Source organism: Lactuca sativa, chromosome 2 (genome assembly GCF_002870075.4).
Source record: "Lactuca sativa cultivar Salinas chromosome 2, Lsat_Salinas_v11, whole genome shotgun sequence".
In the NCBI taxonomy this organism is placed as follows: Eukaryota; Viridiplantae; Streptophyta; class Magnoliopsida; order Asterales; family Asteraceae; genus Lactuca; species Lactuca sativa.
Window position 1 is genome coordinate 168645018 of NC_056624.2, and position 72089 is coordinate 168717106.

The window sequence follows — 72089 nt, forward strand, 5'->3', positions numbered from 1 at the left end:
GACTTAAACTGTTTTCTATGAAAAATATGCTGAAAAATATTAATTTCAATAATTTTTGGGGTTAAAATGTCAAGAAAATTAGTTCAAGGACCAAACCGGGAAGTATTTAATAAAAGGGTTGAAAATGTAAATTTTACAAACAATGAGGGGCTGAAAACAGAAATATTTCAAGGCTAATTCAATATATACAATTCGATCAAATAATGGCACCGCGACTATCGACGAAATACAATACATTACAACTCCAAAAGTCGTTGTTAAACGAATTGACTCGGTCTCGAGTCAATAGAAACCTACAACTACTAACACTACGACACTACGATTCATACAAGTAACGTTTGGTAATACATATACATACGAGTGTGCACAGACGTCTACGCACCATCTTCGGGCCCCAAAAGTGTAAAATCTTGCTTGTTGGGCCTAGCTAGCCCAATGACCTGATCTTAAGGCCCGAAGACGCATATTTTTCTACGAGGTGTTGAGTTTCACCGACTTGGCACAACGTAGAGGGACTTTCAATGGCTGTATACCACTGGTCCCCAAGGGTCCTTGGTATTGCTAGAAAAGTCTGCATATTTTACGAGGCGGGTCGGGGACCCCTCGCACGCATATTATCCCCAACCGATTTATAGAGTCATCGAGGCCTTCGTGTCCTCTTTCTCTTCGGATGTGGGACTACACCTAGTCAGGGCGATTGGATAACGCGATTAGTACTGACGACGCCTTCGGGAATCGTTAGTATAACTATAAACTGGGCGTTTGTGTAACGCGGGTTTGTAGTAAATAATCCTGCTCGAGAACCTTCCAACGTCGCCTGGGACTGACACTATACGCTATGCAATGGTTTCAATGTAACTTCATGTAATTCAAGGACTAGGGGAACATCGGGTTTTCCTAGGGTTTTTAATACATACAGATTCGAAATGCATACATCTTCAATGAACATTTTTTTTGTCACGAGTATAGAAACAAACAAGCATACCTATGGATCTTCACAACGTTTTCAAAAGCTTTTCTTTTCAGAAAATATCGGATTTTCTGGTGGTTTTTCAAACAATACAAACATTCGATTTCAAACACTACTTATGAACTCACCAACATTTCATATGTTGACGTTTTTCAAAATACTTGTATTCTCAGGGAACCAGTGAATCAAGGGAAACCATATTCAGTGACGGTTGCAGTTTATTTTTGTATGAATGGAACAAATTAATTTTTGGGAATGTAATATTTAAACAATGTATGACATGTAAACACTACTGGTTGTACTATGTAATGAATGGTGACGAATGTTGTTATGTTTCATATATATTCAATGTTATGGTATGCAATTGAGTCACGACAGCCCCCGGACGTTTCCGCCGTCTGGTTCGGGGGTGTGACACACATAAGCATAAACAGAACATACATTCATTTACTCTAATGATTTACATCTCCTTTAATCTCTCAGTGCAAAGCAGCTTCGTATTGATACCTGTGATACAATTAAATTGAGTGGGTCAGGCTTGGGAGCCTGGTGAGCATATAGGGTTTTCAACCCACAATAATATAATTATTATATTTAATCATCAAACAATCAACCCAATTACCCATCCCCATTATCTTCTTTATTTCTCAAGGTTTTACCCTAAGAATCATCTATCCTTTATTCATTCATTCCTAAAATTTGACTTTAAGGAATAGACACAAATTCTACTGTTATTTAAGGCGCATCTTTATCATTTAAGTGCCTCTGCCAGGATTACGACATTCACCATTAGGCGCATCTGCCGACCTTATCCTATAATCGCATCTGCCAGGATTATCCTATAAGCGCATCTGCTAGTATCATGACATCTCTATTTGGTGCATCTACCAATATTATTCTTAAGCGCATCTGCTAGTATTATGACATCTCTATTTGGCGCATCTGCCGACATTATCCTATAAGTGCATCTGCTAAGATTACGACATTCACTACTTGGTGCATCTACCGATATTATTCTTAAGCGCATCTGCTATTATTATGACATTCTCTATTTGGTGCATCTACCAATATTATTCTTAAGCATCTTTCATACCTCCTCATTTTATCACATACCAACTATCTCATCTACCCATGTTCTACCCAACATATTCGCAGATATAACATACATATATAGTTTAACTCATTTAAAAACTATATAAAACGTCCATTCCACACTCTTCTCAAATAAGCAAACAATGTATAAACACATAACACGTATTTCTTAGCAAATACTTCATATCTATGCGTTAGAAGAAAGTAACCACACACTCACACATATAAACAACTTTATATTACACACATAACACATATTTCATAGCAAATACTTAATAGTTATGTGTTAGAAGAAAGTGACCACACACTCACTCATATAAACAACAATATATACATACACATAGCACGTATTTTATAAAATACTAATATCTATGTGTAAGACGAAAGTGACTATACACTCACACCAAACATATACTTAATACATTCAAACAATACTTGTATTACAATCGTGTTTATGAAAGGGACTATACACTCACTTGATCAGAAGATGATCGGAAAACACTACGGCTCTTCAAGTAGATATTCTTCGGTGAAACCGGGATCACTTCACACACCGGGTTTCTCGCGGGCAGAGCTTCGGCTCGGAAACTCTTTTATTCTCGGGATCTTCGGTGCTTCGGGTCTCGGGGTTGATACCGGGGCTTCGGGGGGTTAAAATAGGGCTTAGAAGGTGTATCGGGAGTAGGAGAGAAGGGATGGAGCAACCATAGTCGGGTGGCCCTTCAAATCTATTTATAGGGAAAATTTGGCCCTTGCCACGTCGTGGGATCCTTTTTCCACGTCGTGGGCTTGGTCGTCATTGCATACGTCATTGCAAGCTGCATCTGGGGGAATCCCGGAGGTGTCAGGAGAATTGCCACGTCGTGGCACTGCTTGCCACATCGTGGTCTCTGACAGTTTTGGGGTTTCGCGCCCCGAACTTCAGAAATTCATAACTTTCGCATACGAACTCCGTTTTCGACGTTCTTTATATCGACGCGAAGGTGAGATTATGCTCTACAACTCTAATTTAGACTCCATTGGCTAACTTTTGACTTTATTTTTAATATATTATAATTATATTACTTATATATTATTTTTAGTAGGCCGGGACAAGAAAACTCCGTTATAAACTCATAACTCCTTCATCTGAACTCCGTTTTCGTCTGTCTTTTTATCGTTGGACTACTATCGATGAGATCTTCAATTCTCATTTAGATTTTTTTGGATAAATATCGCTCTAACATAAATTCACTATTTATGTCACGTTGTGTCGTGTCGGTTCTGCCGCGAAACTTCGACATGTCATAACTTCTTCGTTATAACTCGGATTTTGGCGTTCTTTATATGCACAGAAACCTTGTGACGTATACTACAACTTGGTTAAGATTAATCCTTCTAAATAATCTTCCATCAAAAAGTCATTTTTGATGCTTATCGTCTCTAATTTGACTAGCCTGGATCTACGGGCGTTACATCCACCCTCTCATTCGTGTTTGAAGCCCTAGTTCTCCTTGAGAAGCTATTTACAGCATAAAAGTGTGTGTTTGTGTTCTTGGAAGAAGAAGGAAGGAAGCCAAGATCATCTTTGGAGAGTGAAGCACTTTGGATTTGGGATTTACTCTTCATTTGCAATCCTTCAAAGGTATAAAGCTTGCAACTTGATCTTTCAATCATGTAGATCTAGCAATGGGTGTTTAAGTGATACTTTTTGGTCCCAAATGTCTTATCTTGAGCTTGTGTTAGGTGCATTTCATGCATTCATTTTTATAGTTTTAGTTCATAAAAGTGCATTACATTTAGGTTTAAATTCATGCATTTTGTATATTTTCGGGATTTTTCATGATGCAATTCCATTCACACGCTTTTAGGATATTTCAGGGACTTATGAAGGTTGGATCTTGTTGGAGGAAGTTATCAAGAGTTGGAGACAAAGTTGTAGAAGTTTTGGAGCTTTGAAGAGAAGAAATGAAGAATTTAGCTTCACAGGAGTTTACACGGCCGTGTAAATGTATACCTATAATTTACACGGGCCGTGTAAACGTATATGCAAGGACATTCTACTTCAAAGACCTGGAAGAATTAAGCATTCTACTTTTCTTGTTTACACGGCCGTGTAAATGGAACCCTTTGGTTTACACGGGCCGTGTAAACGTCTCGGCAGTTTTTAAAGTGGTTTTGTCTTCTTATAATGGAGACAATCAGTTTTGATGGGAGTTAGGTCGGATTTTGGGAGGAGAAGAGACGATTTTCAGAGCCTTTACAAGTAGATTAACACTTGGAAAACACTTTAATTTCTTTTTGTAAGTCAATTTGAAGTTTAAACTTGTTTGATTTGTAGTCCAACCTAGATATGTGTGGTTGATTTTATTATCATTTCCGAATCTGAACTCTTAAGTATGTGTTGTTAGGTTGTAACTTGAATTTGACTTATGTTTAACATCTAGTAATCTTTGATTTGATCTTAATCATGTGTTTGGTTAGTTCTCTTTTTCACTTGATCAATGAACTAGGGTTCTATTCAATCTAGTTAATCAAATCATGAAATTCGTATATGTTTTATGATTTGATGTTAGTAACACTCACTTACTTGGTTGTAATTAGATCAAAATTAGTGCAATCAAAGATTAAATGTTTATATTCCCAAGCTTAAGAGGAATGTTAAACATTGTTGGTAATTAGTGCAAGAACTTAATGTCATTTAATGATTTAATGCAAGAGCTTATTTGGGTTGAATCAATTAAATAAAGTTTTATTTAAAGAGCTTATTTTGAATAAAATACTTTTGCTAATTTGGATATTAGAGTTTATTAATATCCAACTTACCAACCTAGATTGAACATGAGTTATAATCATATTACATCTTTCAACATAATACATATATAAGAGTCAGAATCGGAAATGTACTTGTTTTACTACGTTTGTTTTCAATCTTTCTTATTTATGAAGTTTAATTCAAGTTTAAATACAAACCCCCATTTTAATATTACTTGTATTATGTGTGAAAATATGGCAAGATAAAAAGTCCCGTATCTCTGTGGACCGACCCTGCTTACTCTATACTATCTTTAGTATTAGAAATAGCAGTGATTTGAGTTATATTAATATTATTTTATCCCATCATTTGTTGGTTTGACAACCAAACAACTTGGCATGTTCTGGATGATTTGAATTGTCCTTTTAGACCCTATGATGGGTCATAAGTCACAAAAATGAAGTCTCAATGGTTAGTTTTGCTCCATGCATCTTGTGGATGGTCTTAATGGTTAGTTCTGCTCTTTTATGGGCGCCCCACGTCAATAAAAGGACAAAACAGTCGGACCACTTGGCTGAAAATGGACGCATACCAGCATTCACAAAAAGTGTGATGTGGCCCGAGAAAGAGTGTTGTGCCTTGGCCAAACTCAGATTCTTAAACCTAGTGTGTGTGTGTGTGTGTATATATATATATATATATATATATATATATATATATATATATATATATATATATACTTTGAGACACCTTTTTTTTTACTTTAGAACACTAAAAATCGCATATTTTGGTAGAAATTCGCTGAATTTTTTTAAAATTTAAAAAATAATAATAATTCTTTTTAGCGAATTTATATAAGAAAGTGCGATTTTTATGTTGGTAAAGTAAAAAAAAATAGATGTCTCAAAGTATTTTTTTTATGTATTTTTAGGGTTTTTAGATTTTTTTTAAAGTTTATATGTTTTCTACTGAACCCATATATATATATATATATATATATATATATATATATATATATATATATATATATATATATATATATATATATATATATTCACACACACACACACAGAGAGAACTATGTTAAAATGTGGATTAACATCTATTGTGGGACGTGTAGACTATACTATTATGTGATAATGACAAATATAATAAGTTGTTTGATTATGTGAATACGTTCAATCTTACCTAAGTATTGATATCATTACACATTCTCACTAATTAAATCGTCTATAATGTTATTATAAACGCTTTTTTTTTTATTATTCCCATTCTATCAAAATTTTGTTAAAATGTTCATTGAGTCGTATTCAGTAAGAATGAAAATGAGTGAGAAACTATGCATGAGAACAAAAATGATAAAAATTAATGAAAATGCATGAAAATGACGATAGTTGTGTGAGATTAAACGTATTTACATTACTAAACAACCTATTATTTTAGTAATTCTCGTAGAATAGCACCGTCCGTACAATAGTTGTCCATCCACATTATAACATATATATATATATATATATATATATATATATATATATATATATATATATATATATATATATGTATATATATATATATATATGTTTTTGTGTGTGTGTATGTGTGTGTGTTATGTAGGGTTAACCTATATATATATATATATATATATATATATATATATATATATATATATATATATATATATATATATATACTAGCCATTTACCCGCGCAAAGCGGCGGACAACAAATAGTTTGTTTCGACAGTTAATTTCTTTTCGATGGAGAATGATTATTTCCAATTCAATCATTAGTTTGTTTTAGGAAACATAAATTATAGGGTGTTGAGTATTTATTTGGATGAAAAAAAGATATGGTCAAAAACCTTGGAAGAGAAGATTTATAGGAGTTTGTTTAAATTTTAATATTATTTTATTAGTGATTAATTGTACAATTAGCTTAATGATTTGGACGTCTTAAAAAAATATTATTATTTTATTCAATCTATTTTTAGAAATAGTGGAATTTGTTTTATAAGATAGTATATATATATATATATATATATATATATATATATATATATATATATATATATATATATATATATATATATATATATATATACTAGTTTATAACCCGTGGGAACCACGGTTACAAAATTATTAAACTTGTAAAAAATTTGAAATTATTAATCATTTATTTTATATAAAATTTTAAATAAGTTATTAATTAAAAGATATTTTTATTAATTATGTAAAATTATAATCATTGATTCAAATAAATATGTGGAGTTAATTTTCCATATATATTAAACAAATAGAATCACATTAATTAGGAGGTTTAATCAATTTAAAATAGAGAATTAATAGAATGACAAGTGACATCATATTAATTAGGAGGTCTAATATTGTGACACTTGTCAAAAGAACTATTCTTTTATTAGTATAAGATAAGAATATATATATATATATATATATATATATATATATATATATATATATATATATATATATATCGCTCATACCTTCCTTCTAAGAGCCTTGGACGAAATCTTGGCCCCCTCCTCTCTCTTTCTCTCTCTATAGTTTTTCTCTTGCTAGCTTGAGTGTAAACCATCAGAGGCATGATATTTGTGGTACTTGCTTCCAAGAGATCTTCAAAGGAGAATTTTAATTGTTTGCTATAATAACTAAAAGGTGTGTAAAACTAAACATTTTCTTTAGCATTTTAAAAAATACATAGGTATCCCTAGGGTTCTTATTTGATGTTCAAAATTATATGTTCAATTAGAGAAAATATAGATCAAATCAGGGTTGCATGAACACATTTATTTTTGTTATGCTCGAAAACACATCAATTTTAATCATCATTGGATGGTTTTGGTTACTAATATTATGGTGTTACTTTTTATTTAAGGAGTTGCCTCCCTTATTGGCATGCGTATATCACATTAGGCATGATGATAAAGTTTAATTTAGTAACACCCATATTAGTTATGTTGTAGTAGTTTGAGTATGTTTTTTTGATAGATTTATATAGTATTTGTCTAGGTTGTACAAAGGTTATGTTAAACTAAATAGAAATGTTATAAAAAATAATTAAAAAGGGACCTTGCAAACTCTAATTAATCATTGTTGCAATTGAGATGTGTGTATTTGCTATCATTGGGAGTTCCCAAATTAGGGATTGATATGGTGGGTGTAACACTCATTAATAGAAAATTACGATTGACCACATTAGATGGCCTTTCTTGAAAAGAGAAGTAACAAAAGATGGTTAGTAGTTACCAAGATTGTATTTTTTAGTGATGTGATAAAACTAACACATCCAATACAAATTTATACTAACTAATAACATGAGGGGGGTGATAGGAAAGATCTACAAACGAATTGGGAAATACCAGTAGTTCAACTGTTCAATTCTAAACCGTAAACTGGTTTCAAACTCAAACAATTAGTTTAGTTTCAATATTGTTTTTTACAAACTGTTTTTTGTTTTTGTTTTGTGTACATCTAGATTATTGAAAAAAATAAATCGGGAAAGAATATACAAATTAGATCAAACCACATAAAAGATTTTTACGTTGCTTACTCTATATAATAAACTAGCTTATAGCCCGTGGGAACCACCATTACAAAAGTAATTGATTTTTTATAGTAAAAAATCACAATTATCAGTAAACTATTTTCAGTAAATTATTAATTAAACTTGATTTTGTGGAATTTTCAATATAGAAATACAATTAATTATCGACAATTATAGCCGAAACTTATTCAAGCCAAATTTAAATTTCTCCTAAAAATCAGGGATCAAATAAATAATTGTCTAATTTATTATCAACATCAATACTTTTTAAAAAAATTATGAGAAAATGACAAGTATCATTTTTATAGAGCATTTGAAAAGAAAACATAAATTATGAGAAAATGACAAGTGACATTAATAATTTTTTTATTAATATAGAAATATGTCACTTATAATATAACTAGATGTAAAACTCATATAATACATGAGTTTATTTAAAAAATATATGAAATTCTAAACATTTAAAGTTTGAATTTATAAAAAAAATAAGAAAATATTAAATTATTAAAATTAAAGTATTTTTTTTTCCTTTTAAATTTAAACAAATAATTTATATAAATAAACAAAAGAAAAATCTGCAAATGAATTGGGAAAGACCGGTAGTTCAACTTTTCAATTCTAAACGGTAAACTGGAACAATCAGTTTAGTTTAAATATTGTTTTTTACAAACTTTTTTTTTGTACATATAGAATATTGAAAAAAATGAATTGGAAGTAAATTGGAAAAACCATTAAGTACATCTTGAAAGAATTTGAACTTAAAAAGGAAGTAAATTGGAAAAACCATTAACTACAACATGAATTTGAGCCCAATAACACTTTTATGGTTTAAACAAGAGCATCTAAAGCCTTATAAGGCTGAATCATTCCCTTCCAACTTACTCAACCATTGACATATCAGTTTTTTTCTATTTTTTTTTCTTTCAACCCAGAACACATCGAAATCATATCTTTTCCATTCCTTTCAACCCACTTGTCATATCACTATTTTTTATTTAATTAAATAAATAAAATAAAGCATAACATTTTTAAGAAAAATTAGTTTTGTTAAGTTCCAAAAAAACTTAAAATCAAGACACTTAAATCATGAAGAAAAATTAGTTTTGAAAAGTTATAAATTATACAAGAGGAAAAAAAAACAAAAGAAAAAAAGAAAGAAAGAAAACATATTCACGGGTGGGTTGCATGCCAAAACAAAATATAAAAAATCACTTTCTTTTATGGTCAAAGAGAAAGTCAAACTGGAAGCATTAAATCCAATAGCGGGTTCAGAGACCTGTCGGAATCAAGAAAAAATGGTTGAACCTATTGAAACCGCTGCTCAAGGTGTGGTTTTTCGGCGGTACCGGAAAACCACATACGACTCCGTCTTCCCTAACCGATTAACTCGTAAGAAGTTATATCTCATGCCATTATGCCTCATAAAATATCGAACATATAATGATATCCACTTAAAACGTGAATTTTCAACTTCTATGGTTAAATAAATCATATAAACAAAATCACCCTACTACCTTTTATGTAAAACAAAACTTGTAAATGTCAAAGCTAACCAATCCAACATAATTTCTCCTTTCATATATTGATCGAACATTGTCACGGTAATAAAAACTTATAAAAATATAAAAATATATGATACAAGGACTTTGAAACAACTACGGAAGGTTGGATTAGAGATTGCAAAGACACAATTGTGTAACAAGATATACTAATTTAATAAATTATTATCAAATCAAGTGCAAAAGATGATTAGTTTTTTGTTAAGCGAAGAGTTAAATTACGCGACAACACTTATTTTTGTTTGAGTAAATGTTTTGTTTCTTACATTTTATTTTAGACGAGACAACGTCATTTATTTTTGTTTTATATGTTAACCTAAACACAAAAAGATAAATGTAATGTCACAAAATGATTGATAATTTTTTTACAAAGATAGATATTTAGGTTAATGTGAAAGTTAACTGAAACGGTTTATCTACATATAAATAAAATATAAATAATTTTTAAAAATATTTATAACGAAATAGTCGTGCTTTTTGAATTTGGTCCTATTTGATATTATTCTACCATTTTAGTTTTTGTCATCGAATCTTTACTCTATAGTGGCTTTAAACTTCAAACTAACCAAAGTACTTTTATATTTTGGGCTTTAAATCCAATTGGGCCCATCATGGGTCCATGTCCACCCACTTGGTGACGAGCAGTACTAAGAACTAACGATAACGAACATGGCGGTGATGTCAATTGTAACCCCAAATCACAGTGCTTCAAAATTGACAATCTGGAATTTAGCGAATTTGATGAAAGATTGATCCAAGCAATCCCATAACTGCTGTGCATGTTCTTCCATTATCTTTTGAGCACTGTGTTTGGTAATCTCTATCTCAAAAACCTCACACAGTTTCATGTCACAGTGTCATGATGAACACTGTTTGAATTAGGCAAATTTGTTTCAATTTTGCATTGTTGGTTTAAATCCGAGGAGAGATGAGGGATGAGGATTCCCTGCCGATATCAACACCCACAACAATATATTCATCATCGGCATTGATCTCTAATAAGAAGGAAACCCTAGATTATAGCATCTTTAGAAGAGGCCGGTACAAGTTTTGGGCCCTCGCCGCCATTATCCTCCTCGCATTTTGGTCAATGTTTACCGGCACCGTCACTCTCCGCCTCTCCGTTGGCAACCTCAACCGATTATCCGATGACATCGCTAATGGCCCTCCTATCTATGACGATTTCGACGTCCTTGTCCGTCCTTTTCTCTCTCTGTGAATGTTTCCGTGTTTCTTTGGATTCATTGATCTGATTTCTGGTTTTGAATAGGAAATGGAGGAGCGAGAGAAAGTGGTGAAGCATATGTGGGATGTATACACCAATAGCCGTAGGATCAGATTACCTCGATTCTGGCAGGAAGCGTTTGTGGCTGCTTACGAGGATTTAACAAGCGACACACCTGAAGTGAGAGAAGCTGCCATATCCGAGATCGCTAGAATGTCTTTACACTCTATTCATCTTGATCCTCCTCCTCTCCAATCAACGGTGCGTACCTAAAGCCCTAGATTCTATGTTGAATTCATAAATCTTAATTTAACAGTGACATTAGAAAGAACCAAGCTTTGATTGAGTAGCAGAGATACTTACCTTTGAATTTCTTTCAAATGGTTGCATTGTGTGTGAATGTTGTGATTGCTCATTTGAGGGTATTTTCAGAAAACAAAAAAATATTAGCAATAGCAGTTCCTGCTTGTCCAAAACAACCATCTTTTCTTTTATTTTTCTACTGATAGTTATTTCTGATTCAACCATTTGTTGAATGAAGGGTGCTGATTGTTAAGTAATCTTTTGATCTTTTTGTGTTGGTAGGAAAAAACTGATTACATCATGAACTGATCCTATAGATTTATTGCACAACTACCTTCTTAGTAGAAGTTGAAAAGCGTAACCAGTTAGGCTAAGAATCGTACATACATGTTCTTCAATCCTTTTGTCGATTTACAGTCAAAAGATTTGTAATCATGCTTAAAGTCTAACCACTCGTTGTAAGTAAAAGCTAAAAGCATGAACACACCTCATTTCAGCAGTCAAACTTTATGGCTTATTGTCATGGCTTGCTAAGTTCTTGATGTAATACACAAAGTTAGACTTAAAATTTTGAAACCATCTACACGAGTCAAGAGAAGACTTCATAGGAGGGAAGAAGGATCTTTCATGTAGATACATTGAAAAGGAGTAAAGTATTCTAGAAAAGGTGTCCTTTGCATTTGTCTATTTGCACTTGTCTATTTATATTGCTGGAAGACCTCGAATAAATATAAATTAGTCTCTTTTCATGTGTAGGCATCCCATAACTTGTGTATTTCTTCACCTTGTAAGCATTTTAAGAGTCATCTTGTGAATTCCTTTTCACATTTAGCTTTGGTCTGCTCCTATGTTGCCTCGTATCCCTCTTATAGTATGAGTTAGACCGACTTAACTTGAGAACTAAGTGTCGTACGATGAGCTTGTAAAGACAAGTCTTAGATAAATGCTATCAAAGCAGGCGTGCTCTAAACTTGGGAGAAGGTTAAGAACTGAAGGCGATAACGAACAACAATTCTAAGGCTAACATAGAGGTGGGTTTGAATGCGGGCGAGAAGAATATAGTACATGAAGAGCCTTGTCAATCATCACACATGAAATAGAAAAAGTCCAAAGACAGTAGAGAATGCCTTGACACACGAGTCGTAGAAGTAGATACTTCAATAAAAGCATGTCATAGGGAGCTCGATGATGTTCAACAACTAGAGGGGTTGAGGAAAGAGAACGAAAGATCTGAGATGACGTGGAGTGTGTCCTGTCCTCAACTGAACAAGTTAGGTGGAGACTTACATTGAAAGATTTAAGGGCTATGGGAATCATGATACGAACCAATCCCATACTAAGCTCATATCATGCCATAAGCCCAAGTGCAGAACTCACCCCTACAAATGGTTTGTAGGGGGAGGGGAAGCCTAGACTTATAAGCCACCAACCCAACTTATATATGACCGATATGGGATTGTGACAATACCCGATACTGAGACTTATAAGCCACCAACCTAACTTATATTTAGCCGACGTAGGATCGTAAGAAATCACTCATGAAGGAGTTCTGAAAGTCACTAATAAAGGGTGTGTGCGAGTCTCTAGTGAGAGAGATACATGAAATGTTAGCATGAAAGCTTGCTTTGTTACAAAAACAAGTTTATGGAAAGTTTTCCTTTGTTTTCAAGATGGTGGCTAGTGGAGATGGTGCTTCTGCCACCACATTGAGGATCCAAATTGAAATTGTTTGTTGGTAAGAGAGGGGGAAGGGTGGTTGTCAACTTTCTATGGGATTCTTTTTGCTTTTCGTACAATATTTACCATAATTTTGTTTCCTTTTTTTTTTTCTTTGAGCTCTATGATAATATTTGCTTTTTTCTTCCCCTTCTACCCCTTTCCTATCATTTATTTACTAGTGTCGGCTCGCTTTTCATATATTAAAGGTTATCTATGGAAGCAGTGACTCATAATCCTACTTTGGACAGCGACTCATAGTCCTAATAGCAAATATGTAACTCATTATAGCAACATACATTCATTTTTACACATAATAACAATGTACTTACAAAACTTTACTCATAATAGCAACATACTTACACCGAGATAATATCAGTATTTAACTTATATTGGTAGCAAAACGTGAGTACATTGCTATTATAAAGAAAAAGGTTAAAATAAATACATAACTATTATAGGTAAGATATATAAGTATGTTGTTATTAGGTTCATACTTTTAAAAGTATATTGTGCATAGTTTTAGGTTTGGAAAAATTTCTGATGTGAATTTTATATTTTATATATGGTTTTAACAGAATTTACGAGAATTAAGTTCAAGGCATGCACAGCAAAACAACAACAAGGCGGGGCTTCCAAGAAAGTATAGGTGATTGTCGATTGATTAGAGATCCAAGAGCCATTCTTTTTTTATACTCATTAAATTCCTCATATTGGTTTGCAGTTCGTAAAAAGTAGAGAAGATTATATTATATTTATATACCCCACAGTTTTATATGTTTTTACACGTTTGTATTTATTTATTTAGGCACCAAATCTTGCATCATTTTTACTCTTTATTTTGTTCATACTTTCACAAACTTTCCATCGTATTGTATGCACATAAGGATACAGTTGGTTTAATTTGTTTCTTTTAAGGTATTTTTTTTAACATCAAAATCCGTGGATTTTTCTATATTGTTCAACTGTGTTTCTCCATTGTTGTAAAATAAAATAGACACAAACACATATATAAAAACAAAAGGCAGTTAGTAATTAAATGTCTTTTATAACAAAATTAATTTTCATATGATAAATTGATAATGAGATTGGTTGCTACAAAATTAACCATCAACACCAAGATGGGAGGTGTTAACACTTAGTACCAAGGTTGTTAAAATCTAGATTAATTTATTATTTATATGACTAATCTCCGAAAGAAAATCAGGCTAAAAGCACACGACCTTATAAAAATTATGAGGAATCATAAGTTTACTACTTTTCTTTGGAAATTATTACAAAAGAACGGCTTATTTCGTAAATTTGCAAACAAATTCATTTTGCGATATTTTGTTTCGTAAAATATTCTGGAAATAATGAATCTGTCAAATGAAATGGAATATGATGCAATTGAAATTATATAGGATTGGAAAATAACTAGGATTTTACACGTTGCGCGTTGCTGCGACAGTAATGTATTTAAGAAGTAGTAGAAAGTAAGTTGCTACATATAGAACATGAATTTAGAAAGACTTACTCCGACAAACCCAATAGTCTAAGGCCAAAACCATGCAGTCGCGGAACTATGTGGAGAATTTGGGGTCCCGGGCCACTGCTCAATTTCCGGCTCGTAGTGTAATTTTTTTTTTAAATTTTTTCTATTAGGTGCACCCGTTTGAAATATGAGGGACACCCCTACTAAAATAGTCTGCGTCCGTCACTGAAACCATGCCAAACAAAGATAATAAAACCGTATTATATATAACATGCATAAGTAGGTAATATTTTTAAGTTAACGAATGGAAGTTCAAATAATTAAAAACGTATCAAATGTGATTCGGCTTACACGTATAAAAATAAGCACGGAAATTAAAAAAAAATATATTTAAATGTAGACGGACTCGAATTTATATCCGATAGGTACATTATTTTTTTTATAATAAACGAACTAAAGTTCTAAATTTACGCTGAAACAATTTACGTCGAAACATTGACCACCTCTAATTTATACCGACACATATGAAAGGTTAGAAAAATCAGAGGGATGATAACTGTAGCAAAACCAAATTATACATATTATGAGAAATTAAACAAAGGTTTAGAAAATAAAAGGGGTGAAATTGACAATTTCTAAAGTTCAAATACAGGGGTGAATATGATATTTTAAAAGGTGAAGGGTTGAAAATGTAATTTACTAAAGTATGAGGATAATAGCAATAGAAACTTAGTAGGAGGACTTAAATCGACAAAAACTAAAAATGATTTAGAGTGAAAATGAAAAATAAGAAAAGCTGAATGGAATAAAAACAAAAGAAACTTAGGGGACCTAAATTGCAAAAAAAAAAAAAAAAATGAAAGGGAGTAAAAGAAAAAAAAAAGTGGCACCAACTTTGGTATTTAGAATGTATATAATTTGTTTGGTTGACATTTATTAATGAAATTTGTTTTTTTGTTTGGTTTGAATATTTATTAAATGATATTGGAAAGTAATTATTTAAAAGGAAATCACTAATCTAGGCATAATCTCTAATTGCTTATCTATTTTTACCCATAAATTAGCATTTATCTCATAATAATCACTAAAACCGTAGATTTCTTAAAAAAAAACTACGGTCAACATAACCAAAAAATAAACAATTAACTATGCTTTCGGGCAATTGACTACTGTTTCATGGGTCGTACACTCTTTTAGGGATCGTCGGTCCATAGTATATGGAGTTTTAGTTTTCAGAATAAGTTATTTGTGTAATTTTCAAGTAAGTCAGACTATTATTTTCTTTCAATTGAGCTTTCAAAGAATAACTATGTATCTTTCGATTCGTGCTGTAATTTCAACATATTCTTGATTAGGGCTAACTTTCACAGATATAGTTTTTTTTTTAATATCCAAAAGAAAAATATGAAACCATAGACTTCATACGAAACCTACGATGTACAATTAGACAATGCACATATTGTGCGTCAAATGCTTGTACACCGTAAGTTTCCTTGATGAAACTGTAAGGTTTTCAAAACTATTATTTGGAAGACCGTAAACATTAGAGAGTAAATTGTAGGTTATAAGAAACCTATGGTTTTGATTTCGAAAATGGAAAAAAAATTATATAGAGGCGAAAAAGTAGACGAATTAGGAAACTTACGGTTTTAGTGGCTATTATAGGATAAGTGATAATTTTTGGCTAAAAAATAGATAAGTAATTAGGGATTATGGCTAGTTTAGTAATTTTCATATTTACCAAAATATTGATTTTTTTTTTTTTGAAAATGATAAAACTTTCTTTATTAAACTTTACCTAATCTTGAAAACAACCGATCTTCAAATTTCGACAAACCCTACATGATCTTGAGCAAATTTGTTTCGACATATTTTGTTCTTTATTTAATTCTTAATTAGTAAATAAAATTAAATTAAATGGTATAAATATCTTTCTATACATAAATGACCTCATTTACGGCAAAGCTTCATGGACAATTTTTCTTTTGTAATATTTTAATCATTGCGTAAAGGCCAATGTGAGAGCCCAATCCAAGAGCGATAGGCCAAAATCGATAAAAGAGCTCGTTAAATTACAAATTGTGACCAAAAGCCCACAAGATTATTGAAAATCACAGAATTTTTTTTTTCATTCCCACCATCAACCTGATAAACCCTTGCAACTCTCCACTCTCCAGCATCTTCTGGTTCTACTCCCTTCCAAAAAAAAAAAGATGAAGGCTTCATTCAGAGGAAGCTACGACGCCAACAATTCCGACGGCACGGGTTCCATAGTGGTGAACGCCGGCGGCGTCAACTTACAAGCTTCCGTCACTGGTGGCACATTCTTTAATGGCCCTCTTTTAAACGACCTTACTCTATCCGTAGAAAGCCCTGGATCCTTCGTCGTCGATTATATCGTCCCCAAAAAGGTGCAAATGAGTATTTATGTTTGAATTTCATCTAGATTTCCATTTCGCAGCTAATACTTAAATTTTACTATGAAATTAGGATGTGCGATTTCAGTTCATGAATACATTTAAGATTAATGAGAAGCCATTGAACTTGACGTATACACACTCGGTAGTTGAGAATCAGACATCATTGGATGGTAAGCTAGCGTTGAATTCTAATCATAAGGTTTCAGCGAATTACGGATTTAAGTCTGGGAGCTGTAAGGTGAAGTACAATTACGTGCATGGAGGTGTGACGACTATTGAGCCTTGCTATGATTTTGCTGAGAATTCGTGGGACTTAGCCGTGTCAAGGAGAGTTGACGATGACAGTGTGGTTAGGGCTTCTTATCAGTCGTCCACTAGGGTTTTAGGGTTGGATTTGAGAAGGAATTCCTCTAATAATAGAAGCATCAAGGTAAATTCTCTCTGAACTTTCACTTTATTCATGTAATTTATGTAGCTTTTAATGTATAATAACACGATAGAGATGTTGAATTATGTTTTGGATTTCATTGTGAAACTGAAACAGTTCTTGAAATTTGGTTCTTCTTAATGCCTTCCAGGTTTCTGCATCAGTCAATTTAGCAGATAAGGAAAAGAAACCAACCATAAAAGCCGAGAGCATCTGGGATATCGAGATGTAATTGCACCAATTCAAGCACAAATTTTTTGTTAGTAAGTACTCGTTTTGCTAGTATTTATTAAAAAAAACAGAAGGTCAAAATAGTTTTTGTGTATATCACTTCATAATTTCTTGTTTTGGTGACAATTAGATTATAAAGATAGCCTTATTAAAACTACCCTAACAAAAAGATATTGATTCTATTTCATGCTACATATAAGGATTAATCTTTGAGCTTAGATGCTTTCTATATGAGTTCAATTGTCTCCCAATATCTTCTGCTACCCTTTCTGCATCATTCGAAGCTCCAAATAAGCCTTGACCTGTGAAGCCTATGCTGTAAATCCCATTTTTGCCCTTCATGTTACTGATCCATGAACTTTTGGTATTATTACCCTGTTCTTGTCCTGAAAAACTTTCCTCCTACAAGAAAAAAAAATCAATCAATGAAAAAACCACACATTTGGAAATCAAATGCATTATTATGTTGTATTATCATGCATTGCAGATTGTACCTTTAGCCATGAAGCTACATTACTTGTATAACCAGTAGCCAAGATTACCGAATCAAATTCTTCCACTTTTCCATCAATGAATTCCACATGGCAAGATGTGAATCGTTGGATTTCACCCACAACCTATAAAAAATCAAGAATTTAATTTTTGGTCGAAAATAGGATTAACTAGGATTATGTTTTATTTATGTCATAGTGATTAGTGATTTATATTTACCTTAATTTGGCCAGACTTAATCTTAGATAATGATCCGACATCCAAAACCGGTGTTTTTCCAGTTTTACCCTTGAGTTTAAGAGGTCCATCTTTAGGTCTTACAATACCAACCCTACTTGTGTCTCCAAGAGTCATCCGTGAATATACAATTAGAAGCCAATCAACAAATCTTAAAGGAAACAACTTTAGCAAACCAACTGCAATCGCAAAAGATGATCTACCTAAAATGTCCCTCGGTAATATATGCAACTGCATACATTTTTAAATTATTCAATAATTCATATCAAATAAATACTATTAAACAAAAAAAGAAAAGAAGAATATGTTATATGTTACCTTATCTCTTACTACTAAAGAAACTCTCGCACCATTATGACACAAATTCAAACTAATCTCCATCCCCGAATTCCCACACCCAACAACCAAAACCTTCCTCCCTCTAAACTCACCTCCATTCTTATACTCACTACTATGCATCACTTTCCCGCCAAAAACCTCCAACCCATCAAACTCCGGCAACACCGGAGCGGCATTATCTCCGGTGGCCACCACCACCCACCGCGACACAAACTTCGTCCGGTTCGCCACCACACGCCACAAACCATAACCATCGGAAGTTGCTTTGTATTCTGCAGTCTTAACCTCGTACCCAAACATGGGACGAATCGAAAAGTGTTTGGCGTAAGAATCGAGGTAAGCGATGAACTGTTCCTTGGAGGGGTATTTTGGGAAATGATTAGGAAAGGGGAAATGAGGGAGTTGACAGAAGTTCTTGGGTAAGTGAAGCTTTAAGGAATCATAGGATTTTAGTCTCCATAGAGATGCTAAACAATTTTCTTTTTCAAGAATTACAAAGGGTACCCCTCGTTTTCTAAGGCATGCGGCTATAGCTAAACCCGAAGGTCCAGCACCCACGATTAGAGGTCCGGGGATATAAACACGCGTTAATTCCATGTCATCCATAGTTTGAGAGAATCCCATGAATTATGGTGAAAGGTGTTGGAGTGAGAGTTTGAAATTTGAATTTGAAATGGAATGAATGTATATAATGAGAGGTTTAGAGAGATGGTGTTTGTGTCTTATTCTGTATATTGTTGGTTTAATGGGTTTAGTATTTATATTGTATTTTGGTATTTTTCTATGTTAAGCAATAAGCATCCTTGTTGTACTTTATTTATGGGGCCCTTCGCTTCAATGTTCATTTTCCGTATTCTATAATATTTTAGCGAGTGCCAGTTCACAAAAGGAGAGGCTTTTTTGGTGTTTTGGGTAAATAACCCATCAACAATTGACCCGAAATTTTGGAGGTTTCTCTCAAAATATGGACCCGGTTATTGGCTGTTAGTGAAGTACATGCACATCGTCTGGTCCTAAACAGTCTGGTCTTTCTTAACAAAAAAAAAAAAAAAAAGTCTTTGTAAGACTTGTTCGGTTTAGGACGTTTTTCTTTTCATTTTCATATATTTTTTTTCTTCAAAAATTAAATTCGATCATATAATAATTAGTAATAAGTTAAAAAAATGCTCCAACAAGGTATTATTAAAACAAATTAAAGCTTATATGGTACCAAAAGAGTTGAACACGTGGTAAGCTACTAAGCTTTCTTGATGAAATCCATTTTGCAATAATAGACAAAAAAGTTAAATAAAAACAATGCATGATGTGAAGCTTTAGTGTACGTCGATGGTGATGAAAACACAGAAAATATGAGGTTGTGATATGTTTGATTGTGGGTGTTTTTTAGAGTTTAGAATGGTAAAACCGTAATTTTGCTTTTATTTATAATAAACACTCTTTAACAAATCGAAACAAGTATCAGAAACAATTTATTTAGAAAATTAAAATCAATACACATTTGAATTTATGTCATCTAAAACGCTAAAAAATACTTATCGATTTAGAACCTATTATATTAATAAACTATTTTAGAACCAAATGTGGTCAAATTTTACGTAGGTTTTTAGCTTTTAACTAAAACATTATGTCACTCACCGGACCATGAACTGGGGTGTGATTGTTTAAAGACTGTCTAGTTAGTCAGGATTGAGATGACTGTCTAGTCAGTCAGGATTGAGATTGATCCTAATCATTACAATCATTTTTTAGGACCAGTTTCTGCTGGTGAGATTATGATTGGTTTCAACATCGAGCTGTTTTGTGAAATATGTTGATACGAATAGCACACAGGATTGATACCAGCAACCGATTATGACATATTGGCGGTTACGAAATGGAGGGAGTAAATCTGTTAGATTTTGTTTTCCATACACTTGTCACTAAACGGCCATCATTTTGAAGGGGCCTTAGTTTCTTCATGAATGTATGGTAGTGGAAGTCCATCCATGGCCTAATGCTTGTTCATATGCTCATCAAGCTTTTGTCTTTTATATTTTTTGTGGGACTGGCAAAACATGTGTTTGGCTAAACGTTTTCTATTTACATTTCCCCTTTTTTCAACTCAAATCTTGATAAAAACATTTGTTTTATTTACCAAACATAAATCAACTTACAATTTTATTTTAATTTTTTTTTATAAATGGCAACTTGAATGAGGTGTAGAAGTTTAAACCTAATGAAACATACATATATTTTTTTAGTGAAAAGGAAATGGTCATATACCAAATGAGTTTTTCTTCTTTTGTGTATTTTGAAAAGTTTAAAAAGATGTGAACAGAAGACATAAGTGTTACTAAACGTGTATTTGAGTGGTGGGTAATGGATGTTGATATATAAGGAAAGTAGATGGAGTACAGTTCTGGGTGGTGATTAAAAATTGGATTATTGTGTACTAGAAATGATTATCGGTTAAAGTTTGAAAGCAACTTTAAGCAGATATGATCGGTTTTAGAGACTTGGAATATGCATAGATGTGGGGGTATCACTAATATGCTCTTTGCTCTTTGAGCCACGACACATTGTTTTAATTGTAATCCATTGTTCATTAAACATCAGATTCTATTAATTTAATCATCCAAATTTTGTGTTACCAATTTAATTGTTTATTTGTCGACTGGCTATAAATGAACCACATGAACAATGTTCATGATATGGACTTAACGAATGAACCAACAGATAAACAAACAAGTTTTATTTTTTATGTTTTTTTATTAACGAATCATTTTGTTGCTTATGTTCGTTCATCTATAAACAATGCTGCACACACTAACATAAACATACAAATCAAAAACCATATATATATTTTTTAATCAAAAACCATGTATGTGTTAAACTAATTTTTTCTTTTGTTTTCTTTAAACACTTTTCGTCTTCATGAAAAATCAAGTACACATATATCAAAATTGAAATTATTTTCATCTTCAACCATTTCATCGATGGTCTAACAGCAAGTTGGGGTAGCAAAACTTCTATAAATGAATAGTTATTTTTCGAACAATAACAACTCACATGAAAGACAAGTCTTTATACACTCACTTTTACCCGAGTTATTATCGAACCAAGAAATATAAAACCTTTCAAGAATCTCAAAGGATCTTATATCTCAAGAGTCTTACACCTACCAATCTTGTATTGCTTTTATGTTTGTTATCCTCATAATCATCTTGGCTAATAAGAACGATTTGGTTATATGAGCGTGTCCTCAAATCTTGTCACTTCATAATTTTGTTATTCATTATCACATAACTTCAAGTTGAAATTCTCAACCCTAACCTTATTCGTTTAATTTTCATGACGTGTCAACATGTTTAATTAAACATGTTTAAGTATCTTAAACCTATTGATTTTGTCTCGTGTTAGTTTTTGCACCTCAACATGACACCTTTACATATAAACAAACGGAAAAAAATGGTTTGCCTTAATCTTGAACAAAAGATTCGAGAATGAAAACCCTTCTTTTTCTTTTCATGGTATTGGGTACACGTATCCTCCATCTAATCATGTATGCATTTTAAGTTGTTATCCCGAAATAGTCTTTTTCTTTTCATTTTTGCTTTATCTAGATCAAATTTATGATCTCTAATGCATACACGAAACAAATGTAAATTTTAATCCAATAGTGTTAACACCTCAAGACTTGAATTACTGTTCTTCTGGATCTATAACTTATCATTAAAACCATGAGATCAGCAATTATCAAGATAGTATTGTATCAAGTATCAAACCTAACTTTCAACTCTATTATTAGATTCCATAAATCAAGATGAACAACAGTCTTAAAACACTGAATAAATGAGGAGGCTTATTGTCAGAACAAAATTTGACCTTCTAACCTGTGTTAAAAAGTTAAACAAATGACAAGATTCAGATATTGAAACAAAAAAGAGCTTCCAACTGTAATAAAAATCAATAAGCAACAGAAAAAGCTCTCCATATTCGAGCTACAAAATCACTCAAACTAACTAGAAATATAACATTTGTATCACTTACCTCGTTGACAAAATCCAACCACCAGATGAAAGTTGAAAGTGAAACAGATTGTTTTCTGGAGGCTAATGGCAGCATGTTTGTGCGTATCAGTGGTTTTATTCCCATATTTATGATTGATCAAACAGGGCTCATGTCCTAGCTTCTCTTGCAGGATCAATGGCATTACTAGCTAATCCAAGTTCATTCTCCAGTTTTGACCAAGCAACCAAAAGATTAGGAGGGAACTTCTTCCTCATTGTCCTGATCATCCCTTTTGCATCCTTGGTTCTTGACTTTTTAGCTAACCCTTCAACCAAATGCTTCAATGTATTGAAATCAGGTATCTTGTTCACCTTCACACTGTGCTTAAACACCTTGTAACCAGTCTCAAACTGCTCATTCTTACACAGATAAAACAACAGTGTTCTAAATGTAGCAGCATTGGGTTGACAGCAGTGTTCTTCCAACTTCTCATACACTTCCTTTGCTTCCTTCATCATCCCCTTCTTACAGTAACAAGTCATGAGGTAATTGTAACTTATGGTGTCTGGTTTCAGGGCTGCGTTGCTCATTTCTTCAATCATTGACTTGATGTTCTCTGGATCACCATCAACTGCGTTCATTAACCTTACGTTGTTTGCAGCAACATCTATCAAGCACCCTCTGTTCACCATCTCATCCCAGATCTTCTCGGCTTCGGTGGGGTTTCCTTTCTTATACAACGAATGAATTATCGATGTGTAAGTGATTCCAGAAATCTGAATACCTTTCTTGTCCATTTCTTTCAGTTTATCTATCGCCAGTTCAGGCTTACCGGCATCGCAAAAGGACTTAACCAGTATACCATACGAATACTCGTCTGGTCTGAACCTATACTTTGCTGGCATTTCGTCGAACAGTAGTGGCGCACGATCGAAATTCTTCGTGTTCAGACAAGCAGTGAGTAAGGCGTTGAATGATAGAGCTGATCTAGGCGTTTTCAGGGCTTCCATCTGATTATATGTATTGAGAGCGTGCTCAAACATGCCGGCGATGCCGTATGATTTAATGAGGGAAGATAAAAAGTGCTCATCGGTGATCCGAGGATCGGTTTTATGGGACTCGATAAGGGCTTCTATCTCCGAGAAACGATGAGATTTTGCAAGGCGGCGGACTGTGATCTGTTGAGCATGATGTGCGGATCCGGGTGAAGATGCGGAGTAATTGGCTTTGACGGTAGAGTAGATGTCTAAAGCTTTGTCGGTATCGTGTTCCGTTCTGAGTTTTGATTTGGCTTTGGAAATGGTCATGGAAGCTGAGTTTGTGACATCGGTGGCGGCGGCAGTAGCGACGGCGGTTGACAGATGACGGGTGCGGCGGAGGAGCGCAGAAGAAGACGACGCCATGTCTATTGTCTAGGGTTTTGGGTTTAGCAGGAATGAATCTTCTTCAGTCGAGTTCGAGTCGCGACTCACGAGTGTACCTGTTACTAACCTGTATATGAACAGTTTGGGCCTATGTTGGCCCTTGGGTTAACCCGCCTCAGTATTCATTAGGCTATTCGAATTTAAACCGATTTTTGGTATAAAGTTCTGGTTGTATTTGTGACACAACAACCAATTTGGAATAGCAAGTTTTTACCTTACCATAAAATATTATTTACAAAAAAATCATTAAGTTTTGTAAATATTTTGCAAAAAAAAACCTTAAATTTACAAATCTTAATAATGGTTTGGAATATGTTGCTAAGGATTCTTGAATTCATATTGATGAATGCGGAGTGACATCGCTTTCTATAAAGACCGAATATAATAAAATCATTTATAGTAAGGTTAATATATTTCGATAGAGAACTGCATTTGATTATTTGTGTGACATCTCCTATTTTTCAGAAAAAAAAACATTTATTTACGCTTTAAAATCATAATATCTTTGTTTGCGGAAAATCCCAGTACAATAAAAAAGTTTGTGGAAACTGTCTGGTTTTATTAAAATACAGTATTTGAGTAAAGATGTTTCAAAATACAAAAACTCTAAGGATGTCATAATCAATACATAACAATGTTACATCATAAAGACTTAATGGTGCCGAACACTATTGCAGGTTGTCTTTAGCCATGTTACCTGTGATACATATAATTTGAGTGGACCAGGTTGAGAAACCTGGTTAGGGTTTTCAATCCCACAATATTATTATGACAATAATTTATAATTATCAAACCTGCAAAACCAACTATTACCAAACAATATAGATATATCTCATAACTTAGATATCTATAAAACCTTACACTCATATATACTCATCCCAACTGATTCTTATAAATCCTAGTCCACGATTATTAAGAAGAATCAACTCGCCTGATAAATCTTTTAGAGCAATGGTTTGACTACACAATTAGGGGCTTCCTTGGCCATTGTAAGTCATAAAGACAATTTAATCCATCAGAGTATTTGATGAATATGGTATCCCATTTCATCTATGTTTGCGGGTTATATGTCCACACTAGCAACATAATTCATAAGGCCGTCCAAAATGATCAAGTAAGTGTTATCATCTTACTTTGGTAAATGACCAAACATACCATTTCAGTTGCCTGATCAGACCCACCATATATGGTTATCCAAAGAAATACTATATCGTACTCTGGTACATAATTCGTACATCGACACTTGATAGTGTCACATAATAGAGTTCTACTCTCCGTTCCTATCACACACACCCTTAACATGATGCTACCCGATATCCAACTTAATGAACCAGTGGCGGAGCCAGGGTCAAAACAAAGGGGTATCCCAAAACCGATGGGTTCAGTTTCTCGGTTTTTCAAACTCGGTTTCGGTTTAAATTGATATAATATATTGTTTATTTTGAATTATATGATAATATATATTTATTATAACTTCATAATCTCAATCGTTTGAATGACTTCTACCCGCGAGTTACACATGAATAAAATTAAATATAATATATGAGTTGATGTTATTTATAGTTATTTTTATTGTTAATTAATTTTTTTAAATTTATTTTCTTAATGTTTTAATTTCTATCATTATAATTATTTAAAACATCAAACATTGTTTTTTATTTTAAAGCTAACAATATAATCATGTATATAGAGTTGTTTTTAACTATTGTTATTGTAAGTTATTTTAAGCTACTTATTTGGAAACTTTTAACGATTATAAAAATATATTTAAGAAATATTTTAGTTAAATTGAGATTACAATTTAGTTTTTGCTTTTATCACTACAATTTATCACTTTTAATTATTTACAAAATATTCTTTAGTTTTTTTAAATGAAACTGAAATTTATATTTGAGTTGACATTGTAACGCGCAGAAACACCTATATAGTTGAAGTCTTTACAAATATATATTTTTAAAATATAACACTAACGTTGTTGTTACATTTGATATAATAATTCGTATATTAATTTGATATAAAATATTGATTATTTTGAATTATATGATAATATATAAATCTATTATAATGTCATAATCTCAATCGTTTGAATGACTTCTACTCGCGAGTTACAAATCAATAAAATTAAATATTATATATGGTTTATATTATTTATAGTTGTTATTTTTAACTAATTTTTTAAAATTTATTTGGTTAATGTTTTAATTTCTATCATTATAATTATTTAAAACATCAAACATTATTTTTTGATTTTAAAGGTAACAATATAATCATTATATAGAGTTATTTTTAACTATTGTTATTATAAGTTATTTTAAGCTACTTATTTGAAAATTTTTAACGATTATATAAATATATTTAGGAAATATTTTAGTTAAACTGATATTACAATTTAGTTTTTGTATTTATCACTATAATTTATCACTTTTAACTATTTACAAAATATTATTTGGTTTTTTTAGTGGAACTAAAATTTATATTTAAATTGACACTGTAATGTTATATTTGAATTAAAAATTTAAGTATTTTGTCCAAACTGTTCAAAAATTGTGGCTTTAAACTGATAATGGTTTACATGCAACAACATTTTAATTCTAATAAATCAAGTATAATATGTTAAAATTTAAAGACATAACTTTATAAATAGAAGTAAATATATTATTTTAAAATTGAAATTTAGTCTATTTATGATTACACTTTAGGTTTGATATTTATTTTACCTTATTAACCAACTTACAATCATTATTAAAAAGTCACTACAATTTATCACTTTTAACTATTTATAAAATTAATCTTTGAGTTGTTTAAGTTAAATAAAATTTGTATTTAAGTTGAGCCTATAATGTTATATTTTAATTAATAATTTAAGTATTTTATACAAATTGTTCAAAAATTATACCTTTAAAATGATAATGGTTTACATCCAACAATGTATTAAAACTAATAAATTAAGTATAATATGTTAGAAGTTAAAAAAACATAATTTTATAAGTAGAATTAAAGATATTATTTTAATATTGAAATTTAGTTTATATGTGAATACACTTTAGATTTGATATTTATTTAACCTAATTACCAAATTATAATTATTATTATAAAGAAATTGAAAAGTCATGGGAGTTTCAAATGAATGTGGTGAAAGGAAAAAAAAGAATGAGAGTTTCAAATGCATCAGATTCAAGAAAAAAATACTAGCTTTATAAGTATGTATGATAATGTTTGGAAAATCCACTTTAAGCACCTCATAAATCTAGTCTAGACATCACTCCTGTAAGTAGACCGGTCAATAAAACGACTGGTATTATTGAAAAATCTTATTTATAAGTTCATAATAACATTTACGAACATAAATATAAGTTATACATAAACTACGGTAAGCATAACTCAACTTGTAGGTTGTTTAGCAAAAAACCAGACTTTGCGCGGGCTGAACTTCGAAACCAAAAACTCTAATTCATCGGGCTTTCTAGTGTTCCAGAGCTTCGCTACTAACACGTAAGAAGTCCTAAGATCGGACCTCGAGAAAACAGGAGAGTTTAGAAGAGATTAGGAAATAATTGGCAACCACATGAGTAGAAAAACAAATGAGTATATAGGCACAATAAGGAGGCACACCTCCTGCCACATGTCAATATTTAGGTGCTTGTTGTGGGCAGGATGGGTGGCTTGTGATTTCCACACATGCCGCCTTAGGTGGGGCCACCTGTCGGCTCAAGGTTGGCCCATATTTGATACTTTTATAAAAATCATAACTTTCACATACATACTCTGTTTTCGATGGTTTTGATATCCATGCGTTCCTATCAACGAATACTACAACTTTCATCTAGACTTTGTCGGCTAATTTTCACTTTATTTTTCGTTTTACGGTTCGAAAGGGCTTACATTATAAATGATGTTACGAAACTCATACATACTAGTTATGTTTTCGACGTTCTTTATATTGTCGATTTCATATTGAAGAGTACAACTTTCATTTAGATTGTTTCGCTAATCAACCAAATTTTATTTCGATTTCTTTGTCGCACATTGTTGTACTGTGTCAAACTCAAAACTTCAAAAAATTAAATTTTTTTCATACGAAGTCAGATTTATGAGTTATTTATATACACGCTTCCTAATTACGATTACTACGACTTTCATTTAGATCACTTAGGCTAATAAGCAACCTATCTTCGATTCATATTTTACGACATACGTTGACGTATCGGGTTGAATGCAAAACTTAGATAAATCATAATTTTCTTATACGAAGTCATTTAAGCGTTCTTTATATTCACGCGTTCGTGATCATGACTACTACAACTTTCATTAAGATCATTTGTCCAAAATAATATATTATTTTATATTCTTTATTTTATTGCTTCAACGATAAATTTTATATTAGGTTTTCGACAAATATCATATAATCTTAATATTTATCCACATAACGTGTATACGATAAATATTTATTAGCTCGTAATACACACGAAGAACAATTACTCAAATCAGTGATTTTAATTTTCCAATAAAATGTATAATTATAATTATTATACTCTAAACGTCTAGCCCGAAATTGCGAGCGTTACAGTTTGCCTACCAAAACAAACTTGTCTAGCCATGATATTGACATTCCTTATTCTTTATGCCCAATTTGTAACAACTCTACATAAGATATTTGGTATATGTTCATCGAGTGTGAAGTGGTGTCCCAAATTCTTTTCAAGATAAGTCGTTTGTGTGATATAGACTTATCTAATCTTATTCTTATCTATGATTTGGCTTTTTGGATTCGTTGCATATGTTTATGGCTCGCAAAGCAGTTTTGGAGGTGATCATACTCATTACGTGGTGATTAGTTTGAAATTTCAGAAATAGATATGTATTTGATACAAATAAACCGAGTAAGGATAGAGAATGTTTGATGACATAGTTTGATTGCTTTTAGTTAGGTGGTTCATAAGAAGCATAGGTTCCAAGTGGTATTGACATTCCTTATTCTTTATACCCGATTTGTAACAACTCTACATAAGATATCCAGAATGTGCTCATCGAGTGTGAAGTGGTGAGAATATGAATATATTTGAAGATTTCAGAAAGTATTAAACAATATGAACTTTCAAGATTACAAAAATAATCGACAATTAGGGTGATATGGTAAAAACAACACAACTAACACATATATACACTAGGAGTTCAATATGAGCCTACGAATTTGTTCCTTATCATCATCGCCATCAAAGTTGTCTTCACTTCCTCGCCTAAAGTATGAACCTCCATGTAAGTTTGCAGACTCACAACACAACTTTTTATATTCCCATCCCTTACAATCATAGAACCGTTGTTGAATAAAGAAAGAAAACAGATACCACATTTCCTTTTAATGTCATCATCATTCATTAGAACTCGGCTGTTGTTGTCGTAATATACCTAAAGCTTCAGATGACTCGTTATCTTCTACTAACTAGTAGACACCAATTTCCTTTTTGTTTGTTTGTTTTTTGGAATCTCTGATACATCTCTTGGTATGTACTGAATTAGTCCACAACCACCGCTTTCTTTGCCTCACGTTTGACCTCCTTGTATTTTACATTTGATCTCTTTGTATTTTACTTTCACTCCACCACTTTTCTCATCCTCACTACACTCGAGCTTAGACCTCCTTGCTCCACCATCACGATTCTCTATGATCCTTAACCCTTTCGAACGATAAATGAAGGGTATCTTTGATTACCTATTTGATGTGCTAGACCACACTATTCCATGCTTGTTGTACATCCCCCGCATGCTTAACAAAAGCTTATATGTTTAAGGTTGCTTTATCCCTAAAAGTTTCGTTCGTAGACAATATTAAGTTTTTCCATAAGATCCTTGTTCTCATATGTATGCTCATTCTTAAAAGGAGGTCTACACTATCATTCTTTGTTGCAATACACAAGCATCTTAGTAATAGTCTTCAATCTTAGCATGCCATAAGGTTACAAGGTTACACCTACACAACAATAGGTAGTCGATTTGGGTGTTATGTCATCCATTCTGGAAGGTAATCTAATGAGCATCCCTCTTTTTAAATAAGTATGAGATCGCTTAATTGGTTGAAATGTATCGCTCAAAACGGTGATATTGTAGGTTCAAGCCTTACTAACATATCATGTGTTGTAGCATACTCAAAAAGTGAGTGACCATCATGTTACTAGTATCAAAACTATAGTTTTCATGCACTCATGGGTACCAGTCAATCTATCTTCCTATATGTCCACCAAAAACTCCTCTTTTCCAAGTCACCTAAGTTTCCTATATGTCCACCAAAAACTCCTCTTTTCCAAGTCACCTAAGTTACTACGAGGAGCATACTTCCTATATGTCCACCAAAAACTCCTCTTTTCCAAGTCACCTAAGTTACTACGAGGAGCATACGCACACACAATGGTCACACCTCCCCCTCATGCCACCATGTGATCCCATCCCAACATCTTATAAGTTCAACCACATTGTGTTTATCTATGACATGGAGACAACAAGACACCCACTCCATTTTTTTGCCTTCCGTAGTCTTTAATACAACTTACAGAAGTTACACACATTACACCCTCTAGCTTTCACCCATTTCCACTTGGCCCCACGTATACAAGCTATGCTCACTTCCCTTTTCCTTAAACCTTAGATCCAACTACTTCACATTTCACATTCAAAGAACCAACACTAAGGGTGCAAATTCCCAACCTAGTATCCTCAACCCAGGAAATGTAATAAAAAAATATGAAGGTTACGAAAAATGTAATTTTCAAAAGCGCAACTATTGTTTCAAATTGTGTTCATATCCATCGCCATAACCACCACCCACACCCATGGTCCACTTCATGATACCATCGGATTGAAGTGCCCGATTCAAGTTGTACTAAAAAAGTCAACTCTCACAAAAGTAACCATCACTATCACTTTCTCTTTGAGAGTGTGGCACGTTGAATTAGCAAGTTGAAATGATTTAAATTAGTATTAAACTATACATGTTTCCAGCTACAAAAAGTCAACATACGGAATCTTAGAAGCTATTAAAGAAAAGTAAGAAAAAGGAGCAACTTGGCATAATGGACGGACTCCTTCAAAGATCCTAAAACCAAATGGAAATCCAGATTCCCATAATTTCCTTTCTTTTCTGGATTTAATTATACAAATAAAAAGAAAATATTAATGTACATCAAAATAGTAAAAATCCATATCACTAATTTAAACTAAATTACTACAAACAAGACTCAACACTTACCACACTACAATTGCAGACACAGAGAAAATGTAGGTCTACTCACAAACCGTGGCCATTAAACCAAATTTCCAATCGCCTACTGCTTCCCCATGTCTTTTCCGGTGAACTCGCCACCACCACCGCCGCCACGTCCAAATGACGAAACCGCCCTTGTAACATCAAGACTCCCGCCAATAGATGTCATTAAAGCCGATAAACCATTAGTGGTTCCACCACCAGCCGCCATACCCAACCCAAGAAAATCAAGAGTCGCATGTTTAGGCCCGTATACAGATGGCGTCCCCATCATGAGCTCTTCCAAACCGGACCGCCCATCATACCCCACCCCTAACCCTAACCCAATTGTCGCACCACCACCACCGCCGCCGCCGCCGCCACCGACATCCGAGTCATCTAACCGCCCACCATCAAGCCCGTATCCTCTAAGTAAAGACGCGCCTGAGGCGGATGCACCCATCTGAGCAGCTTTTTGAAGTAATGCTGTTGCTGACATGGTGGGCTGAGGTGGCGGGGCGTATTGGCGGAGCTCCGGGCCCGCTGTTCTGAAAATTGAAGAGCCTTGATTGGTGGATAAGCAGAGGGAGATGGGTTCTTGAGATGAAGATGGTAGGGTTAGATCGGGTGTTTGTGTTGTTGATTGATTCATGGATCGAATCAAATCTTTGAATCCAATTGTTTGTGGTTGTGGTTGTGTTTGCGGGTGTAAAATTTTGGATGCAGTTGATGATGCAAACAAGCTTGCAAATACACTGCTGTTTGTGCTTCCTGTATTGGTTGATGTGCAACTACCACTACAACTTCCGCTCACTGCCGCCACCACAATTGGTGGTGAATTGTCCAAAACGGGTCTAGAATCTTGATTGGAGGTGGAAATTTCCGGCAAATCTGCGGGCAAATCAGTAATTTTATATAACGCTTTTCGCTTTTTAATTATTAGAACTGATGGTGTACTTACCTGGAGACTTTGCAATACACAAAACTGAAGATGTTACAGGCGGTGTTGGGGTGGCGGTGGGTGGAGGAGGTGGTGGTGGTGTGGGTGGTGATGCTGTGGATGTTGACTGTGGTGTTGACTCTACAGATTGAGGTTTTGGGTCTTCATCTTCAGGTTGACTTTTAGCAGTCTCTACTGCTAATGCATCACAAAATGCTCTGTGGGTGATAAAGCTATCTCTCCTTCATATAAATAAAAGAAATCTTCAACTTTTGTTTAGCGAATAATGAAAGATTTTTATAAATATATGATACAAGAAGTATATTATATAACCTTGAAAACAGAGTCCCACAATCACATTTGTATTCTCGGGTTCCACATATTTTGAGATGAGCTTTCCAATCGGATTGAACTGCGTATTTTTTTGAGCATTGATCGCATTTCCATTTCTTCTCACCATGTTTCCTACAGAAGTGTTTTTTGATCCCTGTGAGATCTCCTAAAGCGCGTGAAGGATCATGGTGAACACATGAGGGCTCAGGACATACATAGACTCTTTTCCTAATCTCTTTGCTTGTCCTCTGTTTAAGCTTCCATGGCAAATTGTGTCCTCTTCTATGGAGTTGCAAATTCTGGTCTCTTTGAAACCCCTTGTTGCAAATCTCACATACAAATCGGTTTGTAGCCATTAATGTTGTGGGAGATAGAGCAATCACCTCTGCATCTGGATCTATATGTTGAATATTTGAAAACATAAAAAAAGAAATTAACTTAATTTCCTGATAGGTATATGCTAAAAGAAGTTCTGTTTTGCTTGACTCAAACAGCTTGAAATCAATTCCAGCTGGAGATTTGTTGATTAATCTAATGAAAACCTCCGAATAAAGGCAGCCAGCCCAATAATCTTCCAGATTAAGAAAACACACATCGGAATCGTAGTTAGATTATTAGCAAATTTGGATAAGTTCCAATGTTACCTGGCATGCCGGCTAAATTTCGCTTCCTTTTCACTGGCTTTTCCGGAGGCGCCGCCGTCTGATTACCCGGAGAGGAAATACTAGCTTCGCCGGATACCGTGGATTCGTTCACCGCCGACGAGTTGTCCAAGTCGGTGGTCATGGTGACTTAGTTATTCTAGGGTTTGCTTCTACTTCCGTTTAGAAAAAGGAGATATCTGTTATCCAACCAAATCAAGTATCGGAAGCACTTTTACTTTTCTAGGGTTAGATATCAAACTTAGTATTACTATCTATGGATCAATCTAACATCGATCGTTTCTACTTCAAACCATAACGCAAATCAAGCAACAAAAGCCATAGCACAAAATCAGCTCAGCTCAAGTTGAATTTAGTCTCAAACAGTATAAAACAAGGGTTTCAGACATTTTCCCTAAATTTTAGCACTATTGATCGAACCACAGAGATAGATACAAACAGATCACTAGAATCCGAATTCAAAGCCGAAATTAATAATATCGACAAAAACTAAGAACAAAAGTGATAGAAAGATCTTAGAAGAGAAAGTGAAAATCCAGAGAGAGAAAGCGAACGAGGGCCGAGGGGTTGCAAAAAGTCTTCGTTTATGAATTTTCAATAAAATATAAATATCAAAGGGGCCAAACTGGGGATAAACCAAAACATTTGGTTGTCTAACCATGGTTACTGTCTAACTCGTGCCTTCTTTAACTATAGTTAGACTAGAATAAGGGTTGTGGTTCCGAAAAGTCAAAGTACTTTTGGTCTTTCTCTTTTCAGTTTTCAACCAATAAAATTTGAACACGTGAGTTATACCGAATATTTTTGAGTGTTCCTGGATAGACACCATATCCCTACTAAGATCATACCATGGTATGTATGGAAGATATTTCATTTATTTATTTTTATTCTCATGTTATCTTTTTCTTCCCTTTCCTTTCATTTATTTTTTATTATTTATATTTATTATTATTTTTTAAAAAAATATGTTTCATGCAAATATTTATTTGTTAGAAAATTAAAAACCATAATTTTGATATATTTTATAACTTTTTAATAAATATATAATTTAATAAATATTAAAAAAAATTAAAAAAAGTTGATCAATACACGAGAAGAGAAAGAGAGAGATAGGCTCCCCTCATCTTTTTCTCATACCCTCTAAACCTTAATGGCGGTATGGTGTGTCAATATGAGGGAAAACATATTCCACCCCTTTTCCTCTCCATACGCTTCGGTCTAAGGGCGGAGAGAATGATGTTACATAAATCAGAGTCTTTTTATTGCCCCGTAAACGTCATGCCACTTTTTACCATAAAAATAGGATTCTTTGTCACACATAAAGAGTGATGTCACACTTTTTTTTTATCAATTTAAGTTTTTTTTTTTCTAAAAAAATTATATTTTTAATAAAAAAAAATAACACTTCATTACTTCAAAATAAATAAATAAAAAAAACATTACATTGCATTACTTAAAAAAAAACATACCATGAAAAAAATCCTTAACACTTAGAAAAAAACACTAAAAACTTAAACCTACAAACTTAAAAAAAAATACACATCAAACGATTAAAATAACTTAAGGAAAAAAACATAATATATGAAGTCGTCATCCGATAACTTGTCTTCCGGGAGATCCAAATTGAGGTTAATATGTTGAATCTCGTAAATGTGTTTCACCAAGTCTGTACAAAGATTGTGAAATGTTTCAGTGCAACGTATCTCTGCTCTCTTGTCCATGTACTCATCGCCACCAATTTCTATTGGTTGTGTATCAGGGATGGTTTCTTGCTCATCATAAGCACATATCACTCTTCATTCGTCTTCAAGAATCATATTATGCAATATGATACATGTATACATGATTTCTAAAGTTTTTCCTTGCCGAAATAAATTGTTGGTTTTTTCAATATGTACCAACGTTTCTTAAGAGCTCCAAAAGTCTGCTCACCATCCTTTCTAGCTCTTTCCTGAGCGCTCTTGATTTTTTTCCGTGTAGAACCATGTTGACACAAAATGATTTAAAAAACACAACATATTATCCCATCAACATGATAATAAGCATACTTATATGGTGTTCCATGCACTTGAAAAGAATAATCTGATGTGGATCCATCATATATAAATTATTAAAATATGTGAACGATTAAGAAAGTTGATGCCGAAATCGAACCGGGAGAACCAAAAAAAGCATGTCAAATCCACAGATCCTGTGATACCGTCGTTTCTTTTATGATGTAACGCCTGTGTTTCCTACTAAATTAGTCATAGTCTGTAACACATTGGTCAACTATTGTAACCTTTATATGAATGAATAAGAAATGACCTTTAATATATTTATGTGCTTATGTGTTATGCAATATGTTATAAGTATTTAATAATGAAATAAATAAGATTAAAATATGTGTAAAAAATAAAAGGTTATTTAGGACAAATAATCTTAACCTAGTTATAATATACGTAACAAAGATTTTGAAGATATAAGGAGCGTTTAAATCCAACTTCTTATGAAATAGTTATGCTTCTTCGAAGTTTCGCGATTAAACCGGTACGACTGTGTATCGTAAAAAGTAAATTTTTTGATAAATTACATTTTAGCCTAAGTGATCTAAATGAAGGTCGTAGTAGTCGTTAAACCGAGAGTGTGCATATAGAAAACGTCAAATTTTAACTTCGTATAAGAAAGTTATGATTTTTCTAAATTTCAGCGCAGCAAAGTGCAATACTAATATCAAAATTTAGAACGGTGAATTGTTAGGAAAAACAATCTAAATGAGAGTTGAAGATCTCACCCGTACCTATTTGTCGATATAAAGACAGTTGAGAACGGATATTGTATGAGAGGGTTATGATTTTTACATAGACTTTAACAATTTAAGCCTGTAAAAATATAACTTTAAAAATAAAGTCAAAATTAGCAGATGGAGTCTAAATGAAAGTTATAGATCTCGTTGATAACTGTGCGCGGATATTAACACGACGAAAAAGGAGCTCATATAAGCAAGTTATGGATTTTTTAAGAAATTAGTAAAATTCACGTGCAGCCATGCGCACTGACATACCACCCAAATCGCGACACATGGCATCATAAGAAAGTGACACATCACCCCTTCTGACCATATTTGTGGTGCCCATTTCAAAAATTCCTATAAATAGCTGCATTTCGTATATGCTGCTCATATCTTGCCCCTACAACCTCTCTCTCTCTCTCTCAATTCTCCATCCTGTAGCCCATGTTTCCTTAGTTTTCTGGTAGTCGGTAAAGCCATGCGACCCCCCCTTCTCTAAAGTACCCGACTAATAGTAGCTACCTAGACGAAGCTCCCGGGTCAGAGTTATGCCCGCATAATTCTAGGTTTTTGTTAAATTACTCTATAAGTCAAGTTGCTTATTTATTTTAAGTGTAACTTTTAATTATAGTCATAATCATTATTATGAACCTATAATTAAGATTTATCAGTGATTCTAAGTCATTATATTGATTGATCTACTTACGGGAGTGATGTTTAGATTGGATTTAGTGAGGTGTTTAAAGTGGGATTTCCAAACAATATATTATGTATACTAAATGGTACCTCCGATATGATCCTACATGGTTATTCCTTACTTAATAGATATTGATGTAGACATTGAGATTATTGAGGAATCTAGATTATCATTAAATAGTTGCAAGGATTATGAAACTAGACTAAGACTTAGTGCTTTATACATTTAGGTCTTTGAGAAGTGTTAAGGCGAAGTGTTGCCCTAACCCCTAGTCACCTACTTTGTCAGGTGAGTGTGTAGTTACTTTTAATAACATAATTTAGTAAAAGTATATATTAAATGTTATATGTTTGATTTATACTATGTGCTACTTTTATACCTTTAATAGTATGGCGTACTAGAAATTGTACTACACATAGTTTGCCTTTAGTAGAATTTTGGATTAGTTATAATAAGACATGCATAAGGTGTTTAGTTCCCAATAAGTTGGACATTATTTAGGTCTCATTCAGGGGTGGAGTGTGAGATCAGAGTGGAGTGTAGTAGTCCTCATCTTTCTTAGATGACTAAAAATGGTGGGTCCATATCAGACAACTAGCAAGTATGTCTGGTTCATTGACCAGAGTAGATGACAACACTTGACTATTCTAGGCGGTCTAGTGAATTACATTACTAGCGTGAACTTATAACCTACAGACATAGATAAAATATTTATCAATAACTCTAAACATTGGTTGCCTTTATATGACTTACACTGGCCATGGACTCCCCTAGCTGTGTAGTCAACCAGATACTCAAATGGTTTATCAGGTAGGGTGATTCCTCCAGATAGTGGTTGACTTAGGATTCGTGAGAATCAGTTGGGCTGGGTAGATGTCTTTAAGGATATTTATGTCATATTTTATATACCTATATTATATGTCAATGATTGTTTTGCAGGAATGATATTATGATTTATTATCATTAAATTATTATGGGCTTAAAAACCCTATGCATCTCATCAGGTTTCCCAAACCTGACCCACTCATTTTATGTGCATCACAGGTAGTGGATGTAAGGCTGTTGAAGCTTAGTTAGGTTGCTGAGTGAAATAAGAGATGTGCCTGTTATAGTATTTCAGGACCTTTTATATATTTACGCTGTAATGTATGTTTTAATATGAACAATGACATCCTCGGAATTTAATATAACGAAATAAATTTTGTTATCTCAATATGTTTTAATTAACTAGGAATTTCCGCCTCTCGATTAAATAAAGCATAAATAAAACGTTTTAATTGGTTATGAAAATTAGAGGATGTCACATTTGGTATCAGAACATTAGTTTAAGCGAACTAGGAAATTAGGTAAATTCTAGACTTAAACTTAGAAGCTAAGTAGGAACGGTGAGTTTTGCGATAGAATGATTTAGGGTAGATGCCTTAGTTGCTTTAGATCTTAACACTAGCATATTATAGGAAGAATGCTTTAACTGCTAATTATGTGCTAAATATGTATGTAGTAAGTAATATATCACCTTATTAAAACTACTCGCCTATACGACTATAAAACATCATGACAATCACGAGGAACGATAGAGTCGTCAATAATGAAGGAGTTCCAACACCTCAAAACGTCGGAGCAGGAGCTACTCAAATTTCGATGAAGAAAAGCTAGAGCAATGATGCGAGAAATGCTCGATCAACAACGACGTAATTTTAGGGAGCTCTTGGCTCAGGAACCAGCTAATAGGAGCGCCAGTGATCAATGAATCGGTGGTTGTTGAAAAGTCAACAACAATCCGATTCCTTCTCATCCGGAAATGGTTCAAGAAAGAAATAATGATGACTACGAAAGTTATCAAGGACCAAAGCAACCAAAGGTCCAAATGATTGATGAAACTAGGGGCTATTGTAAGTATAAGGACTTCAAGAATTGCAAGTCGTCGTCATTCAACAGGAAGGAGGATCCGGTGGGAGTAATGGACTAGATCTTGAAACTGGAGATGGCTTTTGTCACATGTGGTTGCACTGGCAAGATTCAAAACGCCTACGTTGTGAGGCAATTTAAGGTTGCATCGATCCGTTGGTGGAATACGTTGGGGAAAACATTAATCCCCAACAAGACATTGCAACTGAGGTGGGAAGAGTGTTTGACCCACTTCAAGCGGACTTTTTCTTCAGCTGAGGACATGTTGGATTTGGAGAATCAACTCCTAACGTTGAAAAAGGGAAGCATGATAGTTGATGAGTACACCGATGCTTTCACTGACAAACTGGAGTTTGCACTGCGAGTGGTCCCTGACGAACTGGCCAAGATTGATAGGTACTCCAAGGGACTCCCATGGGAGTATTATGTGCTATTAAAGCAGGCATCGACTTTTGAGCTGGCTATCTGGGTTGCAAATTCTGTGGAGAATATGATTACGAAAAGGACCACCGACAGAGCTGAAGTCGATGGGAAGAGGAAAGTTGATGGGTCCTCAGGAATCAAGAAGAAGAATAATAATAAGAAGAAGAAGATGTTTTTGAAGTCAAGCAGCAAGCCTGGAAGCAACCAAGAAGGGAAGTGGTGCGATCAGTGCAAGAAAAAACACTTCGAAGACTGTGTCGTTTGCTTCAAGTGTAAGAAGCCTAGGAATATTTCTACAAATTGCCTAGTGAAAGGAAAAGTTTGTTTCAGTTGTGGAGAGGAAGGGCACATGAACGCAGAGTGCCAAAAAGCTGTGAAGCAAACTTCTAGAATCCTGCCATCAAAGCCTAAGGGTCGAAGCTACCAGATGACTCTCAATGAAGCAAAGGAAGAGACAAATATTGCTTCAGGTACATTCTTATTTAATCAAATTCCTGTAAAGATATTATTTGATTCTCGAGCAGATCATTCATTTATATCGCATGAATTTGGTAGAAAACTTAGATTATCACCACTTAAGGCTAAGTACCCATAATCTTAGTAGAAGTAGCTGGTGGTAGGAATGTATATTGTAGTAATAAGCTAGAGGCCATAACTATTGACTTAAATGGAAACGAATTTCATCGAGAGCTTTTACCTTTCAAGTTAAGTGAGTTCAACGTACTTCTCAGAATGGATTGGTTGGGAGAAAACCTCACAAAGATTTTATGTGGACGGAAGATGGTACGTATTAATCCCCCTGGAAGAAATCCATTTGTTGTATATGGAGACAAGAGTAGAATAAAATTTGGAATCATTACGATGATGAAAGCCATAAAATTCCTAGTCAGGGGATATACGACATTCTTAGCATACATGATAGATGTGAAGAAAGAGAAGAAGGAAATGACTAATATATGTGTTGTGCGAGTTTTTCCTGAGGTATTACCAAATGAATTACCAGGATTACCACCAGAGAGACAGGTAGAAATCAGGATCGAATTATTGCTAGGTACGATGCTGATTGCAAAAGTATCGTATCGTTTAACGCCTACATAAATGAAGGAGTTAATGACACAACTCCATGAGTTATTGGACAAAGGTTTTATAAGACCTATTTCATCACCCTAGGGAGCTCCCGTATTTTTCATAAAGAAGAAAGACGGTACTATGACAATGTGTATTCACTATAGAGAAAATCGTTATCAGAGTACAAATCAAAATCATAGAATGTAGAACACTGGTGGATGTCGTGCGATCATACCATGCTTTTCTCCTTCAAACCAGAGGTACCTGAAACCATAAACATAAACTATAAGCACAAAGCTTAGTGAGTTCCCCAAAATACCATATACCATACATATAACGAGCCTAAACCAACATCCATCAGGCCTCGCCTGGTAGAAATCTGTCAATAACATGTGGTGGGCCTCGCCAAACACATTCATTGGGCCTTGAAAGTTATCGGGCCCCACCCAGTAGACATACCAACACATGAAAGAGTCATAGAGACAACTAGAATCCTATAACATAATCCAATGGGCTGTCATTGGTGCCTTTGACCCGTAAGTACTGTGAGAAGACTCAACTCTCAGACGATAATCAACTGCTATTGCTCTCGCTGCCGAACCACATGTGCTATACCCCTCCTAGACATTCATATAAGGTAAACCCTTAGTTCACCTTCCCAAAACTAATAGTTGATTAAAATTTAACTTAGGTTAAAGAGTCAACGGTTAACAGTAAGGAAGTCAAAAATCCATCAGCACCCTTTTATGTTGTAGGCAAAAAAACGACGAAATAGTCGACTGGTATCTGGTTGCCACACCGTGGCGACCTAGTGCTACACCGTGGGGACCAGTCTGAATGGCTTATTCAAGTTAAGCTACCCTTAAATCGTTTCCAATGGCTCAAAATCCTAGATCTACTCTTTTTCCAATATCTTGATGGATAAAGTTTCCAACTTTATCCATTAAGACACTATATTAAGACAATATCTCAAAACCTAGGTTCTAAAGGTCATTTAAGAGGTTTAACTCAACCATTAAGTCCTTAATCACAAAATACACAGACCCAAACTTTCCAGAAAGCTTCTATGGGTCCTAACGATCACTAAAAATGTAAACTTTATGGACATGCATGCCCCATGCATGTCCTCCCTCAAATCTAGGTCAAAAGAAGAAATGAGACCTAAAGCTCAAGCAAGATTTCCAAATCATAACCATTTCTCACATCTATGAGATATAATGTCCTTGGGACTCCTAAAAGTCATAAAGTTGCAAACTTTATCTCTTTGCTCCACTCAAAATTCAATAAAAGAGTTTATTAGGAAAATTAACTCTCGATATCTAAGGTGAAGATAAAAGACTAGATCAAGAGCCTTGAAATTGGTACAATAAGGTGCTTTCAGATGTTGGGGAGTATTGCTTGCTGGTCTCTTGCACAAATCTTCCTCTACTTCCCTAAAAATGACCAAAAGCTAGCAAATGAGCTCCAAAAGCTTCAAAAAAGATAAGGGTTAGGGTTTTTGAGGGTTTGAGAGTGATGGAGGCTAAAGATGAATAAACCCTAGCCTCTTAATTACTTTAAATAGGGTGCAAAGCCCAGAAATTAGGGTTTGATTAAAATCAGTTGCCACGTCGTGACACATATGGCCACACTGTGGCGGGTCTTTTAAACTCCGTGATCACTAAAAACATCGCCACGTCATGGCCACCTAAAATGAAGACTTAATAGTATAATGGATTAATTCATACCAAGAATGGGTGTTGCAAATTAGTTGTTGGAACCTAAAGGAAACTTGTAGATCTCGTCAAGAGATTTACAAGGATATAAAGAACGTAAAAAACTGAGCTCGTATGAAAAAGTTACGCCATTTTGAAAATATAGAAAATTATGCGTGTGAAGTGCGCAACGCACACGATGATGTGGCACTCTCCAGCCGACACGTGGTGATGTCGGCCGGACGGATCTCTCGTAGAAATTAGGGTTTGATTAAAATCAGTTGCCACGTCGTGACACATATGGCCACACTGTGGCGGGTCTTTTAAACTCCGTGATCACTAAAAACATCGCCACGTCGTGGCCACCTAAAATGAAGACTTAATAGTATAATGGATTAATTCATACCAAGAATGGGTGTTGCAAATTAGTTGTTGGAACCTAAAGGAAAGTTGTAGATCTCGTCAAGAGATTTACAAGGATATAAAGAACGTAAAAAAACAAGCTCGTATGAAAAAGTTACGCCATTTTGAAAATTTAGAAAATTATGAATGTGAAGTGCGCAACGCACACGATGATGCGACACTCTCCAGCTGACACGTGGTGATGTCGGCCGGACGGATCTCTCGCGAGATAAGGGGATTTGGCCCAAGGAAATGGTGACACGTGACACCATGAAATGGTGACACGTGACACCATGAAATGGTGACACATGGTGATCTTCTAGAAGGGGCGAGGTGGTTGAATCAGATCGCGACATATGGAAAGCAAAGGATGGAGCCAACAGGACTCGAATATGCAGTGTACTTCTTGTCCCCGCGCGACGCGCCCTCCTGTGTCCTATAAATACTCCTCTGATTTTTCTCATTTTCCTTACAATTTATTTAAAAAATCTCTCAAAACCTCTCCGCTTTCTTAGGTCCGATTTTCTTGGGTTTCTTGAGTGTTTTCGCTAGGCTCTAGAGTAGCTAACACCTCTGTAAGTTAAGCTACACTCTTTTGCTTTCAATGTAACTTATATTTATGGTCATAAGTCATTATTATGAACATATAAATAATATTTATTAGTAATTCCAAGTAGTTATGATGATTGATCTACTTACGGGAGAGGTATTTAGAATGGCCACGTTGGCTTGGTTGTTGGATTTCAGAAAAGCTATTATGCCGAAATGATCCTGCCTCACAACTACCCTGACTGACTGATCCTTACTTGATAGATCTGTTGGATAAGGTGTCTAAGTCCGTAACTACATTTGGTATGTACTGGACCTGACCCGACATGGTTCATTTGCGTTGCACTTCACCGAAACAATTTGTATGGATAATCTTTTGAGAATAGTATATTTATGATTTATTAATATATTATAAGTTATAATATATTAATATGAAATCATATTATTTAATTAGTATTGATCAAAAATTAATTTGAAATTAATTTAGTGATCAAAAGAGACTAATTAAATATGGACTCTTATATATATAGAATGGGTCAATGTTCATTTAGGATGGGCTAAGCTTGCATGGATAGTCCATGGAGTTTTTAACCTATGGATCCTATGGAAATGAAAGGTCATGGGTATTAGGGTTTACATGGATGTAACCCTAATCCTCCATACTATATAAAGAGGTATTTGGCACATGAAATGACACTAGTGTGTGTAAGAACAAGGGTGGGCCGATTTCTACAAGTGCATACTATTCTCTCAAGTCTTTCCAAGTTGTGTGGTGATTTGTGATTCCACTGGAGGCATCCACATTATTGGTGTTAGGCTCTTGAAGCTCCAAGCAATCAACCACAAGAAAAGGTATGTTCTTCCACTAGATTTTATGTTAGAAGTACCCCATAACATGCTAGTTAGGTTGAGAACCTTAGAAAAATCAAATTTCTATGTATAATAGAAAAAACACAGATCCAAGGTTTCTAGGATTGCATGTACACCATAGGAGTGTTAGAATGCTAAAAAACCATCAGTGGTATCAGGGCCTAGACTTGTTTTCATTATACTCGATGCAAATTGCTTGAAAAAGTCGAAAATCTGCTCAGTGTTCAGTGGACTCGCCGAGTCCATGGGGAGACTCGACGAGTCCAAGTGAAAACTCATCCTAATCATCGACTAGGTTCTTGCACTCAACGCGTAGGAGGCCCAGAGTGCTGATTTTCGAGTTTTGTTGCTGGAAATGGACTAGAATGTGACATCCCCAAAATCTCGGTCAGAAAAGACCGTTTTCATTTATGCTTTTTAAACATTTTCAGAGTAAATCCTTTTGATTTTAAAAGAGATGTGGAATTTGTTCCCAAAAGCAAAACATGATAAAATAGATCTTTTATCAAAACATTTCATAAAGAAATATAATTTCATTTCATAATCAAAATCGGGATGTCATGTTCCGATACAAACCATAAAGCATAAACGATAACATTACAAGTCATTCAACAAATATATACATATACAGACTTGTAAACAAAACAACTTGGTGATTCATCCATCATATGCCCTTGCGCCACTTCCTGTAATACAAATAAACTGAGTGGGTCAGGCTTGGGAGCCTGGTGAGCATATAGGGTTTTCAACCCACAATAAATAATTATATTTAATTTCAACAATCAACAATAACCCGATTACCCATTCCCGTTATCCTCACTTTATGACCCTAAAACAACATCTATTATAAGGAACTTAATTTAGGATTTTCATCGGGACAGACATTACTGCAAATGGGCTTCCTTAGCAATGAATATCCTAAAGGCAACCATGTGGGGGATAGAGTACACCGGTGAACACGTCGTTCACAACACCTACAAGTTATAAAGAGGTATTTGGCACATGAAATGACACTAGTGTGTGTAAGAACAAGGGTGGGCCGATTTCTACAAGTGCATACTATTCTCTCAAGTCTTTCCAAGTTGTGTGGTGATTTGTGATTCCACTGGAGGCATCCACATTATTGGTGTTAGGCTCTTGAAGCTCCAAGCAATCAACCACAAGAAAAGGTATGTTCTTCCACTAGATTTTATGTTAGAAGTACCCCATAACATGCTAGTTAGGTTGAGAACCTTAGAAAAATCAAATTTCTATGTATAATAGAAAAAACACAGATCCAAGGTTTCTAGGATTGCATGTACACCATAGGAGTGTTAGAATGCTAAAAAACCATCAGTGGTATCAGGGCCTAGACTTGTTTTCATTATACTCGATGCAAATTGCTTGAAAAAGTCGAAAATCTGCTCAGTGTTCAGTGGACTCGCCGAGTCCATGGGGAGACTCGACGAGTCCAAGTGAAAACTCATCCTAATCATCGACTAGGTTCTTGCACTCAACGCGTAGGAGGCCCAGAGTGCTGATTTTCGAGTTTTGTTGCTGGAAATGGACTAGAATGTGACATCCCCAAAATCTCGGTCAGAAAAGACCGTTTTCATTTATGCTTTTTAAACATTTTCAGAGTAAATCCTTTTGATTTTAAAAGAGATGTGGAATTTGTTCCCAAAAGCAAAACATGATAAAATAGATCTTTTATCAAAACATTTCATAAAGAAATATAATTTCATTTCATAATCAAAATCGGGATGTCATGTTCCGATACAAACCATAAAGCATAAACGATAACATTACAAGTCATTCAACAAATATATACATATACAGACTTGTAAACAAAACAACTTGGTGATTCATCCATCATATGCCCTTGCGCCACTTCCTGTAATACAAATAAACTGAGTGGGTCAGGCTTGGGAGCCTGGTGAGCATATAGGGTTTTCAACCCACAATAAATAATTATATTTAATTTCAACAATCAACAATAACCCGATTACCCATTCCCGTTATCCTCACTTTATGACCCTAAAACAACATCTATTATAAGGAACTTAATTTAGGATTTTCATCGGGACAGACATTACTGCAAATGGGCTTCCTTAGCAATGAATATCCTAAAGGCAACCATGTGGGGGATAGAGTACACCGGTGAACACGTCGTTCACAACACCTACAAGTTATAAGCCTGCTAGTGTTCCACAGGACTGTCTAGAATAGTCTGTGGTCGTCATCCATACTCTGCTGAATGACTAGAATAACACCAACAACATTGAGGCCTCTCATCTATTTATTACACACCAATTATCTACCCATGTTCTACCCAACATATTAGTAGATAAAAATATACATTTTTATACAAAGTTTAAAACCTGTATAGCATGCTCAATCAATACATTTTTCCACATAACAGATGAGGCATACACACATAACACGAATTTCATAGAGAATAAATCAGATCTATGAGATAGAAGAAAGTGAATATACATTCACACATATAATCAACAAAGTATACACGTAACACGTATCTCGTATAAAATACTTCATAATAATGTGTTAGAAGAAAATGACTACACACTCACATGATCAGAAGATGATCGGGCAGCACTCGGCTTGCAGAAGTAGTGTTTCTCCGTAGATCTGGAAGATCTTCACAAAAACCGAGCTCCTCGCGGGCAGCGCTTCGGCTCGGAAATCTCACTTCTCGGGATTCTCGGAGCTTCGGAACTTGCTTTGAGGCTCGGGAATGATACCGGGGCTTCGGGATATGATTGGCACGCAAATCGAGGCAAAAACTAGAGAAAAGAAAGAGTTTGAACAAGAGAAAATGGCTGATCTCGATTTCTATTTATAGGCTGCTGGGTCTAGGATTACGATGGCGTAATTTCTAATTACGTTGGGGGTACTCAGTACGATGGGCGTAATTAGGTTACGTTGGGCGTACTTTGACGTCACTACCTGCGTCAATTGGTGGCACTCGAGTATTTGTCAGACAAGTTGCATCCCTCTGAGTACGCTGGGCGTACTCAAATTACGCTCGGCATAATTTGACTCGTCAAACTTCTAAATTGCGTAACTTTCGCATACGAGCTCCGTTTTCGACGTTTTTTATATCCACGCGTAGGTCAGACCATACTCTATAACTTTCATTTAGACTCCGTCGGCTAATTTTGACTTTTATTTTTATTATTTATTTTTAGAAGGCCGGGACAGAAAAACTTCGTTATAAATTCATAACTTCTTCGTCCGACGTCCGTTCTCGCCTAACTTTTCATCGTTTCGCTACTAACAACGAGATCTTCGATTCTCGTTTAGATTGTTTCGGCTAAAAACCGCTCGATCTCGAATCGAGTATTCGGGCTGCATACTGCCAAGTCGAAACTTCAGAAAATCATAACTTCCTCATACGAAGTCAGATTTGGGCGTTTTATATATTTTCGGAAACCTTGTTTCGGACGCTACAACTTTATCCATAGATATAGACTTTATCTAATATTTCATTTTGACGCTTATTTTTATTCTTAATTTAATTAAATTATAATAATTAAGAAAACACACACATAATTCACAAATAATACATTTTTATTATTTCAAATTGGGTTACAAAGGTTAACCTAGAATATTACATTGCTAAAAAAATGGCAAGCCCAGAAACACGGGCGTTACAATTCTCTCCACCTTAGAATGATTCCGTCCCCGGAATCACACATCAACAAACAACTGCGGGTAGTGACTCATCATGTCACTCTCCGTTTCCCAGGTGAGATTCGGCCCATTCGTGTGTTTCCAACGGACAAGCACTAACTCAACCATCTTTCGTCGCAACTTCTTAGTCTTCCGGTCAACGATTGCCTCTGGTTCTTCAATCAACCTTTTGTTTTCATCAATTCTTAACTCCAAAAGTGGAATCATGTCGGGAACTTCTCCCGTGAACTTCCTCAAGTAACACACATGAAAAGTGTTATGAATTCCATTCAGTTCTTCGGGTAGTTCGAGCTTGTAAGCTTGGTTCCCAATTCTATGAAGAACTTTAAACGGTCCAATAAACCTTGTACTTAATTTTCCTCTTTTACCAAATTTTATAAGTCCCTTCCACAGCGAGACTTTAAGCAAAACCGAATCTCCAACTTCAAAAGTCATAGGTCTTCGCTTTTTGTCAGAATAGCTCTTTTGACGATCCTGAGCTGCTAACATTCTTTCCCTAATTATTTTCAACTTTTCAGCAGTTTGATGGACTATCTCTAGTCCCATAAACTGCTTTTCCCCAGCCTCTAGCCAACAAGACGGCGTACGACACTTCTGTCCGTACAAAGCTTGATAAGGTGCCATCTTAATGCTCGAGTGGAAACTATTATTGTAGGAAGATTCTACCAAAGGTAAATGTTCATCCCAGTTACCTTGGAATTCTAGGGTACATGCTCTCAACATATCTTCAAGTGTTTGTATTGTCCGTTCGCTCTGACCATCTGTCTGTGGATGGTAAGCTGTACTTAAACACAACTTGGTACCCAATTCCTCTTGTAGACTTTTCCAAAACCTTGAGGTGAAACGGCTATCACGATCCGACACAATCGTTAACGGAACACCGTGAAGCTTCACAATTTCCTTCACGTAAGAATTCGCAAGCTTTTCCATAGACCATTTCTCATTGGCTGCTATGAAATGCGCAATCTTAGTGAATCGATCAACGACCACCCAAATCATGTCGTGACCATTCTTTGTTCTGGGTAGTTTAGTGACAAAATCCATAGCAATGTCTTCCCACTTACCCATAGGTACAGGTAAAGGTTCTAAACTCCTGTATGGTTTCTGATGTTGTGCCTTGACTCTTGCACATGTCACACACTCCACCACATACTTCGCAACATCAAACTTCATCGTCGACCACCGGTAATAGGGTTTTAGGTCCCTATACATTTTTGTGCTACCGGGATGAATGGAGTAAATGGTTTTGTGAGCTTCTTCCATCAGAAGATCTCTTATTCCTCTTGACTTAGGTACCCAAATACGATCTTGGAATACCTTCAGTCCATGACCGTTTGTATCGAACACCAACGTTTTACCCAAACGTTCCTCTTTCCGGTCATTCTTTTCAGAAGCTTCCCTTTGAGCTTTCTTTATACTCTCCACAATTGTCGAGACAACTTCTATTCTCAACGCTCTTGGCCTTTTTCTTCCAAGATTGACTTTCCGACTGAGAGCATCAACAACAACATTTGCTTTATCGGGGTGGTAGAGTATCTCACAGTCGTAGTCTTTAAGTAACTCTAGCCAGCGTTGTTGCCTCATATTCAATTCTTTCTGATTAAAGAGATATTGGAGACTCTTATGATCAGTAAAAAGTTTGCACTTTGTGCCATAAAGGTAATGCCTCCATATTTTCAGAGCCAAAACTACCGCTGCCAACTCCAAATCATGAGTTGGGTAGTTCTTTTCATGCTCTTTTAGCTGTCGAGACGCATATGCGATCACCTTATCTCTTTGGGTCAAAACACAACCCAATCCAACCCCAGACGCATCGCTATAAACAACAAAGTCTTCAACTCCATCGGGTAGAGAAAAAAATCGGTGCCTCGCATATCTTCTTCTTTAGTTTCTCGAATGCTTCTTTATGCTTATCACTCCAAGCATAAGTAGCTCCTTTGTGGGTCAAAGCTGTCAATGGACTAGCGATCGAAGAAAATCCTTGGATAAACCTTCGGTAATATCCGGCTAATCCTAAAAAGCTTCGGATCTCCATGGGATTCTTCGGTTGCTCCCACTTTGTCACAGCTTCAATCTTTGCCGGATCAACCATTATACCTTCTTGGTTGACCGCGTGACCCAAGAATTGGACTTCTCTAATCCAAAAATCACATTTGGAGAACTTAACATACAGCTTCTCCTTCTTTAAGACTTCTAACACTTCTCGCAAGTGTCTGCCATGCTCCTCTTGGCTTTTCGAGTAAATCAGAATGTCATCTATGAACACTATCACAAATTTATCAAGGAACGAATTACAAACCCTGTTCATTAAATCCGTGAAGGCTGCTGGAGCATTGGTTAGTCCAAACGACATAACCAAAAACTCGTAGTGTCCATATCGTGTTCTGAATGCAGTCTTCTCTATATCCTGCTCTCTTACTTTTAGCTGATGATATCCTGACCTCAGGTCGATCTTTGAAAAATAACTTGAACCTTGTAGTTGATTGAACAGGTCATCAATCCTCGGCAACAAATATCTATTCTTTATTGTTTCCTTGTTCAGCTCTCTGTAATCGATGCACATCCTCATACTTCCATCTTTCTTCTTAACGAATAACACCGGAGCTCCCCAGGTCGATGAACTAGATCTTATGAAACCTTTGTCCAATAACTCCTGAAGTTGCATCATCAGCTCCTTCATCTCCGTCGGTGCTAATCGATAAGGTGCTTTTGCTATAGGCGTCGTTCCTGGTAACAAGTCAATACGGAATTCCACTTGTCGATCAGGCGGTAATCGAGGAAGATCTTCGGGAAATACTTCTGGATAATAATATTTTGCATCACCTTCTTTTCCTTCTTAGCATCGATCACGAATGCCAAATATTATGTACATCCTTTGGCCAAACACTTTCTGGCTTTCAATAGAGAAATGATTCCAGAATTTACTCTGCGTTTGTCTCCATACACCATAAACGATTCCTTCCCAGGCGGGTTCACTTTCACTATTTTCTTCTTGCATAAAATTTCGGCATCATTGGCGCTAAGCCAATCCATTCCCAAAACGATGTCGAAACCGTTAAGTTCTATAGGCAATAATTCCTCGTGGAACTTATTCCCATTCAATTCAATTAAGATGTTTTTCATACGATGGCTAATAGGTACAAACTTGCCACTAGCAACTTTGACTAATAAGGAATCATCTAGTCTAACAATAGGAAAAACTAGTTTTCTACCAAATTCATGCGATATAAAGGAGTAGTTGGCTCCAGAATCAAATTAAATTTGGGCAGACAATTTGTTAATGAGAAAGGTACCTGAAGCGATATGAGCTTCATCTTTAGCAGCTTCCAGTGTCATCCAGAATGCTCTCGCCTTCGGATTTGGCGGAATGTTGGGTTTTGCTGCCTTCTTCTTCTTTGGACAATCTCTCGAGATGTGCCCTTCCTCACCACAACCATAACAAACATTCTTGGTCAGGATGCAATCGTTGGCATAATGCTCTGGCTTTCCACATTTGAAGCATGTGACCACTTCCCCGTCACACTTCCCATGATGCTTCTTCTTACACTTGTCGCACCATTTCGCCTCTACCTTTCCTCCACTTCCTTTCGAACCAGATTTCGAGAATTTACTCTTCTTGCTGTACCCTGAAGATCCATCGAATTTCCTCTTTTCACCAACCTATGACCTTTCCATACTTTTTTCCCTCGTCTGGGTCTCAACATTTCTAGCAGCCCAGATGGTGGCTTTCAATGTGGTTGCTTGCTTAACCATTGGACCATAGTCCGCTGGTAGTCCGTGGGCAAACTTGTTGACCTTAGAGAGTTCTGTTGGTACCAAATATGGGATAAACTTCATCTTTTTTTTGAAACTTGCAGCGTATTCAGTAACGCTCAATTTCCCCTTCTTCAAATTCTGAAACTCATTACTGATTTCCAGAAGGTCCTGCTCGGAGCAATATTGCAGTTTTAGTTGTTCCACAAAGTCTTCCCAAGACATTTTGCTTGCTTCTCCCTTGGGCATAGAGTCAGCTAACAGCTTCCACCAAGTCAACACGCCAGATTTTAGCAGAGGGATCGCAAGAGCGGTGTTCTGCCTGTTGCTGCATTCGCAACTTTCAAACATTGTCTCCATTTCGGAGATCCAGTCCATAACTTGTACCGACGTCGGGCTTCCGGATAGACATGGTGGTTTGGATGCCATGAAATCCTTATACTTGCACCCACGACCATCATTTCCTCCATACTGGTTGTTGCGTCTAACCACTTACTGGTGGGTCGTCTTGACCAATGATCCCACTAAAGTTTCCTCCTTCAGACTGCCCTCCATTCTCCTCGGGCTCTTCCACTTGAATTGACGGTTCTTCACGATTCTGCCTAAGCAGACATCTTGTTTCTTCCATCCGACGATCCAACATCGTTTGAATCATCATTTGTACACCAGCCATTGTTATCGGCTCAGGTGCAACAACTACAACAGGTATCTGTTGATTCCTGGTTTCATCCGCGTTTCCAACTCCACTTCTTGTTCTCACCATTTTTTATCTATACACCGAATAAGGTGAAATTAGATCCTCATTCACGATAGATATTCAAATCATCCTTATTACTCCAAAACGATTACATGTTAGTTCTAATATCGTAACTGTGACATCCCCAATTTCACGGCCAGAAAAGACCGATTTGTTTATGCTTTGTTTTTAAAATCAGAGTAATCGTTTAAAGAAAACTGTTGCGGAATTTGTTCCCAAAAACAAAAATATGATAACCATTTATCCAAACATTTCTCAAAGAGAATGTATTTTCATTAAATAATAAAACCTTGGGATGTCATGTTCAATACAGACCAAAAGCATAAACAATATAAAATAGACCTTACAATAGTTATTTATAACTACTGATCTATAATCCAAAATCTCTCGTCAAGTCCGCCAACTTATACCCTTGTGCCATTACCTGTAATGAAAAGAAAACTGAGTGGGTCAGACTTGTACTAAATCCATAGCTATCAGGCGCTAACTCCATAGTCACCAAGGTTCACTTAACAAGCGCTAACTCCATAGTCGCCAAGGCTTACTCAACAAGCGCTAACTCCATAGTCGCCAAGGTTTACTCAACGTGCGCTAACTCCATAGTCGCCAAGGTTCATCAAATAGGCACGAAGTCACATCGTCGCCAAGGTTTATACAATAGGCGCTAACTCCATAGTCACCAACTATCCCATCTACCCAAGTTCTACCCAACATTTTCGTAGATATAAATACTTACACAGTTTAAATCATTTAACACTTGTATAAAACATCAATTCCACGCCCATCTCAAATAGACAAATAATATATAAACACATAACACGTATTTCATAGCAAATACTTCATATTTATGTGTTAGAAGAAAGTAACTACACACACATGATCATAAGATGATCGGACAACACTACAGCTTGTAGAAGTAGTATTCTTCGGCAGATCTGGAAGATCTTCACAAAAACCGGACTCCTCGCGGGCAGAGCTTCGGCTCGGGAATCTTACTTCTCGGGATCTTTGGGACTTCGAAACTTGCTTCGGGGCTCGAGAATAATACCGGGGCTTCGGGGTACTTCTGGCATTCAAAACGATGCAAAACGGGAGAGAGAAGAGAAAAAAAGAGCAAATGAGCCGGCTGTCCTCGCATCCTATTTATAGGAGGCTGGAGCCTCGGAGTAAGCTGGGCATACAACAGTACGCGGGGCGTACGCGTCCGAATTCGTCATTGCTTACGTATCCGAAGAACTCGAGTGCGAGGGACGTCACGCTTCGCTGTACGCTGGGCGTACTTCGGATGAGTCCGATGACTCCTCTTCGGATAATACCAAAATTTGGAATTAAATTTAAATATTAAATATTTAATAAACTTCATAAATTCATATCTTCTTCATACGAATTCCGTTTTCGACGTTCTTTATATCCACGTGTAGGTGAGACTACGCTCTACAACTTTCGTTAAGACTCCGTCAGCTAATTTTGACTTTATTTTTATTAATTATTTTTAGTAGGCCGGGACAGAAAACTTCGTTATAAATTCATAACTTCTTCGTTTGACGTCCGTTCTCGCCTAACTTTTCATCGCTTCGATACCAACAACAAGATCTTTGATTCTTGTTTAGATTGATTTGACTAAAAACCGCTCGATCTCAAATCGAGTATTTCAGGCTGCATACCGCTAAGTCGAAACTTCAATAAATCATAACTTCCTCATACGAAGTCAGATTTGGGCGTTCTATATATGTACGAAATCCTTGTAACATATACTAAAACTTAGTTAAGATTATTCATTCTAAATAATCTTTTATCAAAAAGTCATTTTTCACGCTTATCGTCTCTAAATTGACTAGCCCTAATCTACGGGCGTTACAGTAACCATACGCTTAGAATCCTACACACATAAGGTTTCCAAATCCGGTCGGCAACAGACCATAGATCCGAACAAATAATATCATATATGGCAACATATGACATTTAGCACATAAAAGCATTTTAGGCAATATTCCTAAAATAAACTAGTGCTCGTGTCTGAAATATAACAGACACACATCTAACAACCTTCACTTAGCATTCTAAGTTTAAGTCTAGAAATCCTACAATTTCCTAGTTCGCTTAAACTAATGCTTTGATACCAACTGTGACATCCCCAAAATCTCAGCCAGAGAAGACCGTTTTCATTTATGCTTTTTAAACATTTTCAGAGTAAATCCTTTTGATTTTAAAAGAGATGCGGAATTTGTTCCCAAAAACAAAACATGATAAAATAGATATTTTATCAAAACATTTAATAAAGAAATATAATTTCATTTAATAATCAAAATCGGGATGTCATGTTCCGATACTGACTATAAAGCATAAACGATAACATTACAAGTCATTCAACAAATATATATATATATATATATATATATATATATATATATATATATATATATATATATATATATATATATACAGACTTGTAAACAAAACAACTTGATGATTCATCCATCTTATGCCCTTGCGCCACTTCCTGTAATACAAATAAACTGAGTGGGTCAGGCTTGGGAGCCTGGTGAGCATATAGGGTTTTCAACCCACAATAAATAATTATATTTAATTTCAACAATCAACAATAACCCGATTACCCATTCCCGTTATCCTAACTTTACGTCCCTAAAACAACATCTATTATAAGGAACTTAATTTAGGATTTTCATCGGGACGAACATTACTGCAAATGGGCTTCTTAGCAATAAATATCCTAAAGGCAACCATGTGGGGGATAGAGTACATCGGTGAACACGTCGTTCACAACATCTACAGGTTATGAGCCTGCTAGTGTTCCACAGGACTGTCTAGAATAGTCTGTGGTCGTCATCCATACTCTGCTGAATGACTAGAATAACACCAACAACATCGAGGCCTCTCATCTATTTATTACACACCAATTATCTACCCATGTTCTACCTAACATATTAGTAGATAAAAATATACATTTTTATACAAAGTTTAAAACCTGTATAGCATGCTCAATCAATACATTTTTCCACATAACAGATGAGGCATACACACATAACACGAATTTCATAGAGAATAAATCAGATCTATGAGATAGAAGAAAGTGAATATACATTCACACATATAATCAACAAAGTATACACGTAACACGTATCTCGTATAAAATACTTCATAATAATGTGTTAGAAGAAAATGACTACACACTCACATGATCAGAAGATGATCGGGCAGCACTACGGCTTGTAGAAGTAGTGTTTCTCCGTAGATCTGGAAGATCTTCACAAAAACCGAGCTCCTCGCGGGCAGGGCTTCGGCTCGGAAATCTCACTTCTCGGGATTCTCGGAGCTTCGGAACTTGCTTCGGGGCTCGGGAATGATACCGGGGCTTCGGGATATGATTGGCATGCAAATCGAGGCAAAAACTAGAGAGAAGAAAGAGTTTGAACAAGAGAAAATGGTTGATCTCAGTTTCTATTTATAGGCTGTTGGGTCTGGGATTACGCTGGGCGTAATTTCTAATTACGCTGGGCGTAATTAGGTTCCGCTGGGCGTACTTTGACGTCACTGCGTGCGTCAATTGGCGGCACTCGAGTATTAGTCAGACAAGTTGCATCCCTCTGAGTACGCTGGGCGTACTCAAATTACGCTCGGCGTAATTTGACTCGTCAAACTTCTAAATTGCGTAACTTTCGCATACGAGCTCCGTTTTCGACGTTCTTTATATCCACGCGTAGGTTAGATCATACTCTACAACTTTCATTTAGACTCCGTCGGCTAATTTTGAATTTTAATTTTATTATTTATTTTTAGAAGGCCGGGACAGAAAAACGTCGTTATAAATTCATAACTTCTTCGTCCGACGTCCGTTCTAGCCTAACTTTTCATCGTTTCGATACTAACAACTAGATCTTCGATTGTCGTTTAGATTGTTTCGGCTAAAAACCGCTCGATTTTGAATCGAGTATTCGGGCTGCATACTGACAAGTCGAAACTTCAGAAAATCATAACTTCCTCATACGAAGTCAGATTTGGGCGTTCTATATATTTTCGAAAACCTTGTTTCGGCCGCTACAACTTTATCCATAGATATCAACTTTATCTAATATTTTATTTTGACGCTTATTTTTATTCTTAATTCAATTAAATTATAATAATTAAGAAAACACACACATAATTCACATAATTCACAAATAATACATTTTTATTATTTCAAATTGGGTTACAAAGGTTAACCTAGACTATTACATTGCTAAAAAATGGCAAGCCCAGAAACACGGGCGTTACATAGAATCATTATCCTAAATTATTTTGGACTTATAAAATATGTTTTTGATGTGGTGATGATTAATCCATTTCAAAGGTTATTATCAAAGTTTCAATTTTTATATATGTTTATATGATTCTTGAAATTGTTGATATGAATGTTCATGCTTATGAGTTTTAGTAGATCATATGAATTATTTGCAAATTGTTTGTTAGTGTAATTCTTGATCTAAATGTCAATTAATGGACTCCGTAACTTGTCCTCAAGTTATGGAATTCCAAAAGTCTCTTCTTTAAAACCATTAAGACTCATAAGTTATAGAAATGAAAAGTCTTGAATAGTTTCAAAACTTGCCCTCAAGTCTTGGAATCTGTAAAGTCTTACACATACTTTAATTCCAAACCCTAGAGTTTTAAAAGTTAAAATTCAACCCTTATACTTTTTAGTATTATAAGTTAAGAATATATATATATATATATATATATATATATATATATATATATATATATATATATATATAAGATCAAGTCAGTCTTACCGTTTGTAGTCCTCATTCACGAACCCGATCTATAAAGGGGGTATAAGGTTGTTGCGTATAAAATGGCAGCTTAATGGGTGTCCACTCTCACCCACCGCTTCCTTGACTAGCGGAGGGTCGTTAGCCGAATGGGTAGGACAAGGACTATAATGCTCATTAAAAGTATAATGTTGAATATAAAGTAACTAAACCTTTTATAAATTCCCAATCTTAGTTATTTTAGGAAAATGTGAAATTGGTGCTAACCCATGAAATTACACTTTGTACCTTACTACGTCGTTAGTGAAGCGTGTGTGGTTAACCGACACACTAACATGGACTAGTAAGTGTCGCAAATGGTAACTTAATGTTTATCATAGATCGGTGGAGCGCGTGTGGTTAACCGACACGTCGATTAGGTGATAAAAATTTAGGGTACCAAGTTAATTTTCATGGTTATTCACACCTTGTTTGTGATCCTCGACATCCCACTCACAAACTTGAGAGGGCACAATCGAGATTTAAACCTGCCATTGAAAAGTTCAATGAATCTCAAAAGATCTAGGAGTTTCAATCCAATTAAAACCTAATACCTATTTCGTTTTTCATGGTGGAAATTGGTGAATCGTCATTCGCCTACCTTTAAATACTTTATAGCTTGGATTACGACATCCCTCTTCCAAGTTATAAGATATTGTGTTGGGTCCTAGCCTTAATATTACATTTGGGTGTCTTATTAAGGATTCTTTGTCTAATTTAGACTTGTCTTTCTTCTTTTTCAGATGTCTTCCAACAATGCTGCTTCTAGCTCAAACCCAACAGGCTCCTTCTCTCTCATGAATCTTTATGGGAGAGTCATCTTTGATGGTTCAAACTTTAATAATTGGATTAGGAACATCAGGATGGTCACTTATTACGAGGAAAAGGAATATGTCCTTGACAAGGAGCTGAAAGAAATTGATGAGTCTACCGCTACTCCACAGGAGATCGCTGACTTCAGGACTCATGAGAGAGAGGCCACCAAGGTGGCATGTATCATGTTGGCCACAATGACAGCTGAACTCCTGAAGTCCTATAAGGACTTTTACCCTTTTGAGATGCACATTGACCTGACAGACATATACCATCAGAGTGCTCGTCAAGAGAGGTATGAAATCATCTCTTCCATGATAACAACCCGAATGAAGGATGATGAACCCATCATGGGCCACATGCAGAAGATGCAAAGGTTTGTGGATCGTTTGCTGAAGTTGAATGTGAACTTCCCCGAGGAGTTGACTATTGACATCATACTACACTCCTTACCTACTTGTTATGATTAGTTCCGAATGACCTATCATATGAACAAGGAGGATGTCACACTCAGCAGGCTTCAAGGACTTTTGAAGTCCGCCGAAAGTGGTCTTAAAGGTAAATCGGTTGTTACTACTCTTACTCCTAACACTGCCCCTGTTTTGGCAATCGGGCAAAGTAGAGGGAAAAAGAGGAAGACCCCTTCGAAGGGTACCAAGGGAAAGTCTCTTGATGGCTCCTCTTCGAGTGGAACCAAAGGTGGTTCTGTCACTCCTTCTTCCAACCCAAAGGAAGTTGAATGCTTCTATTATCATGATAAAGGGCACTGGAAATGAAACTGCCCTAAGTACCTGCAAGATGTTAAGGATGGGAAGGTCAAACCTACCCATACAGGTATTTACACTATATTGTCTAATAACTCACCGCATACTAATTCTTGGGTCCTTGATACAAGTTGTGGTATTCATATATGTTCTGATTTGCAGGGCATAAGAAGAAGTGATGATGTGGAGCACGGAAAGATAAACTTGATCATGGGGAATAGGAAAGCTTCACCTGTCACCAATATTGGAATTTATTATCTGTTGTTGAGTTGTGGATTAATATTAGATTTGAATAAATGTTGTTACTTGTCAGAAATGAAGAGACACATTATTTCTTTTCACGGTTTGTACAAACAAGGATTTACTTTTTCATTTGATAATGAATGTGGTGGTATTAATGCTTTTTATAATAATGTTCTTTATTTTAAAGCATTACTTTGTGATGGTGTATATGAAATTGTGTCGGTTGTAGACAACTTAGAAAACAATGTGTTGTATATCGATTCTTCCACTAGTTTGGACAAAGCATCCTTGTGGCATTGTCGTCTTGGACATGTTAACAAGAAGCGCATAGGCCAACTCCAAAAGGCTTGAGTCTTGGAGTCATTTGACTTAAGGTCAAATGATAGTTGTGTTGGATAAGGTGTCTAAGTCCATAACTATTTATGGTTAGTACTTGACCCGACCCGGCATGGTCCATTTGGGTTGCATGGAACCATGCAATTGGATAGACTAAATGAGAGGAATAACACTTGGAGATTATTAATATATTATAAGTTCTAATATATTAATAATATTATTTGATTAGTTTGATCAAAGAATTAATTTGGAATTAATTAAGTGATCAAAAGATAACTAATTAAATATATGGGTTGATTATGTAAATCATTCATATCTTGTATAGTGGGCTAAGAGGCTCCATGGATTATCAAGTTGGGTTCTACCCATAGGATGCTCCATGGGAGTTACAAACCCATGGGTCATGGAAATGAAGAGTCATGACCCATTAGCGTTTACATGGTGTAACCCTAGATGTGTCAACAGTATATAAGGATCCCATTCTCCACCAAAATCGGCTACACATAAGAAACAAGAGGGCTAGGCCGATTTCAAGAAATGTGTATTCTCTTAAAAGTCTTTCCAAGAGCATTTGGTGTTGTGTGAAGCATTTGAGGCATCACACTTGGGGTGCTAGGCTCACAAGGTTTCAAGGAACATAAGCAACAACAAGGTAAGTTATTCTACCTTTCATTCAAGTTAGAAATTGTTCCCCATGTATGCTAGATAGGAATATAACCTTGGAATTCAACTTTGCATGATAATTAGACAAACATAGATCCAAGGTTATTAGGGTTGCATGTACACTTAGGAAGTGTTAGAATGCTCAAAACCCATCAGTGGTATCAGAGCCTAGGCTTGTTTGTTTGTTATTTGTGCTTAAAAGTTGAAAAAAGTCAAAAAACTTGCTGTCTGCCTGATAAACTCGCCGAGTCCATGGGGAGACTCGTCGAGTTCACTTGTATCTTCAACCTACTCGCCGAGTAGGTTCATGCACTCGGCAAGTAGGAGCCACAGAGTGCAGATTTTCGACTTTAGTTGCTGGAAATGGACTAGAAACATTACCCTAAACTGTTTTGGTACTTGAAAACTTGTTTTAGATGGTGTAATGTCTTTGCTATTCCATTTACAACAACTAGTTATCAAAATTACAAAGTTTTAAGTGTAGTTTTGATTCATGAAAGTGCTCATGTTCATGTTCTTGATCTTATGATGTTTAGATGATCATATGAATTATTTGTAACCTATGTGGTAATTTAATTCTTGATCATAATGTGTTTTAATGGAGTCCATAACTTGTCCTCAAGTTATGGAAAACCAAAAGTCACTTGAGTTAAAAACCATTAAAAGAACATAAGAGTTAGAAAAATGAAGAGTCTTCATTTTATTACTCTAATAAACTCATAAGTTACAAGAAATGAAAAGTTTTGAAAGTTTACAAAACTTGCCCTCAAGTTTTGGAACAAGTAAAGTCATATTAAAAACTTTAGTTCCAACCCTTAGAATTTTAAAAGTTAAAATTCAACCCTTATACTTATATTATTATGATTTAATATATATATATATATATATATATATATATATATATATATGTATGTATAAGAACAACGTCGTCTTACCGCTAGTACGCCTCATTCACGAAGCCGGTCTATAAGGTGGGTATAAGGTTGTTGCCTATAAAATACTTAATGGGTGTCCACTCTCACCCACCGCTTGCTTGACCGGTGGAGGGTCGTTAGCCGAACGGGTAAGACAAGGACTTATAAATTCTCATTAAAAGTATGAAGAATATTATAAAGTAACTAAATGTTTTATTAAATTCCCAATCTTAGTTACTTTAGGAAAAATGTGAATAAGGTGCTAATCCATGAAATTACACTTTACACTTTGTTTAAGTCGTTGGTGGAGCGTGTGTGGTTAACCGGCACACTAACTTGGACTTAACAAGGTAGGTAAAGGGTGACTTAAGGTTTATTATAGTATCAGTGGAGCGTGTGTGGTTTACCGGCACATCGATTGAGTGATAAACTTTAAGGGTACCAAGTGATTTGCATGGTTACTTCACACCTCGTTTTGTGATCCTCGGTATCTCAGTCACAAAACTTGGAGGGCACACTTGAGATTGAAACATGCCTTCATTGAATCTCAAAGAATCTAGGAATTTCTAAGAACCAATCAAAAACCAAATATTTAATATTTCGGTTTTCGTGGTGGAAATTGATGAATCGTCATTCACCTAGCTTTCAAATATGTTATAGCTTGGATTACGACATACCTCTTATAAGTTATAATATATTGTGATTGGGTCCTAGCCTTAATATTACATTTGGGTGTTTTATTAAGGATTCTCTTAATATCTAAACTAATCTTGTCCTTTTCTTTCAGATGTCTTCAAACAATGCTGCTTCTGGCTCTAACCCTAATGGCTCCTTTACCCTTATGAACTTGTGTGGGAAAGTCACTTTTGATGGATCCAACTTCAATGAGTGGATCAGAAACATCAGGATGATTACCCGCTACGAGGACAAAGAATATGTCCTTGACAAGGAGCTTAAGGAGATTGATGAGACCACTACAACTCCTCAGGAGATCGCTGACTTTCAGGCACATGAAAGGGATGCTACGAAAGTGGCATGCATCATGATGGCCACGATGACAGCGGAACTCCAAAAGTCTTATGATGATTTCTACCCTTATGAAATGCACCAAGATCTGATGGAAAGATACCATCAAAGTGCACGACAAGAGAGGTATGAAATCATCTGCTCCATGATAACAACCATGATGAAGGACGGAGAATCCGTCACGAGCCACATGCAGAAAATGCAAAGGTATGTGGATCGATTGCTGAAGCTTAATGTGAACTTCTTTGAGGAGCTTGCAATAGATATCATTTTGCACTCCTTACCATCGTGCTATGATCAATTCCGCATGACATATCACATGAATAAGGAAGAGGTCACACTCAGCAAACTTCAGCGACTTCTCAAGACCGCAGAAACAGGTCTTAAGGGGAAGTCAGTTGTTAACACTCCTACTCCAAACTCTACTCCGGTTTTGGCAATCGGGAAAAGTCGAGGGAAGAAGAGAAAGAGCTCTTCTAAGGGTACCAAGGCTCGGACCCTTGATGGCTCTTCTTCAAGTGGAACCAAGAAAGGTTTTGTCACTCCTTCTTCTGACCCAAAAGAGGCTGAATGCTTCTATTGCCATGAAAAATCACATTGGAAGCGGAACTGCCCAAAATACCAGCAAGATGTGAAGGATGGGAAAGTTAAACCCAACCATGCAGGTATTTACACTATCATTTCTAATAACTCACCTCATTCTAAATCTTGGGTCCTTGATACCGGTTGTGGTATTCATATTTGTTGTGACTTGCAGGGACTAAGAAGAAGTGAGAATATGGAGCAAGGAAGAATAAACTTGATCATGGGGAATAGGAAAGCTTTACCTGTCACCAAGATTGAAGTTTATACTTTATCACTAAGTAGTGGGTTTAGTTTAGATTTGAATAAGTGTTGTTATTCGCCAGAAATGGCAAGAAATATTATTTCTTTCATGCATTGTATAAACAAGGTTTCACCTTTTCATTTGATAATGAAGTTGGTTCGATTAATGCTTTCTTTAATAATGTTCTTTATTTCAAAGCATTACCTTGTGATGGCGTGTATGAAACAGTATCTGTGGTTGATAACTTAGAAAAGAATGTATTGTGTATTGATTCTGTTAATAATAATAATAACTTGGATAAAGCGTCATTATGGCATTGTCGTCTTGGACATATAAGCAAGAAACGCATAGGCCAACTCCAAAAGGATGGAGTCTTGGAGTCATTTGACCTAAAGTCAGATGATAGTTGCAAATCATGCTTACTTGGAAAAATGACAAAGTCACCCTTCACAGGCTCGTGTGAGAGGGGTGAAGGTTTGTTGGACCTTGTACACATGGATGTGTGTGGACCATTCAAACATGCCACAAGGGATGCTAATCGTTATTATTTGACTTTTACTGATGATTACAGTAGATATGGATATGTCTACTTGATCAAGCATAAGTCAAAGACTTTCGAAAGGTTTAAGGAATTTAAACAGGAAGTCGAGAATCAATTGGGCAGGAACATTAAGATGCTTCGATCCGATCGTGGTGGTGAGTATCTTAGTTCAGAGTTCCTTGACTATCTAAGGGAATGTGGGATAGTCTCACAATTGACACCTCCCAGGACACCACAGTTGAATGGTGTGGCTGAGAGGCGTAATCGAACCTTGTTGGATATGGTTCGTTCCATGATGAGTCGAGCTTCGCTACCAATCTCATTATGGGGGTATGCCTTAGAGACTGCCGCCCATATCCTTAATCTAGTCCCTACAAAGAAAGTTGCCAAAACTCCTCACGAGATGTGGACTGGTAAAGTGCCTAAACTAGACCACATCAAGATTTGGGGTCGCGAGGCTTCCGTGAGACGCGAGACTCATGATAAGCTCGAACCCCGAAGCGAGAGGTGTATTTTCATCGGCTACCCGCAGCAATCCTTTAGTTACCTCTTCTACAGAGCTAGTGAAAATGTGGTCTTTGTAGCTAGGAGGGCTTTCTTTAGAGAGAGAGAGAGTTCATAAGCCAAGGAAACAGTGGGAGGCAAGTTGATCTTGAAGAAATTCAAGAGTCAAGCGGTGAAGGAACTTCAAACCCTAGCACTCAACTTGAGGAGGAAACTCCTGTTGAGCCAATTGACAAGTTTGTACCTCTGAGGCGGTCCACAAGGGTTAGGAATGCTCCTGAGCATTACTATGGATTCCACATTACTGCAAAAGGTGATACACTTATTAGTGATGAGACACTGATAGGTCTGGATGAACCTAGCAGTTACGCGGAAGCCATGGCAGGCCCTGAGTCACCCAAGTGGAAAGAGGCAATGGACAGCGAAATACAGTCCATGTATGACAATCAAGTTTGGAACTTGGTTGAGAATGTACCAGGTCGTAAGATAGTTGGGTGCAAATGGGTCTTCAAGAAGAAGACCGACATGGATGGTAAAGTACACACTTACAAGGCTAGACTGGTTGCAAAGGGCTTCTCTCAAATTCCTGGAGTGGACTATGATGAGACCTTTTCTCCAGTAGCCAAGATTAAGTCTATTCGGGTTCTGTTGGCCATAGCTGCATTTCATGACTATGAAATATGGCAAATGGATGTCAAAACCGCTTTCCTTAATGGAAAGTTGGCTGAAGATGTTTACATGAGTCAGCCAGAGGGTTTTGTCAGCAACGAGTACCCTAATAGAGTGTGTGAGCTTGAGAAATCCATTTATGGATTGAAGCAAGCACCTCGCAGATGGAATCTTTGCTTTGATGAAAAGGTCAAGGAATTTGGCTTTTCTAGGAGTGAAGATGAGTCTTGCGTGTATGTCAAGGCTAGTGGGAGTATAGTTAGCTTTTTGGTGTTGTATGTGGATGACATACTACTCATAGGAAATGACATCCCAACCCTGCAGGAAGTTAAGTCCTGACTTGGGAAGTGTTTCTCTATGAAGGACCTAGGAGAAGCTACCTATATTCTAGGGATAAGGATCTTGAGAGATCAGAGTAAAAGACTAATTGGACTTAGTCAGAGTACCTACTTGGATAAGGTGCTGAAGAGATTCAGCATGCAAGACTCCAAGAAAGGAGAGTTACCCATCCGGAGTAACACCAGATTGAGTAAGACACAAAGCCCTAGCACTGAGGCTGAGATAGCAGAAATGAGTCGAATACCTTATGCTTTGGCTATAGGATCGATCATGTATGCTATGACGTGTACTCGACCTGATGTAGCCTTTGCCCTGAGCATGGTTAGCAGGTATCAGGCGAACCCTGGCAAGGCACACTGGACTGCGGTAAAGAATATCCTCAAGTACCTACGGAGGACTAAGAACTGGGTCCTTACCCTCGGTGGGAGTGATGACTTGAGAGTTGTAGGGTATAGTGATGCTAGCTTCCAGACTGATAGGGATAATTTCCGCTCTCAGTCGGGCTGGGTCTTTAACCTAAATGGAGGAGCAATTTCTTGGAAGAGTTCCAAGCAAGAGACAGTGGCTGATTCAACTTGTGAATCAGAGTATATTGCAGCTAGCGAGGCGGCAAAGGAGGCGATATGTCTGAAGAACTTCATTGGAGACCTTGGAGTTTTACCAGCTATAAAAGAGCCAATGGAAATTTTCTGTGATAGTGAAAGTGTTGTTGCCTTAGCCAAGGAATCAAGGGATCACGGGAGATCCAGACAGATCGACAGAAAATACCATTTTATCAGACATCGGATAGAAGAAGGACTCCTCGTGGCAAAGAGGGTATCATCGGATGAGAACCCAGCAGATCCCCTCACGAAGGGACTGACTCGGGTTAAGCATCTTCAGCATGCTCGGAGCATAGGGCTGAAGGATGATATTAGATTTAGTAGTTAGATAACCTCGAAATTTGTAAAGTGTAATTGACATTAGATGATGAATAAAAGGTGCTTTATTTATGAGTAAAGTGTTGCTATCACTTGTCGATCGTTTACTATATTTCTTTTGCATGTTTTGACTTCCAGAATAATTTTGTTTGGTATAACTTATTATTCAAACCTCCATAGTCGGTCATATGTCGGAAGTAGGTATGAATCAAGACTGTCATGATTGGTTGCAGAGGTCTAAGGTGTTGGACAAGGCTACAACAATCATGAGTGCTCATAAGTTCTGAGCATTGGACTTAACCCACGCTCACTGGAATCACTTCATGGAATTCTATCTCGAGTGATCGTGAGACGGTAATATCATATAAGTCTTTAAACCTAGAGATATGATTTTTTACTTAAAAGTTGGTTATGCATTGATTGTACGAAAACGCATTGGTAACTCGATGTTATAAAACGTGCTTTTGTGTATAATTCAACGAGTTGTAGAAAAAACATATGAGTCGAAGTTTATCTGTTCCTTCTTGGATTAGAAGTTGATATCTGGGCCCCTCGATGATTTTGTTTTGACCTATGTACCGGGCCCGGTCAGAACTAAGTTGATGTGTTCAATTAAGTTCTCTGTCAAACAAATTGGAAATCGGGAAACAAACTGCTGGACAATAAGTAAGACATTGTTCCATGTATTTGTCCGGCTGATATCTAGAACAGAGGATTATATGATCACTTATCTTAAATGGCGTATCAACATCTTCTCAGTTCCGAGAGCCCTTGAAAGAGCTACGATTGTCGGTCGGTTCCTGAAGTACTGGAGTTATAGTTATTAGACTTATCCAAGTGGGAGACTGTTGGATAAGGTGTCTAAGTCCATAACTATTTCTGGTTAGTACTTGACCCGACCCGGCATGGTCCATTTGGGTTGCATGGCACCATGCAATTGGATAGACTAAATGAGAGGAATAACACTTGGAGATTATTAATATATTATAAGTTCTAATATATTAATAATATTATTTGATTAGTTTGATCAAAGAATTAATTTGGAATTAATTAAGTGATCAAAAGATAACTAATTAAATATATGGGTTGATTATGTAAATCATTCATATCTTGTATAGTGGGCTAAGAGACTCCATGGATTATCAAGTTGGGTTCTACCCATAGGATGCTCCATGGGAGTTACAAACCCATGGGTCATGGAAATAAAGAGTCATGACACATTAGGGTTTACATAGTGTAACCCTAGATGTGTCAACACTATATAAGGATCCCATTCTCTACCAAAATCGGCTACACATTAGAAACAAGAGGGCTAGGCCAATTTCAAGAAGTGTGTATTCTCTCAGAAGTCTTTCCAAGAGCATTTGGTGTTGTGTGAAGCATTTGAGGCATCACACTTGGGGTGCTAGGCTCACAAGGTTTCAAGGAACATAAGCAACAACAAGGTAAGTTATTCTATCTTTCATTCAAGTTAGAAATTGTTCCCCATGTATGCTAGATAGGAATATAACCTTGGAATTCAACTTTGCATGATAATTAGACAAACATAGATCCAAGGTTATTAGGGTTGCATGTACACTTAGGAAGTGTTAGAATGCTCAAAACCCATCAAGTTGCGAGTCTTGTTTGCTTGGAAAAATAACAAAGTCACCCTTCACTGGTACTTGTGCTAGGGGTGAAGGTTTGTTGGACCTCATACACACAGATGTGTGTGGACCCTTCATAACTGCCATAAGGGATGCTAACCGCTTCTATGCGACATTTACCGATGATTACAGTAGATATGGTTATGTCTACTTAATCAAGCATAAGTCAGAAACATTTGAAATGTTCAAGGATTTTAAACAGGAAGTAGAGAATCAGCTGGGCAGGAACATTAAGATGCTTCAATCCGATCGAGGTGGAGAGTATCTTAGTACTAAGTTCCTTGACTATCTTAAGTAATGTGGGATTGTCTCACAATTGACACCTCATAGGACACCACAGTTGAATGGCGTGGCTGAGAGGCGCAATCGAACCTTGTTGGACATGGTTCGTTCCATGATGAGTCGAGCTTCGTTACCAATCTCATTTTGGGGGCACGCCTTAGAGACTGTCGCCCATATCCTTAATCCAGTCCCTACCAAGAAGGTTGCCAAAAACACCTCACGAGATGTGGACTGAGAAAGTTCCCAATTTAGACCACATCAAGATTTGGGGTTGCGAGGCTTTTGTGAGGCGTGAGACTCACAATAAGCTCGAACCTCGAAGTGAGCGGTGTATTTTCATCGGCTACCCACAAAAATCCTTTGGTTACCTCTTCTACACACCTAATGATAATGTGGACTTTGTGGCAAGGAGAGGGGTCTTTCGCGAGAGATAATTTATAACCCAAGGAAACAGTGGGAGGCAAATTGACCTTGAAGAGCTTCAAGAGTCAAGTGGTGAAGGAACCTCAAACCCTAGCAATCAACCTGAGGAGGAAACTCCTGTTGAACCAACTGACGAGTTTGTACCTCTGAGGCGTTCCACTGTTAGGAATCCACCTGAGCATTACTATGGTTTCCATATTACTGCGGAAGGTGATACATTTATTAGTGATAGTACACTGGTAAATTTGGATGAACCTAATAGCTATAGGGAAGCCCTAGCAGGCCTTGAGTCTGCTAAATGGAAAGAGGCTATGGACAGCGAGATACATTCCATGTATGACAATCAAGTTTGGAACTTGGTTGACAATGTACCGGGTCGTAAGACAGTCGGGTGCAAATGGATTTTCAAGAAGAAGGCCGACATGGATGGGAAGGTGCACACTTATAAGGCGTGACTGGTTGCGAAGGGCTTCACTCAAACTCATGGAGTTGACTATGATGAAACCTTCTCACCAGTAGCGAAAATTAAGTCTATTAGAGTTATGTTATCCATTGCTGCATTTCATGATTATGAAATATGGCAAATGGATGTCAAAACCGCTTTCCTTAATGGAAAGTTGGCTGGGGATGTTTACATGAGTCAGCCAGAGGGTTTTGTCCCCCTCCCTAAAATCTTCCACCATCGCTTCCGATTCTTTCCGTAGAAACCCTAATCTACTCACCGAAGTAGGTGCTATTAGTCAACATTCTCCGTTTCGGGGCTTCTTATCATATGTAATCGGGTTGTGAGCTTTTTTATGTGCAATTTGTAAGGAATGAAATTGAGAGGCTGAGGGTGAGATAGATGGGTGGAAGAGGAGAATGAAGATGGGGAACGGTCCAAGTTTCTATCTTGACAAAAACTCAAAGGTATTTTATCCATTTTTGCATTCTCTTCATGTTTCTTCGTTTTTTCCGAAAGCAGAAAAAGAAGGTCATCGACGTGCTTCTCGCCGGTCATAGTTTATTAGGAAAGCAGACACCTTCTGTATTGCAGCTGTGTATTGGGTGTATCAGGATGAACCACAAGAACGAGAAAAAACAACATGGAGACTTCTGTGGTGCAAGCAGTAAATCGAAGAAAGAAGCATGTATATTTGCATTTGAGTTGTTTTTTTTTTTTACATAAATCACCATCTTTTGGGTCTGTGTTCTATCAGTTTGTTTTGATAGGTTTTTTGCAGTTGTGCCGTAAGAAGGAGAAGAAGTCACATGGCGAGGTCTTTTGGAAGCACTGACCCAACACTTTGATAACTTTCTGATGATTTTCCTCTAATAATAAATATTTTTAAGGCTCTTTTATTACTTATGTTTTCAGTTGATCCCTGAATCGTGTTTCCATTTTAATGGATTGCTATTGATTTCTAAGTAAAAGTTTCTCTATTATTTCTGTTTCATTACTTTCTTGCAGGTAATCAACTGCTTCTACAACATCACATTTACATTGATTTTTCGATTCTATTTTACATGTATATTTAATTTTTACGATGAAATATTTATTGTTTTTTTTTTCCTGAAATTGAGTTCGCAAATATATATTAAGGTTTACTTCAACCTTTTAAATCAAATGTTGCTATTCCACCTTTTAATTTGTAACTTGACAAATTTCAAGTGATGTGTATGATCTAACACACAAATCACCAGCAACAAATGTTGAATTTCAGTCATTAAATTAGGAGACACTGTTAAGGTAGTTGGGGAGATTTTTTTAAAAACTTTCATGTTGCATTCCAACTGCTCGATAGAATGCTTGAACCAGGTTTCCAAATTTTTTGTCTAATCCTTTTTTCAAGTTCAACTTTTTTTTTTTGAAAATATAAATGGTTTCTTTGTAAACACTTACATTGTAAGTAAGGTGTTTTAACAAAACTCTTGAGTGGGTTTTTTCATAGTTATACTTGGGATTGACTTTTTATTCAATGTTTTTCCATTATTTTGTAACTTTGATTATTCATATAGTGAATATGTATTTTTGTCATTTGCGGAATGTTGTTTGTGTGAATTGAAAAGCCAAAAGTACAATTCAGTATCAAGAAGTGATTTATTTTTCTCATTCCAAAAAAAAAGCCTTTCTCACAATGCCAAAATTAGTAGTCTTTATATGCAAACGTTTTATATATTTTGTTGCATATAAATACCAAAGAAATTAAGACCCTTAAAGGTTTCTCAACATTTACCATTCATAAAGCTGATTGGCAACAAGCAGAATGGTCAATCAGGTCTATGATTTTCCTTCCTCAAATGATATTTTACAAGTGTATATGCATATTTTATACAAGTGTATAAGATTATTTGTTAAACTGGTTATACAATTTCATTTATTAAAAAATAAGAATAATTTTTTTTTTCAAAAAGCTTCAAGTCTATGGGCTCATGGGACTCGGCCAAATCACAGTCTGTAAGTGAAATAGTGCCTATTATGGCTATATTGCAGATTATTAAGCGCCACCTACGATTTCAAAAGTCATTTGAGTTATTTATTTTAAGAATATAATTATCTGCTAAATTTGTAATTAAGATAAATTTGTATTTTCTTCTAATAGTAAACGAAAAAAAACAAGTGAATATTAAAACCATCATAAGGTAAAAGACAAAAACGGACCAATTGTCAAAAATCGCCCAATAAAGACACTTGGCATACACTCCTTAAACAACATTTGGATTTGGATGAAGGCTTCAAATCACTCAATTGTCTTATCTCTTTGTCATTTTCACATTGTGTTCTTCACAACCCAACATAATAGGTAGTTTCTTAACCCGTTTGATTGGTTTTCCTAAAATCAGAGTTTTAATTTGCTGAAACAACAATGTATTTCTTTCGTAGGTTGCGAATTTCACCCACTACTGTTGATTTAACTTGGTTTCGTATAAGATAGATTCTTGTTGAAAACTTTGAATTCCAATTTGACTGACAAATTGGTCAAATTTCACATTCTTGAGGTTTTGGATGCTCTAGCTCTCATATTCCAAAATTTAGATGCATACCATAATTGAGTATGTGTATGTCTGAAGATTTTACAAACTTCACACACGCTTGGATAATTTAGAACAAGTTTGGGCAACTTCAAGATGTGGATTTTCAAAGTATTGAACCAGCTATTCATGCAAGTGCTTAGACTCTTTAGATGCAAGTTTGCTTGGTAATTTAAAAAAAAATATACTTGTTGCTTGTTTTAATAACACTGGAGCCTTGCATTGCATCAATTGTGATTTATTTTATAGATACCGAAGTAGGAAGGTTTATTGAGGATAGTCCTGAAACATGTGAGAATGGGAATTTATTTATTTTCTGTTTGTAAAATGCGCAATGGTTTAATGTTCATAATTAAATGGTTTATTGTTCATACTAATTATAGGGGTGTTCATTTGGATGGATCGGTTTAATCCGATCTGATCAAGTGAATCCAAATTAATTTCGGTTTTCAAAACGTAGATCCAAATAGTCCAAACTAAATTCAAATCCGATCCGATCCAACCAAATTATAATTCGGTTGTATCGGTTTTTTACAATTCCGTTTTCAAGAATTAAGACATTTCAACAAATATATAACTTTAGTATTAACTTACTTTATAATATAAACTAAAAAATATTGTTTAATTAGTTGTGAATTAAAACTTATAAATAACTATCAAGAAAAATATATTATAATTTACTACTTTATAGACAATTTTTTTTTGATAAGAAGTACATATTAAAGTATTATAATAGATGAAAATTTTTAATATACTAAAAGAATAATTTAGTAAATTTATAAATTATTAAAGATATATATTAAAAAGAACAAAATAATTATAAATTGCAATTCGGGTTTTTTGGACTATTCGGTTTTTATTTTATAAATCAAAACCAATCCGAAATCCAAAATAATAATTCGGTATTGCTAAAAACCAATCCAAAAATCCGAATATTTGAACCAAATAGTCTGATCCAAATTGTCCAATTGGACAATTCGGTTTTATCCAAATAATGAACAGTCCTACTAATCAATCTAACGACATTGTGATCTTTTTGTAACATGGATGCTATTATAGCTATTGTCCCAAGTTATGAGGAGCCTTACATTAAAGTCCCCAAAGTCTTGAACAAGGATTAGTAGTTTAATACGGTTTTTCTCATTGCATTTCAATTTTCATTCATTTGAAAAATCCCTGCCTATAGATGCTTATTGTCCGGTTTATTTTTTATTTTTTCGATTAAGTATTGTTAAAATAAATGATATGCAAAAAATATATGAGAAAATGAAGGTACATTCACGTTATAGGGTTTATAGCAATATGCAAATACAATAGGTAAGAATGCACGGAGTCATCCTTCCGATATGTTCAACAAATCAGTTTTTAGAAGTTACATAATAAGCCTTTGAACTTTTTATAAAATTCCATATGT

The 72089-nt window shown here is 35.5% G+C and overlaps 6 protein-coding genes across 6 annotated transcripts; 3 read left to right on the forward strand and 3 right to left on the reverse strand.

Annotated features, from left to right (window-relative positions):
• The first annotated feature begins 10576 nt into the window (after nucleotides 1–10576).
• LOC111902968 (uncharacterized) lies at nucleotides 10577–14080 on the forward strand. The gene is made up of 3 exons (XM_023898765.3): nucleotides 10577–11110; nucleotides 11186–11401; nucleotides 13738–14080. The coding sequence occupies exons 1-3, from the start codon at nucleotides 10844–10846 to the stop codon at nucleotides 13810–13812; spliced, it is 558 nt and encodes a 185-aa protein (XP_023754533.1). The 5' UTR covers nucleotides 10577–10843; the 3' UTR covers nucleotides 13813–14080.
• A 2657-nt stretch (nucleotides 14081–16737) lies between these two features.
• LOC111902970 (outer envelope pore protein 24B, chloroplastic) lies at nucleotides 16738–17837 on the forward strand. The gene is made up of 3 exons (XM_023898767.3): nucleotides 16738–17044; nucleotides 17124–17483; nucleotides 17632–17837. Exons 1-3 carry the CDS (start codon nucleotides 16847–16849, stop codon nucleotides 17710–17712), a joined length of 639 nt encoding a protein of 212 aa, XP_023754535.1. The 5' UTR covers nucleotides 16738–16846; the 3' UTR covers nucleotides 17713–17837.
• On the reverse strand, nucleotides 17782–19495 carry LOC111902969 (probable indole-3-pyruvate monooxygenase YUCCA4). The gene is made up of 4 exons (XM_023898766.3): nucleotides 18759–19495; nucleotides 18423–18671; nucleotides 18206–18328; nucleotides 17782–18113 (listed from the first exon to the last, which is right to left on the reverse strand). Exons 1-4 carry the CDS (start codon nucleotides 19401–19403, stop codon nucleotides 17901–17903), a joined length of 1230 nt encoding a protein of 409 aa, XP_023754534.1. The 5' UTR covers nucleotides 19404–19495; the 3' UTR covers nucleotides 17782–17900.
• A 3042-nt stretch (nucleotides 19496–22537) lies between these two features.
• Nucleotides 22538–24390, reverse strand: LOC111902971 (pentatricopeptide repeat-containing protein At4g36680, mitochondrial). The gene is made up of 2 exons (XM_023898768.3): nucleotides 22809–24390; nucleotides 22538–22651 (listed from the first exon to the last, which is right to left on the reverse strand). Exon 1 carries the CDS (start codon nucleotides 24170–24172, stop codon nucleotides 22937–22939), a length of 1236 nt encoding a protein of 411 aa, XP_023754536.1. The 5' UTR covers nucleotides 24173–24390; the 3' UTR covers nucleotides 22538–22651; nucleotides 22809–22936.
• A 6913-nt stretch (nucleotides 24391–31303) lies between these two features.
• Nucleotides 31304–33951, reverse strand: LOC111902972 (zinc finger protein GAI-ASSOCIATED FACTOR 1). The gene is made up of 4 exons (XM_023898769.3): nucleotides 33345–33951; nucleotides 32701–33097; nucleotides 32389–32609; nucleotides 31304–32318 (listed from the first exon to the last, which is right to left on the reverse strand). Exons 1-4 carry the CDS (start codon nucleotides 33484–33486, stop codon nucleotides 31510–31512), a joined length of 1569 nt encoding a protein of 522 aa, XP_023754537.1. The 5' UTR covers nucleotides 33487–33951; the 3' UTR covers nucleotides 31304–31509.
• Nucleotides 33952–38813: 4862 nt separating this feature from the next.
• On the forward strand, nucleotides 38814–39755 carry LOC111902976 (uncharacterized). The gene has a single exon (XM_023898772.1). It carries the CDS (start codon nucleotides 38814–38816, stop codon nucleotides 39753–39755), a length of 942 nt encoding a protein of 313 aa, XP_023754540.1.
• Nucleotides 39756–72089: the final 32334 nt, after the last annotated feature.

Coding starts and splice junctions, on each gene's coding strand:
- LOC111902968 (XM_023898765.3), top strand. CDS start 10,844: ATGAGGGATGAGGATTCCCTGCCGATATCAACACCCACAACAATATAT. Junction 11,111..11,185: donor ATGACGATTTCGACGTCCTT/GTCCGTCCTTTT, acceptor GGTTTTGAATAG/GAAATGGAGGAGCGAGAGAA. Junction 11,402..13,737: donor CTCCTCCTCTCCAATCAACG/GTGCGTACCTAA, acceptor TGGTTTTAACAG/AATTTACGAGAATTAAGTTC.
- LOC111902970 (XM_023898767.3), top strand. CDS start 16,847: ATGAAGGCTTCATTCAGAGGAAGCTACGACGCCAACAATTCCGACGGC. Junction 17,045..17,123: donor ATTATATCGTCCCCAAAAAG/GTGCAAATGAGT, acceptor CTATGAAATTAG/GATGTGCGATTTCAGTTCAT. Junction 17,484..17,631: donor CTAATAATAGAAGCATCAAG/GTAAATTCTCTC, acceptor AATGCCTTCCAG/GTTTCTGCATCAGTCAATTT.
- LOC111902969 (XM_023898766.3), bottom strand. CDS start 19,403: ATGGGATTCTCTCAAACTATGGATGACATGGAATTAACGCGTGTTTAT. Junction 18,672..18,758: donor CTTTAGTAGTAAGAGATAAG/GTAACATATAAC, acceptor AAATGTATGCAG/TTGCATATATTACCGAGGGA. Junction 18,329..18,422: donor TTAAGTCTGGCCAAATTAAG/GTAAATATAAAT, acceptor GATTTTTTATAG/GTTGTGGGTGAAATCCAACG.
- LOC111902971 (XM_023898768.3), bottom strand. CDS start 24,172: ATGGCGTCGTCTTCTTCTGCGCTCCTCCGCCGCACCCGTCATCTGTCA.
- LOC111902972 (XM_023898769.3), bottom strand. CDS start 33,486: ATGACCACCGACTTGGACAACTCGTCGGCGGTGAACGAATCCACGGTA. Junction 32,610..32,700: donor TGTGGGACTCTGTTTTCAAG/GTTATATAATAT, acceptor ATTTATATGAAG/GAGAGATAGCTTTATCACCC. Junction 32,319..32,388: donor GTGTATTGCAAAGTCTCCAG/GTAAGTACACCA, acceptor ATTTGCCCGCAG/ATTTGCCGGAAATTTCCACC.
- LOC111902976 (XM_023898772.1), top strand. CDS start 38,814: ATGGCTTTTGTCACATGTGGTTGCACTGGCAAGATTCAAAACGCCTAC.